General features: G+C 37.4%; 2 protein-coding genes across 2 annotated transcripts; one reads left to right on the top strand and one right to left on the bottom strand.

Annotated features, from left to right (window-relative positions):
• The first annotated feature begins 3,496 nt into the window (after nt 1-3,496).
• Nucleotides 3,497-7,608, top strand: LOC140244315 (caveolin-3-like). Its single transcript, XM_072323961.1, has 3 exons — nt 3,497-3,607; nt 6,219-6,406; nt 7,425-7,608. The coding sequence occupies exons 1-3, from the start codon at nt 3,497-3,499 to the stop codon at nt 7,606-7,608; spliced, it is 483 nt and encodes a 160-aa protein (XP_072180062.1).
• Nucleotides 7,609-11,913: 4,305 nt separating this feature from the next.
• LOC140244324 (cytochrome P450 2J5-like) lies at nt 11,914-33,077 on the bottom strand. Its single transcript, XM_072323970.1, has 6 exons — nt 32,726-33,077; nt 24,613-24,755; nt 16,483-17,007; nt 15,708-15,889; nt 14,521-14,639; nt 11,914-12,113 (listed from the first exon to the last, which is right to left on the bottom strand). The coding sequence occupies exons 1-6, from the start codon at nt 33,075-33,077 to the stop codon at nt 11,914-11,916; spliced, it is 1,521 nt and encodes a 506-aa protein (XP_072180071.1).
• Between the last annotated feature and the right edge of the window lie 17,639 nt (nt 33,078-50,716).

Consider the following 50,716-nt stretch of genomic DNA (forward strand, 5'->3'; position numbering starts at 1 on the left):
CGCGACACCATTCATTTGCGGATTACAGGATGCTTATCGACAAGAAACGAATTGACAGAGCTTCTGGGGTTGTACCAAAGATTTATACTACTGGGGGGGGGGGGGGGTAGAGGAGGTCGGCCATATTACATGGCATTTTACTTTTTTTTGTCCCTCTCAATTCAATTCAATTTATTCTAAACAATCATGATTGATGACTAATTACAAAGCAATATCTATGATTAGTGTTGAAGAACAATTTGATGTGATGACCAACATTCATGTTAAAAGGGCAAAGTGGTCTTGAACTCCGAGAGTCAAAGGTGGGTCCATTAACATGATCATATACAAATAATAATACATTTAGCTCACACACACATTAAAAAAAAAGATAAACACTAACACTCAGGACGCAATGCAGAGAAGTAGCTCTATTCTTTTGGTAATAAGAAATAAAGAAATATACTTATATTTGAAGCTGGATCCTCTCTGATGAGATTCCCACAAATTTACAGCAAACTACCAAAGAGTCCCCTTTTGAAAGATTTTTAACAAAAAATGTGCTAATGTTTCACGAGAATTTATACCATCCCTTAGATATGATAGTTGTTCCATTGTGTAATTCTAATGCACTTTACTTTGCAATGAATAAAGAGCATGCGTACTCTGATTGTTTAGCATGCGCACCGAGTGCTTTTGTAGGAAAGTTTGTCGTCTAGCGTGTTGTAAGAATGAATACAATAGCACAATATCATCTTATGATAAAACCATTGAATTAAGACGCATTCATGGAAGGTTGCCAGTGCGGAAATTATACATAAGACTTAGAGTATTCAGTGTAATTAATTCCTGAATTGGAAGAATCTTTATAATAAACGTGGACAATTATTGTAAGATGTGTTATAATTTAAACATTTTGTTTTGCAACAATTTAAAAATTGTATTTAAAGTGGCCTAAATATGAATTTCCTCAAGCTAAATTGCAACAAGTGTGGTAGTATCAGAAAAAGCATTGATAATGCATCGTCAGGAACAAAATAATGTTTAAAAGGGTTACAGCTCGTTATTCCGAAGGCTCGTTATTCCGAAGGCTCTTAAGTCCGAAGATTCGTTATTCCGAAGGTTCGTTATTCCGAATTTCATTTTCGAATTAACAAATCTTCGGAATAACGAACCTTCGGAATAACGCCACAAATTTTCGGATTAACGAACCTGTAGGTATAGGGAATTTGTGTGATTCGGATTAACGAACCTTCGGAATAACGAATCTTCGGAATAGCGAACCTTCGGAATAACGAACAGCACCCGTTTAAAAGTACCCAAACACTTCTAGATATTTTCATCGACATATTGTTTTTTTTTTTTTTATATATGGGCATAAACGGAGAATGACACCACTTTATATCACGTATAGGCCTATACTTCGCATTATGTCAAAACAATCGTAATCTACCTGTTCGGCTGCACATTATTATAACAGTCATAAGATAGGCATAAAGATTATGAAACACTTGGTGCTTGTGTCAATTTACAAGTTGTGTGTCACCGAAAGATCCCTTAGATATGATGCCTTTATCATTAATAGTCACAAAGAATGCTCATTTGACAGTTCAGATTTTGTGATGAAATGCTTATCGACTGTAATCAAACAACGAAAACATTCCCCCAAAGACATTTCGCTGTATTTTCTTTTCCTTTCATTTCAGAACTGCAATCTATGTAGCAGAATACATGAATAAAGCTTCGCTTTTAACAATCCTCCCATTGATTGTAAGAGTGTCATTGTCACGCTCGCGTTTTGCATAGTCGGCGATTTAAGATGTTTGTTCTGTTCTCCTTCAGATCAGCTAAGCATCCTAAGAGAGTTGCCTCTGTTATTATGGCTTCTCAACTCTCACACACGGTTTTATATGGAGGATAAACGTGCTTTCCGTTTTACGAATATAAAGTAGTATCTATATGCACCTGCCACAGAAATCAATTGCTGTATCCTGGTATCGCAGACGGTATCAACCATGTAGCTGCGAGTATTCCAGTTGCAGCTATGTTTATTCCAATTATTGTAATTTACAATGCACTGCACGCGTCGTGAAAAAAAAAAAGAAAAAGAAAAAAAGGTAGAAAGGTTGCTTGAACATCGGGAAGGCACGCCATTGGGACACTATCGCTTTCGCATCCATTTCGATTTGGATTGTTCACATTCCGGCGTGTTTGAAAGGTATAGATTTACTAATCAATATCTCCATGGTAACAGCATGGTATCAAGAACAAAGAGGAATTGAAAAAAAAAAACAAGTTTCACATTTTCCGAACGCCCTTCCAGACACCTTTAACCGATAGTGACATTTCCTTTGCTTGCAAGTTTTTCTCTTGAGGTAGTACACAGCTGTAATGATCATCATTATCGTCTGCCCCCCCCCCCTTAATCCGTATATATTCGATCCACAAAAAGCAGAAAAACACACAAACAAACAAAAATATCACATGGTTAAGACTCTTGGTATATCACACGAAATGCACAATTTGTTGTGCTCACCTGTTTAAATATCACACTTCGAAGTTTATTTTGTACATTTGTGTTCAAATCACACAAGCATTATTTCATGATCCCATATATATATATATATATATATATATATATATATATATATATATACATATATATATATATATATATATATATATATATATATATATATATATATATATATATATATATTATATATATACATGTATGATATGTACAAATATAAAGAGAATATATAGATAGATATGAAAAACAGGCATAAATGTTAGTAATCTCTGCAACGAGGCCCTCTTTTAAAGTGAGCAATTCTGCAGGTTTTGTTTTCCTTTCTGTGTCGCAGGCACGTTTGTATAGGCCTAAGTCTAAACGCAACTATATACAAAAAATATGAATTCAGACAACACCAAGACCAACGAGTTGGAAGGTAATCTGATGAGTCCCGTTATCATCGAAATCCATCGCTCTTAGTCTTAGGAAAAATTTGTTCTGACCACTCCTCTTCCATTTTATCTAATCTAGATTCGTGTTCGAACAAACACGGCTGTACAGCGAGCGAGCCCGTACGCTATACATATAGGTCCTCTAAACAATATAACGACGGACTGTTTGTTCAGATCCAAAGCTAGTCCCAGCTCTTCACGGCGTCCTGGAAGAATACATGCATATGCTACGAAACGCCTTTGAGAAGCACTGGTGTTCGCTATGTTTGCATGATTGCATAAGAGCGTGAGTAAACTGGGCGATTTAAAGCTGTGACAGAGTGGACTAATTAGACTGTTCGTGCCCATCGTGGTAGCGTTGGCCTCCAAGAAGGGACCGAGCGCACACCCTTTTCTTTTACGGCTCGTCCGTTACAGGTCGATAAATCCCGCCTTGTCTACACTCGCCAGAAGGGCGTCGCTGCCACCACTCGATCTCCTCGACGACTTCGTGATCCTTCTTCAGGTCCTTGTTGTTCATTGTGCGACCCGCTGACGATTGCGTATAATGATGGCGGAGACACAGCAGCCTGCGAGCGGAACGGGCGATGTCAGGATCAAAGTCCCAGAGGGTCTGGCGATGGATGACCGCGATCCAGATGACATCAACAGCCATGTTAAGGTGAATATGCTTACACTGGATTGACCGTTTTCTGAAGCATCCTGAAATATTCGGAACTGCCTATGGGACACAGCAGATGCCCACAATCAGTCAGTTAATGCAACAAGGTCTGGGTGATGAAGTATATTTCGTATGTATTTCGGGGAGTATAGAAATGTATTCATGGACGTCTCTGATTAACATATTAGATTGTGAAGTATATAGGAGATGCACAGTTTTGTGTTAAGCTTCAGGGTTTCAAAATGATAGTGTTTCGTTGTACGACCTGGTAGTATCACAGAGTACGGAATATCTAAGTTTTTGTGATAACCATGTATTGTCGTGTGTAAAAGATCGAGACATAAAGATCCTGATAATGATCTTTATGTTTTTAACGTTTTTGGTGTCGAGGTAGAGTATGTGTGCCTGAAATACACGTCAACTGTACATTCTAATATGTTCGAAGCACCTCATCTGTTCGAAGCACCTCATCAATTCTCTCTTCCGTTTCTCTTGTTCAGCGTGTAGGCATTCTCTATCTTTCCTCTCCCTCCCTCTCCCCCCCCCTCCTCTCTCATTTCTCTCTCTCTCTCTCTCTCTCTCTCTCTCTCTTTCTTCCTTTCCCTTTCTTCCACTAATTCTGTTTTTGTCCCATTCCGTTCGATTGTATCTCCTTAGTTTAGTTATGCCATGTTGTTGTGCATATGTGTAATGTATTTGTAATTGTATGTGTATTTTTGGAAGAAATTCTTGAGTGGTCCACAACCTACAAGCACTGCTTTTTAGTGGACCTCTCAGTTCTCTTTTTTTTTCCTCCTCAAAATATAACTTTGTATTTTCCCATATGTATACATGATTCATCTCTATTAGTTTGTTGTATATCGTTAATCCTTCGCACTTCGTACTGTATACATGCTTATGATGGATTTTCTGATTTACCTCGTGTTATGTTTTGTTGGAAAGAAAATGAGAATGAAATAAATGAATTGAATTGAATATATTTTCCTTTGTATCATCATATAGTTTCAACTGATTGATATATAAAATACCAGTATTATCAGTGTCACATATCATAATCTTGATTGTTCAAATTCGCCAGAGTATGAATATATAGGCCTAAACTGCACCTTGTTGCATTTGATTTTTTGCTTTTCATCGATTTTTGTTTTTCATGGATTTTACCGGCGTGACTGAATAATATTGTGATATGGTAGGTATTTTTTTTTTGTGAGGCGTTTAATTCTATTGCAATACATGTACATGCGTGTCCATAGGCCTTTAATTACCCTTTCTTGAGGCACTCTTTACATTTCAGTCATGGAAGCAGTCCGAGGCCTATTGTGATGTCATCTTGCAAACAGCAGACAATTATTTTTCGTGTCCCATTATTCACTAGCGAGTCATCTGTTATCCAGTGCTAAATTCTTCACTGTTTTTTTTTCCTGCTGTCTATGAATTCTTGAAAAAGAAACCATAGATATTGAAACAACATTGTGCGCTCACTCGTTCTGCGTCCTTGCCAGTAACCTCGCTTGCAATGTGACACGGCTTTGTGAATATTAAAAGCAGTACTCGCGTAAATTTACTGGCAATTGAGCACTTTAAAGACTGACTCGGTCTGTAAGTAATGGATATTGCATTAAGATTCAAGCGTGGAGCTCAAGCTCCATGTTACAAGTAAAGCAACACGTTATCTACATTCACGCACACCCATTTCTGCTCTCCGTTCACTTACGCACACTCACGCAGGCGCCGTGAGCCACCCCACCTAAGCACACATCCATGTAGAATTGATATACACAAGCACACACCCAGTTTGAATAGCAAACTCACGTATATACACATCATACACAGCCACGCACACTCTTGTACACACATTATGCTGTTCCTCGACGAGCAACTGTCTTCTACTGATATCAGCTATATAATGTTCTTAAATAGGATCATGAAGCAAATCTTCCGGTCACTCCGTGCGTTCCTCCATTACTAAGTGACCGGACGCCCTGCTTGCATGCCATCATACTGTATGAAGAGTGTTCACACGCCCAGATGCACAGTTTGATGATGCTACTGTACGCTCAGAGCCATGGATGATGCGACCATCTTGATGCGGGCCCTATATGACAACATAATCACAAGATCAAACAGAAACAATCATAGACAAACAAAGATTAAAAAAAAAAAACCGATCTGTGTTTACATCGATCGTCCATCTCGTTAGTAACCTTTGTGATTGACGTCATGATAATGCCATGTATCATATTTTGTTTAATTGAATTCAAATTTTAGAGAGAAGTAGAGTTAAAGAGCCGTTCACTATACACTCGGTAGTCCATCTTCACACTATACACGATAAATCCCAATGTTCCCAAAGTATCACACATGGATCTACATTTTTGTATGTGGCAGTTCGGTAGATGGTGATTTGTGATTGCATGGAATTTCGGGAATATTAGATATACAATTGCACTTTTTGTCCTGTAAACATCGTAGACCTAGTATAGAATGAAAAAGCAAAACAAAATAAAACCACAATAATTACAGGTGTAATCGAGACATCGCTAACCAGAACATCAATGACGAATGCTGAAACGTCTATTCATATGACTACAATGCTTTCATTCGTGTGTAGGTCTTCTGGCACGAGGTGTTCGCAGAGCCAGACGGTATTCACAGCTCGGAGAAGACCTGGGTGACGAGTTTCAACACATACAACTGGAGCAAGGACTGTTGCTACACTTGTTGCAGCGCAGTTTGCAGCATCCCCGCCGCTTTCTGTTGGGGCTTGTACTTCGCCATTCTCTCATTCTGCCACATCTGGTAAGGAGGCATTCGACCAGCTCTGTCGTTATTATTGTCTCTACCGCCATTGCCGCCACCACCTTTACCATTTAATCGACCATCGTCATCATCATCAGCAGCATCACCACCACCACCACCATCGTCGCTATTCTATCGTTACAACCATCCCCGTCTTCGACATCATGAGCCCACCATTACTGTCATTGTTCATCATGATCACAGTTTTCATCATCATCATCATCACTACCACTATCACCATCACTACCAACATCTCCTCACTATCATTACCACCATCACCATCACCATCAGCATCACCATCACCATTACCATCACCGTTACCGTCTCTCCCATCATCACTATCTCTCACACTATCACCATCACTGCCACCATCCCCTCACTATCACCATCACCGTCAACCATCACCATAACCATCACTACCCACATCATCATCAATATTACCATCACCATTATCATCACTATCACCATCACCACCATCACCATCATTATCATCATCTCTCCCACCATCACCATCACTACCGCTATCACCACCACCATCAACACCATCAATATCTATGATTTTTTTTTGTTTACAATCTATATATACCTTACTCCAATTCATTTTTCATTCCACGAAATCTTTATGACTATATCGCTCCCAATACTTATATGTTTTGTATCTGCGTTATTCCGAATATCATGCAAAATTTCCAGTATCATCAATTCTTGTATTTAAGTGCTCAGTCTTTGTTCACTCGGCGGCATTTTGCATTTCCGAAGTTGAAATGTTTAAATAGGTTTTTGTCGTAAAAAAAAAGAAGAAAAAACCCCGCATATCATCGTGTCTTTTTTCCCGAAAGCCGTGCACTCGTCTTTGAAAGTACTATAATATCCCCATTCCAAGGGCTGCACGCCCGATCCTAATTTCCCTTTTATGGGTGTTTGCAAGTTGGTTCTACTTTCTATTTGGCAAAAGAAAACCGACAGGGAATGAAAATTAGATAGTCACATCTGTATCCACAATGATCTTTTCCTACAGGTGCGTGGTGCCGTGTCTGAAGGCCTACATGATCAAGTTGGTGTGTGCTACCAAGAGTTACGCCATCTGCATCAAGGCGTTCTGCGATCCGTGCTATGAGAGCGTGGCGCTCATGTTCTCTCGAATTAAGGTCGTCTTCATACCAACTACTCCTGGTGCAGCTGGTGACGAGTCGAATATATAGCGTCTCGAAAGTCTAAACCTCCTTGGTCAAACGATGTGAAGTATACATCATTCTGGCCCCAGCTCTGTTACCGGAAGCTTGTAGAACGCTAATCGTTATTCATGAGACACGAAACATGCAAAGGAACGGTCTCTCTGCGGTCTGTTCCTCTATTTAGTAACAGCTAACGGGCACTGTAAAGTGTTTAACATTCAGGGTTATGTATGTGCGTGTGTATGTATGTGTGTGTGTTTATGTGTACATGAGTATATGCTAGTGGTATCATGGAGCCGCGTAGCTCCATGGTGGTATGAATGTGTATATATACCCTTTCTTTTCTTAAAGTATCGAAGAGCTTAGTGTACAGGGGTGATTTTAGACGCCACTTCCTCTATTTGTATTCTTTTTATTTCTATCTGTGGCGATTGACCATACCCCTCTACCTTCAGTATTTCTTGCATCGATCCTTATTTTGTGTTATATTTTGTTTCATTATACAAAGTTAACTCTATGAGAAACTAGAATTTCTCTCTCAAGTGGATGAATGAATACAGACTGTATCAAAATAATGAAAGAACGGACAGAGAAAGGGCGATATTATGTTAACTTCTCGGCTGTATCAAGCGCCAAAATTAATTTTAGCGAACGATGTCAAACCTTTGCACCAGCGATAATTCATTATGCGTAATATGCAAAAATGTTGCCTCTTACACGAGGACACAAGCGATAATTCTCTTTTTTGTTTGTATGTATAGTTATGTAAGAATGGGTGTGTGTATTATGTGTGTGTTTGTATTTGTTGGTGAAGGTGTGTATAGACACATAAAAAGCATAAATCACAAATGAAATATTCAATAATTTTCACTATCATGTAGATAAATTGACATTTGCAGTAGAGTGTGAAAATCCCTTTCAGTTGAGTTTGACCAAAACTGAACTGTTATGATTTATCAACTGATCGGTCGCTTCAAAAATGCATTCAGTGCCACGGACATGATTCCTGATGACAACCAAGTGTCGAATCATACAGTAAATATATATCAATGCTTTGTATCAAATTCTCACGCATAGGTGATGGCTCTATGTCGAGTAAACATTGAAGCAATTCCAATTTTGTGTTGCTGACAGATGCAACCTTTTTTTTTTCTTTTCTTTTTAGAATGGTATGCATAAGAACTGAATATGCTTGTAGACCGGTTTGATGGTTTGTTTGCTTCTATACGTGCAGTTTCTCTCAAGAAACAATCAAATACTCCACTGCTATATTTTTGAACATGCATAAACTAGTTTGACAGCTGTTTTGATATACTGTATCTAACAAGGAAACGTGCATTTAGTGTACGACAAGAAAAGCGTAACCAGGAGTCACAAAGCAGAAGAAGGTCTCGTGAATGGTAATTTATTTCTTTAACTAATAGTACTTTGTCATCATGATTCTGTTTTCTCAACCAAGAATAAAACACCTCATGTTTGTGTCTTTATACGAATTTTGTGATATTCTTGTACTGTTTGTTGTGTGAGCAGCGTTATTTCAGAGTAACGTTGGGAGACATTCCAAACTGCTCATTTCTAATTCGAATACTTATTCTGAGAAAGTAACCACGTTATGATCGGTAGAACGCACGCATAGAGTTATGTACATTACAGTTTGTACTACTTGTGTGTGTACCTTTGCAATACTAATACTTGGGGTATAAAAATAAGACTTGGAACAAATCAACGTATGATAGCACATTGTTATACGCATGACTTTCAATTTTCTTGGCGCTTAAATTTCACATGAGGTTTGTCAATTTCTTTGCCAAATTTAAAATGACAACCAGTAATTCCACTCTTGAATAAGCACCTTGATACGCTCTCCTGAAAATACGGACCAGTCACTTAAAAACAGTATGATTTCCCAGTTTCAAGTCATTAGTATCAAAGGCTATATATAGACACGTAATTATTGTAAGTCAATAACTCGATCAGTACGCCGCGGGCGCTAGATTGATATAATACTGTTAAAGTCAGAATTACCACAAGAATTACAAAGACGTTATCAAAGAAGATTACAGAGACATCACGAAAACAAACGAAACTTACCTGAGTAAAATCTTAGGGTATATAGTCTATTTTCCCTCTTCTAGCAGCGATTAAATTAATTCCTTCGCTGTCAGTTTTAGGCTAAGTAAACACGCCACACAATGAGCTGGTTATCACTTAAATCAAAGTCAACCACAGGACTAACGCTTCGCCAAACAGAATAATCTTTGCGTACCATAACGAATTTAACTCATGTACAACCTATAAAAAGTCGAGATATGCTCTTTGGTTCATGAGTATACAAAGACTACAACGAATGAGCATACAAATATGGCTGGAGATCAATAATTTACCATGATAATACAATAATATTTGATTATAAGCTACGCATAGCTGAATCGAACGACCGCGCCCACAGAATCATGCATGTCAAACATAGATAACAAAAACAAAAGGTAAACATAGACAACAAATATGCTGGTGTCACATTGTCTCCCCATAGTCAAAAGATGGCCATACGAATATGGAATTTTCCATTTCTTGCGAAGTTAGCCCCGTACTTGGTTAAAAGCCGATCAAAAGCCAAAGCTTTCGTTAGCAGCCTGAGAAACTCTACACCGGTAGTGATCATACGATAGATGCCCTCCCGAATAATTTCATTATAAACTCAGAGCCGAATTTGAATTTTTCCTTCGTCGTGTGTCCATCTTTCCTAAACTTCGGGGCAGTGTGATGCCTGGCTAACAAAGTGCACGGGCGAAGCTACACGCAAAATAATCGAATGTTGAAAATGTTAGTAAAAATTTACCTAAGCTTAAAAAGGATTCGACTATACGAGGTAGACATCATTGGGTTCAAGTATAATAAAATGGAATTAATAATCGGTAGACTCGATTTGATATTCAAAGCTTTACATCTGGAGCATTTGGCAGAAGTTTTTACAACATATATTTCAGTATCACATTAGAACTGAAGCTTAAAAAGACACTAATTTACATTTTGAAGTTGATTTTTAGTTTACGGAGACGAACTTAAATCTAAACATATCATTCTTTAATCGTTCTCTGATTTGTGAGTTTATGCACACATTAAAGAAAACACATGAGAATAAAAAGAATAGAATGAAAACAGTACTCAACAGATTTCAATAAATAAACATCTCTATATTTTATCATTACCATGATGTACATCCTAGTTTCACATGCGCAAACGGATCGCTATGGTACATTCAATGCACAAAATTATATCGACTTATATTTACAACTGTCCACAATTTTATTACCATTAACTGAGAATTGGCATTATGACAATAGCTACAAATAAAGCAAATGGAGTGAACTCGACTATTATTCACACGGATGCTTGAATAATGTTAAAGGCTAAGATATACGTATACGTCCTGTTTACATTCAACATCACATTCAAGATTTGATTTCTCTGTTAGGATATACCGTTAGGATATACCTGTGTATTAATTAGCAAGAGGACCCAATTATTATGTACTCTACTTTCTAAAGAATGGACCGTATTTGATAAACATTCTTAATCATCAAACAATATTCACAATATCGTAAGTCTTTTGTCAAGACAACGACACGGCCCTGTGTTTCAGTTTGAAGTTTTATTTGGCTACACCAATTTGTCACTATAGTTAGAAACATTCAGTATTATGTATATAGAGTGCTCTAGAGATCCCAAGTTTGAATCTTAATCATTGGTACATAAACATAAAATACGATGTAACCGAGTTCAACCCATAGATTATTACTGGTGTCAAGAGACCATCACAACAATGCGTGAGATTTTGGTAGTGGAGAAAAGCGCACATGTCCCCTCTCTATAAAACAGTTGTCAATTCAATATACTCCTTAATCGTGTGTTTTTTTTTTTTTTTTTTGAGGGGATGGGGGCTTACGGAGCAGATGCGGGGGGGGGGGGGGGGGGGCGTGTAAGGGCAGTTGAAATGTGAACTGCAAATATCCGCTACAGAAACACCCAACGTCTAAAACCACAAGGCCACCTGGTAGTGTCCAGCGCTCCTCCTTCTCCTCCTCTTTCTCCTCCTCATCCTCCTTCTCCTCCTCCTCCCCTCCACCCCTCTTCCTCCCCTCCTCCTCTACCCCCCCCCCCTCTCCGCTCTGAAGACGGGCCTGCTCTGCATCTAAAAGCTATATACCCTTGAGAATGTGCATCTCTACGAATATTCATGTTTGTAGGTTGAGCTTGCACACAGTCATAATAAACATCACCATAACCATTCACTCTTTATGACGACATAAATAAAAAAGGGAGGGACAAAATTCACTTGGAAGCGCCTTGCTCCATCCGAGGAATGGCCTTAACGAGGAAGGGCTCCGGCTGTCGGTTCAGCCCCACCACGCCAAGGAAGGACGGCTTCGACTGCGGATCGGGAAAGACGAACTCGAAGTGTTGCATGATGGACATGAAAAACAGGAAGAGTTCCATTTTGGCCAGTTGTTCACCCATGCATACACGTCTCCCTGCGTTCAAACAAAATTAATAAACAACCTGAGCAATTGCTAAAGATGCAGGGATAACTCCCTCGAAGTCGAGTCTTGATTAAACATCATTTTCATCATATCCCCTTGTTCCCCTTGCTATTGTGTCTTCATACAATATGAATATGATATAGGTCTAAAGAGACAACACCAAAAAGAACAATCGAACAGAAAATTCACACATGCAAGGTTGAGTGTATCATGCATGCAACCATGCGTGTGCAACCGGGTTCGATTTGCATTAATAATCGGAAAAGGATGGCTTGTGGTGTGCGGTTACTTCTTAAGCCGCTTAGTATTCTTATCTGGAACTATTATCACACGCTGCTGATGTTACTACGGGGCATCAACGAGATTTTCCACCTCTTTTCTGAAGGGGGCATAGTGTAGTCTCACGATTCTTTTAAATAACTACAAACACCGTAGAACTCATTTAATTCGATATGTTTGATTATGCGTAGTTTTATTTCTTTTTGTTTGATTTCTCTTCCTTACGTTGTATCGGGTGCTTCCTCTAGAGATGACCTTCATAAAGGTTGTCTAGCAAGATAATTGTTTTGATAACGCGGATAAAGGCATCACGGGTTCTTTTCAACAATGCTGTTTCACTGGCCCTGAAGAAAAACGCATGTGACTTTATCCCATATGTTATTTATGTAATTTCGATTCAAATGATAATTACGAGTAGAGTAATCTTAACTGTTTTTTTTTTTCTGTACGAAATGACAAAGTATTCACATGATCAGGTGTGAGTCTCTTCAATTTGTCTCCCTCTACTGGTTCTTTTTTTCCCCCGACATATTTGTTAATTTACAGATCAGCAGTTGCGATCTCAACAAATTCAATTTGTAGAGGGAAACAAATTGAAGAAACTCACACCTGAACCTTCATCCTTCTGAATGATATCTTTCTTTCATTTATTCACATGATTTGCTGAATGTTATCATACACGCATACACTAACAGGGCCTTCACATACACATACACACTTAACACATACACTAGCATAAATCTATCTCCGCCTATATGATGATAGATAGATACTTTATTTTCTGCAAATCAATATATACATAAATTGAATAATCGTGAACATGGGAAACATACAAAGTATATTTGAGACAGAGTCGTTTGACTTGCATAAACAACGATATAAAAGGAAATTGATGATATTACAGTATGCATGTCTATGCAGCTGGGATTACAATAACAATATTATATTTAAGAAATGATAATGCAGAGGGCCGCCATTGTAAGCATTGCTTGAAAAGATGGCCGGCCCGAGGAAAAGGTAGGTAGGTAAATTGGTAAACAATACAAATTCTGCTGCGAAGATAGCAGGGGAAAATAAACTCTGATGTGTGATGGTGGTGAATGTGCGTGCGAGTGCTTGAGAGTGCACAGGGACAGATAGGCTGGGATTTGGAATGATAAAATTGGTTTGCTGGAAGAGGGAATGACTTACGACGTTGCTACTATCGGGAGACCAACATAAGTCATATAAATTATTCGTGCTTAATTCGTATTTGAAGTATACTGTGATAAAATATGCTTCTTTAAGTTTGCTTTGAATGAAAACAAGGAGGCACACTGTTTCAACTCCTCAGGAAGAGTGTTCCATGTATCCGGACCGTGATGTCTAATCGACTTTTGAGCAAGTAAAAGCTTTGGATTACTTAAATGAAAATCATGGGAACGACGGGTAGGGTATAAGTGAATATGATCATTAGTTACTAGGGCATTATGGAAAAAAGGTAATAAATTTCGAATGTGTTTATACATAAATATAGCAGTTAAGTATGAATGTATATCATGGGCCTTTAGAGTTTTTAGGCGATAAAATATGGGATCAGTGTGAGCCAAAAAATTTGAATGTGTGCATATACGAAGAGCCTTTTTCTGAAGAAGAAAAATTGTGTTCAATTTGGTTTTGCTACAGTTGCCCCATACAATATTACAGTACATTACATATGGTAGAAATAAGGCGTTATATAACAACATTAAAGTTTGATCATTAATTAAGTATTTTATTCTCCTTAACACACCAGTTGCTTTAGATATTGCTGTTATAATATTCTGGACATGAGTATTCCAAGTTAGATTGTTATCTAGGGTCACTCCTAGGAACTTGGTTGAATGTTTCTCAGCAATGTTTATATCATCAATAGAAATACTTTGAGGAAGGGTGGGTTGGGATTGAAGCGTATGAAAATGTATAAAACATGTTTTATCAATATTCAATGAAAGCTTATATAATATGATAGAGCATAATTTTATTTCATTATGTCTGTGTGTGGTGTGTTTATGTGTGTGTATGCATTCGTGGCAAACAAAGACTGCAAATTACCATTGTAACTATTAAGAGGGTTGTATAGGATGTAAAATGACCTCACCTGCCGAGAATGGTAGAAAGCTGTCTCTGTGAATGACCTTTGACCCGTCTTTGTTGAGGAATCGCATCGGGTCGCATCTGTGAGGCTGGGGCCACTCCACGGGGTCGCGAAACAGAGACCTGTACATCAGGAAGCAGTGAAAGAGAAATATATTTTAAGGTCGTAATACTTGTTAATGTTAGTTATTCCAAAGTTCGTTATTCCGAAGGTCCCTTATTCCCAAGGTTTGATAGTCCGTAAAATGAAATAAGGTTCGTTATTCCGAAGGTTCGATCGTTCATCCGAAAATTAAATTTAAGATTGGTTGTTCCAAAAGTTTGTTGATCAAGAAACGAAAGAAGGTTCGTGATAATTCCGAAGGTTTGTTAGTAGGCTTACGCACCATCTTTTCGTTTTAGGTTGACGAACCTTCGGAATCACGCAGCAAATGTTTTGGTAAAGGAGGTCGGAGGCTATGTCATTTCCAGGTTAGACAGAATGAAAATGAATGCTAAATGAAAATGAACGAAAACGAAAAGGAATGCGAAATGAAAATGAATGAAAATGAATGAAAATGAAATTAAAATGAATGAAAATGAAAATGAATGAAAATGAATGAAAATCAATTAAAATTAATGCTTATTTTGTGTTTCAAGAACTGAGACGGTTTTGCTACATATGAATTCATCTAACATACTTCTGTCACAAGTTCTCGTTGACGGTAGAAACGTGCTAGCTGTTACTACACCAATCAGGATATTGGGCAGGCTTTCTGGCTAACAGGAAAAAAAAAATTATCATAATCTAGTTTAGAAATGCATAAAATAGGCCAAACGGTTGCTAAGTAAAAGTAAACTGGTGGTAATATACGCATACACACACACACATATAATACATGTGTATATATATATATATATATATATATATATATATATATATATATATGTACACATGTATGTGTTTGTGTTTGTGTATTATACCATATCATTTACATCAGTGTGTACATGTACATCATTATGTGCGTAATCATGTGTATTCAGAATGTGTAGTTTTGTTGAAAATGACAAAAATGCACCTAATGTATATATTATATTTCCTCCTCAAAATGTCATACTTACATATGTATGTATATATGACACTTCTGGGAGGGGAAAAACGCCATCTATACATGAGAGTACATTGGTAAACTGATCTGTCCCTCCACCCACCACATGTTAATCCATACACGCGTTCCGCGTGGTATGTGGTATCCACCCAGCTCGGAGTCGGTGAAAGCGGCTCGCGGGTTGATAGGGACGACACTGGCAAGACGCTGCAGCTCCATCAGTGTAGCCTCGGAATATGGAAGGGCGCCACGATGCGACAGACAGACACTCTCCTCGCCAACCACCTGCACACAAAAATGCATTATTCCAAGCAAAAACAGGGCACGAGTTATCTTTATCTACAACTATATACATTGGAAATTTGCAAAATATGCACCACATGCACACTATAAAATTGTATGGAAAGAAAAACCTGTGTGACCACACAGTAATTTGTTGTCTTGTAAAGATATTTTGGACAAAAACGTACTGTATACGCCTATACACTTTTCATAAAATACTGCTGGCATGATTGCTGATTTATATTGTCAAATAAAAAGTAATCATGACATTGACCAATCACACCCACACCCACATCTACACACCCACAGACCATTACACCTGTAGAGACACCGTCAGACACCCTTAATGCGTAATACATTGTACAATATACGCGTGTGTAAGTTGGGTGTTTAATCTTACTCAGTTTAAATCATGAATCCTTCCCTCTCTGAAACCTCAAAGAATCAGCATATAATCATAAGGGATTCATTTGTCAAACAATGCTCCAACAAATAAATGTAAAAGCTGTATCCTTATGACATGAGCTAATAATCTGATATAAGTATATTCAAACGATAGTTATAGTCCACTTCGCAACTTGATCCCATACTAGTACCTGCTTGATCTCTTCGTAAACCCTTTTCTGTATGTCCGGATATGCGGCCATGTACAATATGGCCCAGCTGATCGTGGTCGATACTGTATCCGAACCGGCAATGAAGAGATCGGACAGGACAACTTTCAGTTCTTCGTCATTGAAGTTCACGGGGTCCGCTCGCGCCTGCACGAGGTAAGCGTCGATAAAATCCAGCACGTCGGGGTCTCCGGACCCCGTTCTCGCCCTCTCACACAACCCGACCCTGTGCTCGTCAATTTTGGCGCCAAAATATTTGAACATGCTCCGATTGGATTCGAGTCTAGTCCGCCATCGTGTCTTCTGGGCGTACAGGTGTCTGAGGAAGGGGAACACCATCACCTCGCCCTCCGCCCGGAAGCCCATGATCCCCCGGAGGTAGGTCAGGAGCTGGTGGAATTCAGGGTCGTTGTGCTCGAATCGACGGCCGAACGTGAGACGGCAAATGATGTTGGATGAATTGGTGGCCAATGATTCGCGAGGATCGAAAGGCTGTCCTGCAAATGACTGGAAAGAGACGTGGATTGATTGAGCAGATGGCAATTTAAATGAACAGTTAATAATGCATGTAAGAGATTTGAATAAATTTTGGTGGATGAGAGTGATGGATTAAAGTAACGTATAATCAAGTTAAGGATCTTCTGAATAAAATATGATATACAGACTAAAATACAAAAACCAAACCAAACAAAATCCTTTCTTTCATTCGACTTATTTACATTACTTTTTTCTGCTCAATTTTCCCCAATGACTGAATAGACCTATCAACAAACTGCAGTAATTTCGCTAGTTTATTTTATTCCTGTAACATGAAGGATATCATAATATACGAGTAAAGTGGGTGGTTTATCACCAGGCACTTGGGCTACTCAGAAGTCAAAGAATTAATGACAATGCATCATATACGTATATTCTACTTCTACTTCTACACGGTGCTTCTCGTCAAAGACTGTTCAGCAACTGGATAGGGAACTATAAGCAGTACAGGTCAAGGCCTATATGTATTATAGGGTTAATCATTTCTATGCGTGTGTGTGTGTGTGTGTGCGTGTGTGCGTAAATTTTGACTTCCATTATAAATCTTTTATTCCACTGTCATTTTACTTTCAAAAATGCAGGGGCACTTAATGAGTACGGACGGCTATTGCCTTGGTGACTTTGAGCATTACAAAGAGTTAGCAAATGTAATTAAAAACGTTGGATTTGTAATCATTCATTAAGCGAGTGAATTGTACAGCTGGGCATTCAAGCTGAACCACTAGAATGAACGATATACTTCTTCTTCAGTGAGCCATTCAATCTTAGAAGCATATAATCAAAATTATTTAGTCGCACTTTCAAGCTGAACCTCCGGAAATGAAGCTACTCAATCTTAGAAGCACGACACTGGGAAAGAAACTCTTGTTGAATCGAATTTCAGGAATAAGTTGCTCTTCGCCGTCAGTAGTGGGTTATTCATAGACGTTTCTACAGAGATATCAACATGATTAAGGAATAAAGGTTACGGCATTTTCTTCAGAGCTTCAGATCTCATACACAGGAAAGTAAAAAAAAAAAATGGTGAGTACGTGGGGACATCAAGAAAATACCCTCTATAACGAGTCATCTGCTGACATTTTCTCGTACAAAATTTAATAGATTGAAAATGATTTATAACGTAAATTGCATAACGGCACAAAATCTTCAATTTTGCGCCAGTCATAGAAAGAAGGACAGAGAGATACACATCAAAATCCTTAGTTTCATCTAAACATCTGAATAATGATAAACATAATAATTCCGTGAAACATGAACGATAGATTTCTTAAGTAACAGTAGGAAGAAGGTTGTTGGTTTTTTTTTTTCTTCTTCGTTTTGTAGCTAAAATATACACAAGGATATCAATCGAGCCGACGTCACCGTATTTGACAAGGTAATATAATTGCAAATGTGGGAATTGATACTTATTTATAACTGGAATATAATTATACAGAATTAAACTTGGTTTGCTTTCACCGTTCACAGCGTTTTGCAAGCAGGCCATGTTATTCAATTTAATTCAATTCAGTTCGATTTTAATGTTCATTTCTGAAAATTCGTTTTGTTTGCATGCATCGGTACATACACAATGCACTTATACAAAGCACACGTGTACATGAACATGAAAGATATACAATAGATAATTATACAGTGTAATATAAAGTGTGTCATGGCAGTATTACAGATATCAGATAAAATGTTTCATTAATCCACCTCAACCATCAAAACAGAAGTCTACGCATGTTTGAAGAGATGCCAGAATAAACTTCTTCACCTTTTCTGGCTGCAAAAAATAGTGAGTAGTGATGATCAATTGTGGAAGTATCATATGTCTTTGTTCGTTGCAAAAAAAAAAAATATATGTATATTAATTGCTTACATTTTACTTGAACATGATGACTTCATGGGCTGAATTAAATCACCTTGACATATCCAAAAAGCAACTGAATTTGAAATTTAAATTACATATATATATATATATATATATATACATATATATCTATCTATATATATATATATATATATACATATATATCTATATATATCTATATGCATATATATACATATATATATATATATATATATATATATATTCATAATGAGTGACAAAACAAATTGTTGTATCTTTTCTTTAAGAATTGCATGTGATGAAAAAGATGTAGTACGAATAAATAAGTTAATTGAAGATGGATCAGGTAAACATATTAAAACGATCAATGACATGACGTCAATTTATTCAGTGCATCATAATTACAAAATTAGAATTTTAAAAATCACATCAGCATAGTAATCAGTTACAGATTGTTACAATCAAGTATGGAAGACGAATAAATCGAGTCGAATAAAATCCGGAGACTTAATTGACATCGCAGTTTAATGAAACAGTTTTATATTAACTTTCTTATTGTTGTTGGACAAGGATTTCTAATCCAACTCGAATGTATTTTTGGAAAGATCAGATTGCTTAAATTCATTAAGTTTCGGGAAATTATTTAATAATAAGAGTAAAGCATTATAATTTCATTTTAATAGATTCTGCCTTTCAAATAAAATGTAGTTCGATGGAAGTTCACATCAGATATAACTTGCAGCTTCTGGTATATGCTGATATAAAGACGTCAAAACAATCTCTCAGTTTAGAATTTGTTGCATTGCCTATACATTCAAATTCATTCTGGCCAAGATTGAGTTATTGTAATTAGCAATTAATTCAATGTAGAGATATCAAAATAAATTAGAAACATTATAATTGGTTATAATGTTGAAAATGAAGCTATGATTCTCCCGGATATAATCTTGATCTTCGAACAATAAACGATACAAGAGCGTACAGTTAACTTTAAAGGCAGCCGGTCGTCGCAGGCGATTCGCAGCTCAGTAGAAAAGCACGACAAGCTGCTCCTCCCGTTATTGTACCCCCGTACGTACCGAATGCCGAACACGACGCTACGCAGCGCACCAGCGAAAACCTGATGGGGCACGAGCGCCGTGCGAGCTGTCCACTGTAATTTCAACATGGACGCCCGAATACCTACCGAATGGGGCCGAATGGGTGCATGCACAAAACCGCACAACAGCCATGCGCATGAAAATCTCTCCCGGTCCGCAACACAAGAAGTAGTGAGAGCTGTCGGGTGTACGTACGTACGTATCTGGCTCCAGTCTCTGTTTATATGCACTATGGTGCCAATTCCAGCAATCTAGGCAATAATATTTAAAATGTCTGAAAATATTATATAACAATATCATAAATTATTCATATATTACGTTGTTTAATATTTGTTATTTATAAATATGCTTTGATGAAGAAATATTAAAACTCTAAGCTTCATGTATAGCAAGTTGCAATGCATATGGCCATATGGCAGGTTGTTATGATCTCATCGTGCAATGTTGTCTGCTGCGTCAGCTGCATGTGTTATACGTACAGCTTACAGTACGTTGGGCCGGATCGTAACATAACAAAGTTGATAGAAAGTCGTCGGTACCGGTATGTCAGTATCAATATTGTGTGTGGTATGCGAGTACTGTTTGCAATAAAAAGTGCTGTACTGTTTCGGCTTAGCCTTGGCTTTGGTTTAGTAATGAAACCTCACAATGGAGATCAAACAGCCGTCCAACTCGAGGCAACGTATCTACTTGTTTGACGCTATCGACGAGTGGAGAACGCAGAGAGACGTGTTCTTAGCTGGAGGACAAGTAAGAGACCAGAGGGGGAGGCTTCAGCGTCAGCGTGCCGATGAAAATTTTGCTTTCCACTTGCTGGAGTTGCATGAACAGTTTTGCAGGAATTTTTATTTAGAATGTGCAAATTCGTGTTACGACATGCACGGTGGAATTGTGTTGCCACGGCTTACGCCAATCAAGCAACCCCAGCTGGCCAGGTCAACAACTTCAAGGAATCCAGATCCAGATGATGTGTAAGTAGAAGTCTACACATGAATCAGTGATTGAAGTGGAATGACTTTTTCTAATCTAGTATCAGTAACTTTAGGGCATTTGCGTTTGATCGACAAGTAGGCCTATTTTTCTATGTATAATTCCGCGTTCTCATTTATGTCAAATTATGATAATGCCGTAATTGAAATGACATTTGCTGGGTCAGTTTAATGTCATTAGTCCCATTAAATGAGAAGTTTTTCATATCAATCATGTTATGCAAATTCCCCAAGAATATGATTTAGGATTTGCAAATAAATTTTAAAAAAATGAATAGATCTATCGCAAGCTCCATCATACATGTAGTCTAACCCAATCATGCCAATAGATCTGGTAGAACTCTAACGTTTAAACAGGGGAACTAAAGGTTCAAAGATGATAGATCTAACAATAATAGATTCTAGTTTAGGCCCTACTTCGACTTGAAGGTATGTCGGTTGGTGCACGGCCCCCTTCTATCACGGCCACAGTTACACTGTGCAGTGCAACTGTGGCCGTTGGCCCTGCACGTCGCACGGGCACAGTCGCTTCCCCGTCCTGAATTTACACACGCCAGGGCAAGTATGGTTGGACCTACTACTAATCGACCGCCTAATGTTTATCTGCTTGATAAGAATATTTAACACTGAAATTCACGTAAAAAAAACTTGACCTACGTGATTGAGAAAATCCAGCTCTATCAAATGCCGTTGTTCCGTTTTCGATTCGAAGTTTCAGTGCAAAAATATCGCCGACGAACTTGCGTGGCCTCGTTTCAGCTCCCCGCGGTAAATCGCGTTAATAGGATCGACCGCTGTTTTTGCATTGACAATGCACGCAAACCGAGTTGTATTGAACACCGTGTTGTACGAAGCTTTTCAGAAGCCTTTTAGAAACTTCCATAGACATTACATTGTGCTGTCATTACGATTCGGTGAAAATATTCATTCGAAATTTTGTCCTTGATTAAAACCATTAATGAACAATGAACTATCGCGTTTTCCCACACCATCCTCATCTACATTCAAAGCCAATCCATTTTTATGTGCTTTGCGCGCAGAGAAGTGCGTACTTAAGTGTTCAGTGCGCGAATTATACGCGGTCGGTTTCAATAAGGGTGGTCGATATGTAGTAGGGCTACACAAGACACAGGGTCTCCGACCCAATCGTCCGCGTTCAGAATGGACAACTCGGCGGTAATATCCGCTACCCATGACGATGTGTCATCGTCCATGATGGCCACCCTACCTATATATAATCTGATCTGACGATTACAGTGTAGTTAACGACTGACGACGATCGACGGTGCGATGAAGAGAAGGCGTACACTGTAGTCGTACAAGTATAGGCAGCTAGCTACTATAGCTCATGCGAACATTGCATCACACAGTACATACAGTATACCATACATTCAATTCACATTACACAAAACGTACTAGTACTCCCCGCGCTCAGATCAATCAAGCGAGCAAACGAGATACTATAGCGCGATACATTGCTTTAGGGATGTCTTGCGCACACACACATTTCGCTTCGTAGCAACTTCGGAAGCGAGTTTACGTGCTGCCGCCCGCGGCTGAAATATGTCCATGTATCCTCGCGACTGGGTGTCTTTAAAACAATTCTCTAGTATCAGAATTCAAAAGAGATTTGATCATTGATTTATGATTTCTTGACAAGCGCAACAAGATAAAGATACAGAAAAAATATAGAGCAATATATAAATCTAGTGAATTGTGAAACAATATTTAGTTATGATGCTGCTATGCTACAGATTTATGATTACATTTAATTTTGTTCGTATGTTGAGTCCCTATTATTTTAGTAAAATGATCACCTCTTATTAGGAAAAAAAAGATAAGATATGACAATCCTACACAAGCACACACACACACACACACACACACGCACGGACTGTCGTTCCCAGATACCACGCAAACTTTTATTTCACTTGATTTGGATTGAGTCACTCATCTAGACTTGAAAGCGTAATCTTTTTAATACTTATATGAGCAATTTAATTTTGTTGATTTGAACAAATCCACACCGATAATTTCATCGCAAGCTGAATAACAGTTCATTGGAAATGCGAAAAGATGACTTCAAAGTCTATGCGTGAAGAGAGAATGAAGACAAATTCATTATTTGCACATTCTTACTTGCACATTCCATTTATCTTCTCATCCACTTTTCGGGAAGGGTGACCTCACCTTCAAATTCACTAAGGGACACAATTTCAGAAATGAGCAAAGCGTGTGTGAGAATTGGATTTTTCATATGGCTGATGTTTCCCTGAAAGTATTATACTATTAAAGTGTTATTCTTACACACGCCATTAACGCTCCCGCGAGAGACGCGAACGTTCGAGCAAAACAAACATGTATGAGAACAAACTCTTAGCGCTTTGGACAGCCAAAGAAGAGGCGAAAACAGCTAAAGCAAAAATGTGACATAAATGGGACTTCAAGGTAATTCGTCCACTCTCTTCACGGCTGCCTTGCCATGACGACCATGTCAGTGCTCCCGATCGGACAAGATCGGAAAATGAAGAGTTTTTCTTTCCGAATCAGAATAAGAACTGAGGTTTCTCGATTTCCCTGCGTACACATGTACGTCATTATACAGTAGGAGGGTCCTTAAAATGCATTTCTTTCTCAACCTCGATTCCCTGAGGCACGAAAGTTGACATGCCTAATTGTAAATGAAGTGATTTTTTCCCCGATTGAGCCAGGTACAGTACTTCACAATAAACTGCAATTCTTTATGAAATATTGAGAAAGCCAACGGGTGCAATTCTCTTGTTACAAGGAGCAACAAACGGAAGTAACAGTCAGGGTCATTCTTATTTACAGTACAGGTGTATATAATTTTAATATGTATATATGTATATATATATATATATATATATATATATATATATATATAGTTGTTGTTTTTTTTTAACCTGTCTTCCTGTCTCTCTCCATCATTGTGTTCGTTATAGACACATGCCGGTATTGATAGAAAGATGAATTCATATAAACATAAACATGCATGATTTGTGTGCATCTAAGTGTCTGCATAAAGGCTATATGATTCTTAAAACGAAAGAACACATCACTGACGCAATACCATGTACGACATTTGGCCTTGAGTGTACATTACTTGACAATGTCATTACTTTCTACGAAAAGAAAAATGAATAAAAGAAACCCAAAGCAAACCAAACAAAGGCGAACTAGAAGGCATCGTCTTTTTGTTAACCAAATTGTTTTGTCAATAATTGTGACAAAGGAGGCGTAATTACAGTAAACAGATTGTTTACCGGCGAAATGAGAGCGGGGTAAGAGATCAAAGGAGGGGGTCAGAGAAATATGTAACTATAAACGCCAATGACTGTATAACTAATAATCTTTATTCGTTTTATGCATTTTGATTTTTCCTGATATCAAGGCATATTTCTGAACTCATTTGAATTTTTGGCAATATCATAGTATTCAAGATGATTAATTTCGCTTGTAATTCATTAACAATTCTAGCAATGTATTTTATACGAATATTGTGAATGTTTTAATCATTAACATAGTTCTATGCAGTATTTTGCATCTTATTTCAATGTTGAGTTTGCTTTCTGGGCGATGTTAGTGTCGCGAATAAAAGAAAAAAAAATGATTTGAATTGAATTGAAATGTTCACCTTGAACTGCTTGATGGTGTCTTGGACCTCCTCTCGTATCACTGGTTCCAGGACCACTTTCCCGAAGCCCATTCCTCGGAGAGTGGTGTGCGCGAAGCGCCGCTGGTGTTCCCACCCTTCCTTACAGTGAGACACGAAAATGCCTGGGGATAAAAAAAGCATTATTAAAATGATGTGGTATGAACATGCCCACCGTATCTTCTTCCATCTGCAAATTGCAAAGGGAAGATATTTAGATCTTAAAGCATGTATTATTTCAACAATTTGTATGTATAAACAACCAGTCCAGTCGCATTATTAATTATGATTGCATCCACCCAGAAGATTATACAGACTCCTGCTTTCTCTTTCATTGGTACTGGCATCTTTATTAGATCTGTAAATGAGCGATCTAGATGTCACTTTCCATTCAGAATGTGGGAATGAACAAAATAAAGCAACACCAAGAGTTTTAGAAAACCCGGTTTCATGCATTCCTTTTTAGCGCTAAATCGAGGGTGACATAAGAGAGAAATCATTGCTTTTATAAGCACTACAGCTCGAAAATGTTTGCCCTCGTTGGATGTCTTGGAACTGTCGATATCAACGATATCAAAAATATTGGAAGATAGATAGACAAGTTTTGAAGACAAAGTGTGTATCCATATATAAAATCTATTCAAATTTCATCAATCCTTATCTTTTTGCGGTTTGTGACCATCAACCATGATGTATAGGCCCTATATGTATACATATATATGTATATGTATAAATATGTATAATTAAGTATATATATATATATATATATATATATATATACATATACATATATGACTTGTTTTCTTTTTCTTTTTTTTTTTGTCGATCCGTATACAGAAACAGCTCTTTCAGACAGCACGGCACAAACATAGTTATGGTCACCAACTTTGGAAGTCCCCTGAAAATCTGAATTCTACATTATACTACTGCAGGCAGAGCATCGAATAACGTCTCGTAATCAGTCGCATATAATGCCAGCTGAGCGCCTTTGTAGGACCGATGTTGATCACCAAACAATATGAGGCGGTTATGATTTATAACATGACGATACAATACGAAGGAGAAGAAACATGATAAAGAGTTTTTCTTAGGGGTGAGATCCATCGGAGGTCTTTGCTCTTTTGCCGCCTGACCTCTGCGACCCAAGCCTTGTTCCACGACCCCATTCTTCGGCGAGTAAAGTGCGGGACCAGAAGCCTGGTAGCCTCACTACAAGGCGAGAAGGTGGGAGGTAGGAATGTCTCCTTTTATAAAAATTTATCAAGATTCACGAATGGGCAAAATTGATGCAGCTCGCGACTGTCACTTTTGATAATGGAGTACCTAATTGTATTGAACAGGTAAATATATGAGCCCAGTACGTGCTGATTCGGGCTCTTGCACTTTATCCACTATAGTCGGCCTAATGCGTCAGACTTAATACAGGTAACAATATAAGATACTAAAATGCATCATACTGACTTTCTAGATTAACCTAAACAGAAACAAAGCTATAATAATGTCCTTAACCATAAAGAAAACAAGAACAAAAATTATGCTTTTCCCTCGACTGTTGTTTACAAATCCCAGGCGTTATATGATAGGAGAAAACTTGAACTTTACGTTTGACGCAAAATCTGTCTCATGCCTAACATGCCTAAGCAATCGACTTCCGGGTCATACGACCTCGGCGAGTCCTTTGAAGCGCGCACTGAACAGAATGAAAGACGATTCCCCTACATTCCATTTGAGTTTTACGATTGCAATACTTCACCAATTTCACACTTTGTACCCTCGGTTTTTTTGTTTTTGCTTTTGTTTCGTTTTTCTTTTTCTTTTTCTTTTTTTGAGCTCAAGTACTTTTGCCTTATGGATCCTGTTTCTATTGATATAGGTTACTATCAATTACGGACACTTATTTCCTTACAACAAGCCAGTAAAATTACCATTATTTTTCTTGCGACAAGCCAGGTGCATTGCAGTAGCCTTGAAAAGCGACTAGGTCATACGTTTCCTTCAGCCTGAATCCATAAACTTAACCGTTTACTTCCAGCTCAATAGTACTGTTTGGTGTACTTAACAACGTATCACCAAGCGATTTAAAGCCATACATGCCACTGACACCGTACAGATCTGATGCGTCTTTCGATAAGTCTGTTAATATAACAGGAAAAAAAAAACTCACTTGTTAGGTTTTCAATGAATAAAAATCCACAAGGTTTATTCAGGAGTGTTTGTTTTACAAAGCTGCCTGGGTCAGAGGTACTTTGCATTGTTTACGAACCTCTATTAGTCGAGAAAAGATCCCTGAGGAACGCGAGAGAGAGGCGCTTGGCGAAAAAAAAAAAGAGAGGAAAAAGTCGACAGAGTAAATCAAATCGTAACAAAAGAAGTTGTATTGGTGCAGAAATCCTGGCTCGCAATAACTCCCTTGCGTTACCATTCTGTACGATTCTAAACATAAAGATCATCTCAGATAAGAACATTTTTGGCGCTCAAAGTTAGCCACTACCAAACAACAGAAGACATCTGATGCCAATTTATAATGATTATTGGAAATAATTATTACTTGTCGATTATTTCGAAATAATCAAGAACTAAATATTATGTAATTTGGTTCCACGAAGAGTAATTCGCATAATATTGTCACATAATCGTATGAAGGAAACAGTATAACAGAGACATCAAAGACATTCCACACGATATGTTTGTTAAATGCAACTCAAAATCCTCGCTAACAGCTGGTTCTCAAACTGCGATAGTTATTATACAGTGTGGCAGGATGGGGTCATCCCACGAGACCGACACCTACGAGTCATACGGCCCATGAGTTCGACATCGAAAAAAAGTCCATAAGTCATATACCCCGAAGCTCGGCAAATAAGGCAAATAAGGCCCATGAGTCTGACAGTAGACAATACAATGCCCACGAGTCCGTCACTCGCAAAAAAGGCCCATGAGTCCGACACTGGGCAAGCAAGGCCCATAAGTCCGACACTAGGCAAATGAGGCCCATGAGTTCGACACTATAGGCAATAAATGCCCACGAGACTGACACTAATTCATCAATAATGATTGATGTGCATGTTTAGCCTCGTAGAGATGTTTTGCAGGTGAAGACGTGCATAGTTCTCGCTTTCTTGTCTAAACAATCTATTGAAAGTAATAACATCATCATTGTCACCATTATATTTCGAAGTGTTACCAAGGAGATGGAGTTCCAACTGCTGGCTGTAATTATTCAAACAGTTGTCACTTTTCTATTGATGTACAAAAGAATTCTATAGGTGCATATGTGCCTTTGATGATCGATGTTTGATGCCGCCATATTGGTTAGCAAAGTGAAGATTCATTTTGAACGTTGTATAATGTTGGCTATATTTTGTTTGTTTATTTATAAAATGAAATAAAATCTCACTTATTGATAAAGCATATAAATCAAAAGTCAATTCCGTCCAGAAATATGTGCAAAAGTGTAAATCAGAGCTGTATCATGTGAAAGTGTTTAAAACTTTACCCTCCTGGAAAGCCAGTTTTATCAATTTTCTGCACATTCCGACAAATAAAACTAATATGAAATAATCTTCAAGTATAATTGTTTTATTAATAAATACATCAGATTAATGCCCGGGCATGCCCAGTCGAGAAATTTTCATTTTCATTTCATTTTTTCTTTGTTTTTTTGCGCAATTTCTATTGGCGCATCACCGCGTCCTTGCTATTATATATCACTTATAGGCCTATATCTTTTACAGGGATGGCGAAAAGTAATCACCATCACAGAGATGTAAAATTACCTTCCCTAGAAAGTAGCTGGTAATTATGTAGTGGGACAAGAGTCAGTTATTTTACTATCAGATCCAGTCTGGCACATGCTTCAAATATTTTCAGGTGGCGACATCGAACGTTGGTTCAAAGGAAATATAAAGACAGTCGTGACTCTATTCTCTTGAACCTCCTCGTTACTTTAGAGCAAACTCAATACTGCATGACCTCACGCAATATCCGCTGATTGGTTGATGTGATGTACGTGTGTATATCCACCAACGTCGTTTGCATATTTAACTTGCTATGAATAGCGCTGAGGCTTTTATCTTCTGTTTCAGGTCTATTCTGTGTTCATCCTTGTGGGTTTTGGTGAGTTGTTGTTGTTTTTTTCCATTTACCTTTGAAGTTGCAATCCGCCACCGATTTTTTATTCGAGTCGATTGGTAAAATAAAAAGCAACCTATAACTAAAAACTAAATAATTAATAAACCAAACAAACTAAAACCTTAGAAAACAACGGATTTCTTAGGTTTGCTATATTGTTTACGTTTCTAAGTAACGCATTGCGTCAAACCCAAATGCTCATTCGCTTGTCGCAAACTAATTAAACAAGAAACCTGTGAATAAACCTGTATCACATCTATTTCTACTTGACTTATTAGCAATGAAAGAGATCTTCTTCTCGTTGTTGTTGTTTAAAGGTACATTATTCAAGGCTGAAAATTTCCGCTCATGTCCCTTAATGTCAACGAATTGGCACCGAAAGGTTGGAAATATTGATCTCAACGCATAGTCATAAAGAGATAATAAAGTTTTGGTTGAGACTTGACTTTCTATAGGCTTCTAAATTTTTTGATGAGATAATGAGAAACCTCTTATATGAAATATTATGAAAGAGCATATAATTCCAAGAGAAATTCAACGTTTATTTGATGAAAATTGTTTGTGAAATGGCTGAGATATTCAAAACAAAGCGATGCTAATAAAAGGTGGGACCCACCTTCCATCAGGATCGCTTTGTTTTTATGTATTTGGATATCTCGGCAATTTCAAAACCAATTTCCATGTAATAAACTTTGAGATACTCTTAGAATGGTATGCTCTGTATTATTTCATAAGCGGTTTCTTGGTATCTCAGAAAAAAAGATAAAAGCCCAATCCTCATCTCCACCAATACACCATCGGTTTAACCTGTCACAAGAACTAACGCCTCGAACCAATGTCGGTGTCTTATTAACTACAACAGATGATAATAGGAAAACTGCGTAAAAGCGTGAAATCTTACGTAATACACCATGTAACGTGTAATTTGATCACGACGTCGTGTTGTTCGTCAACCCATTACAGTTTCACGCCCATCGAGAATTTATATATAGGTTTTCCCGCTCTTTTTCATACTTTTGTCACTAAAATCAATTAAAGTGCATTCAAATTCACGCACTGACGTCAAACGATCGATATCGGTCTTTCAAGATTAAAATTTGGGCAATGGAATTCATTTGGCGGCACGCGATTTAACTTATGAGCATTCAAATAAATCAATCTGCAAATTAGTTTCATATCAGAGCATTTGATTTTTTGTTATCATCATTCGATTTATTTTTAGAGCAAAACAATTAATTAACATGCATACGAAATCGTGAACCTACTTACAATTTCAGATGCTATACTCGTGCATTCAAATAAAAAAAAAAAGTCGGCCTGATGAGCCTGTTTGGGCGCTCAATTTCATTCTGGGGGATTCAGTTTAATGATTCGTTATTTGATTTTAATGATTTTTTTTTTTCATTTTTAATTTGTTGTTTTTTTCTATTATCTATGTATTTAATCATGTCTATATTTCTCTTGAAAAGCTTTGCCATTATAAATGTTTTCATTTTGTTAACGGCAGTTCATTTTACCTCAAATCAATCAAATTTCAAACCATTTCACAACTTTAAATTGTATATTTATTCATATGTGTGTTTATATTGATAACATGGTTGTTATTTATATTTTTATATGTATTCATATTTTCCATTTGTCATCAGTGTTCGTTTACACAATTATTATGAGGGGGCTCTGTTAAGCCGTTGCATGATATATACAATTTTAAAGTTGTGAAATTTGATTGATTTGAGGTAAAATGAACTGCCGTTAACAAAATGAAAATATATAATGGCAAAGCTTTTCAAGAGAAATATGGACGTGATTAAATATATAGATAATAGAAAAAAAAACGTAAAACATACAAAATTTATATATTTTGTTGAAAAAAAAATCACTACCATCTGCTTGGAAAGCTTGGTAACTTGAAGTTTCCAGTTTGATATTTCGAAATTTACACATAAATATGCCACGATGTGCAGGCATATAAATCATTTTGGTGGTTTAATCATTGTAAAGCAAACTTGGGCGTGGTATACTAGTATTTTGTCTGCTATTTTTTTTTTTATTTGTATATATATAATCTTGCGTATGCTGCATGTACTCTGTGAGCTTTCATTTGGATCGATTGACATTTCAAAAGATCGGAGAGGTACCCATTAAAAAGATTCAGTGGATATCCCTTGTAGCGCTGGTCCTAATACGATAGCAGATGTAAACAAGATCGCAAAAAAAAAAAAGAACAATCACTAGCATGATCACATTGCACAAAACCACATTTTGTAACGAGCTCGGGGAACCGCGAACAGCGATCTCGCAGGCATCGCACGTCTTAATAATCGCTAAAAGGACCCAAAACAGTGACGGCTTCTCTTTCTCTCTCCCTGTCCTATATTACTCAGTTATCATATATATATATATATACATATATATAATATATATACACACATACATATGTGTTTGTATATACACATGGTTGTATATGGTTGTATGTATGTTGTATAAGATATATGTGTGCAGTGTGTGTGAGTGTGTGGTTGCACAAGCGCGAACGTCCGTGCCTCAGAGCAAGTCTTAAAACAAATCCCTGTGGGAAAATGTCAGATTTATTAATGCAAATCATAACGCCCTTACTCGAGTAGTAATCTTCGTCCAGAGGCCTCGTCTATCATGAACACTGACAGCCACTACCTGTAAAGTAGGTCTTGCTCGTGCCGTCTGTCATTTGATTTTTTGTGTTTTGTTTCTGTTTTTGCTTTAGGATATAGAAGAAATATGTCTCATTGTGCTCACCGTCATATAAACAAGTGAAGAATTCAGTTAATGTTTCTACATTATGTAGGGCTCCTACTTGTAAAGTGCAATGCGCCCCTTTGTCCCCATCAAATCTCCCCTTCAACCAAGTAAGAATACTTATAACTGCATTCAAAACCAAAATGACTGAGCTTCAAGAAGTTGCATAATTATACATGACAAAAATACATCATTTTTTTTTGTATGAACAAACATCGAGGATTTTGCGCCTCATAATACGGTTGGCTTGCTTATTTTATTCACTCACTTAATATCTCCAATAACCTCATTCTCTTTCGCATTTGACCCACTTTACTAAGTTTTCCCTCGTAAGCAAAGTCACTTATCACAATCCAGACATTGATATTTGGACTAACTTGTGATAAGTTTTATATATATATATATATATATATATATATATATGTATATATACATATATATATATATATATATATATATATATATATACATATATATATATATATGTATATATATATATATATATATATATATATATATATATATATATATATATCGTATTACTTTTTTGGATTGAAAATTTCCAAACATTTCACAAAAAGTGTGCCCGGATCGTTTAATTTCACTTAAAAAAGTAAAAATCTCCCATGAGATGGAGAGGATCCCCCCTTTCTATCGGTCGCTGCGCTCCCTTGTTTGCTCATCCACCAAATATTGAACACATTCTTGCACCCCCCCATGACTACATTTCTGCATACTCCTTCACATTCATCACTATAGAAAGAGATCAACATGAAAGAGGTCGTTGACATCTTTAGCACTGCGCAAATCGAAGAACTATGATGCTAAACTTAGTGTAGGCCCTACATGATACATTTGAACAATTCAATATACGCATGAAGGAAATCAGGGACCTTTTTTTTTCACGGCTGATGCATGTGTTAAACCAAACTCCAGGTGTAAAATAGATGCATTTTTTCTTTTAAATTTAAAAATGATATGCTTAAGTATAGTATACTCTCCCAGAAGACTGTACCTCCCTCGGTCACTTCATTCCCCCACAAAGGTCCATTACTTCTAGTTTTGACCCCCCCCCCCCCCCTTGTACGAGGCCTGGCCAAAAAAACAAAAAAAAAAACAAAAAATCATGCTACGTTTGTGCTACACATTTTACTTCGTGTACGCCAAGCAAGGATATTATTGTACTCACCACGTCTGCCTTTATTGTACAAGTCGGCTTCGATGAGATGAGGTTTATCGGCGAAGTCGAGACCTTTCTTTACCAGCAGCGTTTTGATCATGTCGGCCCCGCAGACGACCACGTCATTCGAGAACCCGATTCTGACCGAGTACACGGGCCCGTAGTCCTTTCCCCACTGCATCAGAGTTTCTGCGAAAGCGTCGTTGGTTCCGAAGGCGAACACGTTGCCGACAATCGGAAGACCAGGCGGCCCTGGAGGAAAGCCTTTCGGCTTCTGGTGTCGTCGTGCTACCAACGCTGCAGCGACGACGATTACGATCAGCGCCGAAGTCGACAACGACGGCGTGAAAGTCGACGCCATGGCACTTAGAAGCCACCCCATCCTGATGATGAACCTCAGTCGGCTAATATCAGGACCTGGTGGTAAAGAATGGCAACCAGTCTTCCTCAGCACGTACTAGACGTGGTGCTATTTTTCTAACCTGCAATATCCAGCCCTGTATGCGTCGGCTTAATGCATGCCAAGTTCAATCATGATTTGAACGTCTCAACATATCATTTATATTACTCCTCAGCTGATGTAGAATCACCACGATATTAGTTTCAGATGATATCAAGAAAGTCAACCCCATCATCACAGTCGTATGCGTACATCTGTTGTATTTTTTTAATGTGTACGAGTATTCTTGTCATTCAAAGATCCGAGATATAATACCCTTGCTATCTCGTCATGCGCTTAAATGCAAAGTTCAAAAGACACCATATCTCAGGAGCCAATGTAACATTTTTTTTTTTTTTTTTTTTTTTTTACACCGTGCCTTTGAGCACCTGGATTCATAGATCTCAGATAAAAGGTTACAGAACTTTTTTCCCCTTGCCTCAAAGATGACATTGAAGTTGATTGTCTAAAAGCAAGGAGCTGAGACCAGGTAGCTAAGACAACGGGCCAAAATTACGATTGTCGGCAAGGAACCTATACCTGTTTGACCGGAGGCTACGAAATAATACTGACGAGAGATGAGAAACGAACTGATATTGCACCATGCGATGAGCGAGGAAGAGAGAAAAACACAGAATACTCTCGTTCTGCGTGAATTGCGCCTTGAGATAGTCTTGTACAGTTTTCCCTCGTACCTCTTCAGTGCAGGCTGATGTTTTCGACAGCATCATTCTGAAGTCTACCCAAGATCCATTGTGATATTATCACTCAAACAAAGAGTAAAATAGCAAACACACACACACAAACCAAACAAAACAACAACAAAAACACGCAAACAAACATGCAATACAAACAAATAATTATGAAAATGTTTGGAAAATGAATGTTCACGTTGTGGCAAAATATTGAATGAGTCAATGAGTTTTATGAGTGCTTCACAATATACAAGCTTTGCTTTTTAGTGGACCTCTCAATTCTTTTTTTTTTCAACTGAAGCATGACTTTGTATTATTTCTTTTTGCCAGTATGCGCTCTTATGTTTATCGGTATTATTTATCTATTGCAAATGCAAATGTTTGTGTTTATGATGTGATTCCTGATTCATCTTATGTTATGTTTTGTTGGAAAAAGAAGAATGAAAATAGATGAATTGAATTGAATTGAATTGAAATGAGAAAATAAGGAAAATACACGCTCGGCTTTAAATGAATGTTAATCCTGCTTCTGTTGATATATATAGTGAAACAAAAAAAAAGATAATATCATTTTGACACGCATTATAATAATGTCACATTTAGTCAGAAGTCTAACTTGCAAATCTCGGATATACAGCTAATTTGTAAATGCAAAGCGTACTGCTGAATATGATATACGCATTAATCATGTAGTATTATACGTGTTTTCATTGGTCTCACAGTTTTATTCGTCGTTATTTTGATTGTGGTTCTCAAACGATCAGAGGTTTTCAAGGTATCGATTTTATAAGTGTATAGTTTTTCGATCAGTCATATTGTCAACTCTTAACTCACATCATATATGAGCAAAATCCATTGACTACGACTATTTCTCGTCCTATATACACTGCAGATGTTATTTCATGAGTTCCAGTGTACTACAGTTAGTTGCGATGTCACATTAAGCCTTTGCGTGCTTTGGGTACTGATTAGCACAGAAAACCTCGTATCGTTTCACACACTGTCCAAAGTCCCTGGCACAGAAAAGGTTATAGCACTATCTTCACGAGTACGAACACGAACAAGGTGTCCCGGGAAACCAAATAGCCCAAACTGCACTTATCACGCTAATCAAAGTCGATCTTACATATACGGGAGGCTAAATACCCGGGCAAGAATGAGTTGATTTATGGACGTCTGTTAAGTAGAGGCCCTCCTTTATAGGCACTGATCAAAGTCAGCGCGCTTTTGATATCACCTTGATCTATAAGCCTATGGCATTGTCGAGATAAAATTAATGTTCTCGCAGACAGGCGATAAGCGAGGTGAAATATGGACGTTGCTCCATTGTTGCCGTTTGGATTCGGAGACCCCGAAAATTAGATCAAAAAAGCGTATTTGTGGAGACGCCTATTTGTAATTGCAATGGCTTTTATGTAGGTTTTGCTTTTCTAGCCCCGGTAAGATTGTGATCAGAATTTGTAAGGGCCCCTCGAGTTCTCTTTCAGATAATGACGATTATTGTAACTGTTGTTAAAAGTTTTCATTAAACATGCGACCCTGCGCACTTCAGTGCGTTTTTCCTCTATTACTGCAACTGCCTAAACATTAATACCTCTGTCTGGTATAGCATTATTCCTTAGGGATATTTCTAAACGTAAATCGAATCATGGTGATTTTATTCACAACTTGCATGTCTTAGCTAATCGTTTTCTATATAGAAATGTGGGTCATCTGCGCTAAAATTAGCGTAAGCGTGATATTCATTTACTTCAAATATTTCGCTTGCCCCTCGCGAGAGTTCTACGTCATACTTGGGATCTTTATGACACCGTCACAAAGGATGTCATATTCACTCTTTACTTATCATCAGTACAGAAACACTTAACATTGTATTTTTGTTTATCTCATGTACATTATTGTATTGTGCAAGTTTGATTTGTTGGTGATTTTCAAAATATATCTATGATGAAATCAAATCAAATCAAATCAAATCAAATCAGAATAACATGAATATTTACAATAAAATAAATCAATGTTTCTTTTTGTCAGCCATCACTCATTTGCCTCTGCAAACAGAGGGAAACATAAAACAATCCAATGAGAATATAACTTCAAACCAACAAAAAGGCAGGGTTTTCCTGAATTTTGGGTATGTGGGGACGGGGTGAGGTGAAAATAGATGCTGCGATGAAATCGTTTTACTAATACGAGTGTTTGCAATAGTCCGGTTTTGACATCTTTATCATAAATGTTATATCATGCACCTTTCTATAGCTAAGATAGATGAAGGTAAAGATTGTTTCATACTTTTTCTATTTTCCCCATTAATTTTATTTCAGTTATGTTATTGTGGCATGTTATGATGAATTTATTTTGTTGGGCTTACATTATATAACTTTCACAGATAACTAAAATAAATGGAAGTTTATTTGATAGCCACTACATTAGGTGCTTATCATTAGGCGAGTGTATCCCAACACAAGAAGAGGCAAAACCCACAAACCGTATTAACATAATGTTTGCAGAGTAAACAAAACGATGAATATAACTTTTCTTTTGGAACAAAAACTTGACCTAGTATATTTTCCAGCGTCACTCTGTCACACACGAACGCACGCACGCACGCACGCACACACACACACACACACAAGTCAAAGCCAATGTCTCTGTCTATGTTTAGGAAAGTCTAAATGCATGCTGCTTGGCATGATTTCGTCGTAATTAGATTACGTGATCCTATCCTAAAACAAAGCAATACAATTATATAATCCGAGTAATTGTCCCAATTGACGAAATGAAATTTGTGAATACAGGCGTAGTATATGCATCGCATCTTCATAACAACAAAGAAGACATGAATCAGCTTATAAATCTGATAATACTCACCTTGATCTCCTGTTTTTGAGCTCGCGATACCCAGCTTCTTCGGGCATTGTTTGAAATTTTGGACTGTTGCATGTGCAAGGAGGTCTTTGAAGTTACCCTCGCCTGATTAGAGAGAGCACGTCGGAGCAAAGGGCCGAGATAAGTGGGGGTCCGTGTGGCGACTAGGCACCCCTACTTCACTGGTAACCGGAACAAAGGTCAATGCTAAAATGACACACATGGCGGAGTTTTATCAATATTGCATCGGCGATGATTTGCGTTATGTACGGATGACCGGACCACAAAGACGGGGGTGGCACCTTGGAGAAGGCTGTATTATAGGGGTGCGTAAGCGATACGTGTTCAGACGAGATGTTTGCCCTCATCGCTTGTTGCGCACGGTGACGATTAGCTAAACTTTTTTTTTTTGCGTTTTCATTGACATCAAGCTTAAATCAGTTTGACCCTATGATAATTTTTCCTTTTTGTCTGTTTGTTTGTTGTTGATTTTTTCCTTGCAAAGGCTAATCTATAGTAATATGAAAAAATAAGAAATATATTAGATTCCAAAAGCTTACAGGTTGCAAGTTTGAACTCATAATTTTTTTTAAAATCTCAGACACATACACACACGCGCGCCAGCACACACACACACACACGCACACTCTTTCTCTATCTCTGTTTTTTCTCTATGGAAAACGCGTTTGCATGCGTACGTAATTTGATGTGAATATCTTCCTTCATGCATGCCGATGGCAAGAAAATATTTGAAGTTGTATACTGTTGGTCATAATTACGTCTCACGTACAGAGAAATAAAATGTCAATTATTTTTTCATCAGTTATTAGATCAATTAAAGATTATCGTCAGTCTTTAAGGGACATTAGGCCTATACATATTTCTTAATGCAATTTACTACATTCTTATCGTAAAACGCTTACCATATAATGATTCATTTTAATGATTACTTTAATGATTACTTTTCAATGGATGTGATTCAAAATTCCTACAAATATTCTGTACTCATGTACGCGTTTTATATATCACTTTGTATTACTTTATATGGAAATAGAATTGCTTGATTTTGAATTTGAATTTGAATGATTGCTTTTCAATCGATATTATATATACATGTACATAATATGATGGTAACACAGCAAAGTCAATATGTCTATTCCTTGCTTTATATGACTCTGAATGCAATTATTCATTCCTCGTGTCTATAATGATCAGCCAACCTTTCTTTAATCAACATAGACTCTTATATAATGTAACCATAATTATGTAACATTTTTGCAATAAAGCCTAGATATAAGAAGATATCACTATTTTTCTCATTAAACCATAACTGTAGACGGTTTAGTCTGGAAACATTCTTATTTTAAGTATTGTTCACGTTTTGTATATTTAACAATACTTAACATCGGTTATACTGGTTCAAATTTTCACATTGGTTGTTTCTATCCCTAACTCACACTTTAGAACTATTTTGAAGCACTAATGCTGGGTTTTGTTTCATCTGCAAAGGGTAAATTATACCTTTAATAATCAAAGTTACAATTGTTGGTTTTATAGCAACATCAGGGATTGCAGCATTTTTAACCCCCTTTATTAGCACAGACTAACGTTTCTTTACATTAAAGCAAGTTATTCTGGTCAGTCACTAAAGTATTCATTGCTCTATCTTAAGCTCTTCGTTGAACAATAGGGTGTCAACTACCGCGCCGTCGTCATTGTGTGAGATGTATATATAGTGTCATCGGTGTACAGTGAGGTTTGATATAATCGTTCTTATTTAGTCAGGTTGTTTATATAGGGAACTATGAAAACTAAAAGACCCAATTTGACACCTTATGGTATTCCATAAGATTTACCTTTGCATCGTGAATGGCACACCATTGACAACAATGCTTTAAAACGTATCTTGTAAGTTTCGAGGGGGGGGGGGGGTATACGTGCTGATGGGCAAATATACAGGTTTTCGATGAAATTTGTGATCAGGGCTCCATTCCATAAAAAGTTAATAGCAACTCTTGCTGGAAAGGCAATTGTAATGGTAACAACAAGAATCTGTATAGTTTTCTGATTGGCTGTTGCTATGGGAAGTTGCCATTCCATCAAGAGTTGGTATATCCTATCTAAACATCTTTTATGAAAATGGGCCCAGGTCCGTTCTTACAAAGATGCATAAGTTATGACAGTGCTATTTCACACTATAAATTCACAACGACTTAAATTTTAAAAGAGTAAAATTAGATGAAGTGTATGGCAGAGGCTTCATCAAAGTGGAACCGACTGTTATGGAATTTTATAGTTCCACTTGTTTTGTTTTTTTCTTTTCTCAGAAACAGTGTTGGTCGAAACCAAATACACAAGTATCATCCAGTCACAACTGTACAATTGATTTGCGCTCAGGAATTAATGATGTTAACAAACAATCATGGACTTTGAAATTTAAATTGTTAATATAATGTATATTTTCATTGTGTATCTTCTGGAAAATGTTAAAATAATGTATACTTTATATGTTTTGTTATGTTTTTTGTGAACAATTGAACAACTTGGAAATTGAACTACAACTAAAGTAAATACCAACAATACGAACTAAATACTTTAACATTTTAAAGTGCTCTAGAATGTATACACGTATTTTCCAAAAAGTTCCAGACTGTGTGTGTGTGGGGGGGGGGGGGGGGAGGGCGTATCTCGATCACCCCTTTACATAATTCTCGTGTATTGGTATGCCTTTATTACACAAGCAGATACCATGAAAAGTGAAGAGAATTCTCCTCTTTATTTACCTCTTTTGCCAGGGATAGATATATTGACATTGACGCTCATTAACATAATTCGTCACAACTCAGACGACTCGTGTATGAGGAATAAAATGCACTAAAACTATAAAATATTGGGCCAATTTAGAAAAAAAAAATCAATGAATACGTACTCAGTCAGCTTAATCCATGCCATCCCGTCTTGATACAGTTATTGTTTTTTTTTTAATTATTATTCCTTAATTCTGTCTTGTATTCTACCACGATTAACAAAATAAGTTGAAGGACAAATCCTGAATGAAACTCAATGGCATTGCCCCTTTCCTGCATGCCGTGTGTGTCATAAACTATTAAGGCACAAAACGTAAGAATCTATGAGGTATAGTTAGTTTGACTTGATTCATACACATTGATAGATTTTCCTATCTAAGATATCGGAACAAATTGTGGAAAAAACAAACAAACAAAAAGAGCATCTATATTGTGAAAGAAATTGCTAAAAGATAATGTGACGAGAACAAATCCAAACTCAACGTTAACTTGGAGCAACATCGACCTCGATAACGAAAAATGTCATGGCAGGAACAATTCGAAGTTTTGAGGTCTAGTTGTTTGTAGATCAGATTTGACCTATAGTGCCTATACGAAGTGAAACACCACGAGTTTGCTTCTGCAGTGTATTAATACGTAAAAGAGACTAAGGCTAATTTGACTTTCATTTCATGTCATGTATATGTTAAGTTTCCACACAAATTATACAGCGTTGTATTTGCAACATACATCCATGACAAAATGTAAAGTAACACATAAAATAAGTTCAGTAGTTAAAGACTATCATAACATCTTACATGACACAAAATCAGTTGAAGTCAATCTCAAGTACATTACATTCCTGACGGATGAATAAAATTGTCGGCAGTGGGAACAGCAGATGCTTGTGAGAGTAGGTCCCCAGAAAAAAAAAAAGAGTCAAACACAATCAGTTACACTCACGCACTGACACTGCACGCACGCAAGTGCAGCTGGACAAGCGTGCGTGCGCACACACTCACAGATAGCAAAGAGAAGAGAATGAGAAAGAGGGAGGAGAAAACCCCAACAAGATCGTCATGGGCGGGGACAGTATCAATGACGGTGCCTGCAGCTGCAAGCGAAAAGAAATATGAGAGAAAAGAATTGAAAATGGAAAGAAAAAACAATCTATATCGATATTAGTTATTTCAAATCAAATGATAAATCATATTAATTCATGTTATCACCAGAGTATTGCAAAAGTTTTTTTTTTTTTCAGTTTACGTTTAAATGAATAACATTCGGGCGTTCGTTGCATTTCCCTGTCTAAAGAATTCGAAAGATTGGGGCCATTATAAATAAAAGTATATTGCAGCATTTGTAATCTAGTTTCCGGTATATGGTTTATATCACTCCGTCGTATTATATAATATATATATATATATATATATATATATATATATATATATATATACATATATATATATATATGTGTGTGTGTATTTAGATATTAAGAGTAAAAATAGTCGTTTAAACACCGCAGGAGCCATTTTTTTTTTTTTGGCTCCTGCGGTGTTTATACGACTGTTTTTACTCTTGATATCTATTTACTACACACCGACGCAGAACTTTCATATTTTGATATATATATATATATATATATATATATATATATATATATAGCGCAAGAATAAAAGACTGGTAAAAATACGGTAAATATCTAGCCTGACAAACAACCAGTAACAACGATCCTAATCAAGACACTGTCAATAAGCAAGATTAGCATGGCGTATTTCCAGAATCAACGACCTATATTTATCGTTTATCATCTAGAACTCCCCTCACTGTGTCATCTTCTTCTTCTTGTATTTCCTTCTGTAAAAGAACAGTTGTAATACCTTGAGCTGAAAGAAATAAATTAGCTGCTATACAGAAAAAAAAATGATCTTGATTAGCAAATCTTTTGAGAGCACTTGCATCACAAAGTGATCTCATTCAATCTCTATCGTGAGATGCGATTTGTGCGTCCCTCACAGCTGCTTATATTTCAATGCAAAATTGGAACCCTTATATGCACAGCGTAATCAAAACTATCCCATTGTGTGATATAGACTATATATGATATATATAGGCTATAATATCACACAATATACATATACATACACACACACATATATAAATATATGTATATGTATATGTATATACATGTATATATGAAGAGCTTGCAACCAAAAGGAGCTAAATCCATTGAAAAATGATGCATTTAGCGCCTTTTGGAAGCAAGCTCTTCATATACATGTCTGTATAAGTAGGGCCTATATGCATCTTGGTAAATATGTATAATATGTTTGTATGATATGTTTGCATGATATATTTATATGTGTATGTGGTAATGCGCGCGCCAAAATCTTTCTATACACCTGCTGAATCTCATTTGAAAATCGGTCTTACGTTTTGTAAAAAGCTGTATAATTTGAGGGGGAAAAAGATGATTTTACCATGGTGAAACAAAAGGAGAAATTTGAATAGGAATCAGATGTAGCTTCATCTAATCTTGTTATGACTAATAATCAAATATAGAGTGAATTAATCATCTTACTCACAGCAGAAAAGACTTTTTCTACTTTCATCTTTAAGTTTCGCTGAATCTGCCTTCATTATATAGGCCTGTACTCATCCATGTCTGACTTGAACTCTCTTTCATATTTTGTTTTTAAACGAGTCACTGAGATATAAAATAATATTGTCTTTGCCTACCATGACGTGGGATCACCACAGCATAGGCTCATAGGATCAATAACGATAAAGTCTTACCTGACTTCAAATCCGTCCCGGTGATTTCATTCTTGGGTATGTTTCACAAAGAATTAAAGTCGATCTTAAAAGTCACGATCATCCTGACATCATGGTATGCCGCTAGTTTTCTTGTTCGCTTTTATTGAATGTTTTCTGAATCCACTTCAAATTGTTATCAAAGAGCTTTGCTATAAACACTGAAGAGGCAATTGATTTTGATTTTATTTGAGTTGAGTTGATTTGATTTCTGAATGTATTTTTCATACATAAATGAAATGCAAAGTCAATAATGAACGAACTAATTGAGCACAGTGTCACAAATATATACACACTATGCAGTAGTTTATGTACATGTATGATGTACTCTATGCATGGTTCTTGTACTATGTGTATGTATACAGGTTGACCAGATTCATGGAGAACTTTCTATTTGGTATAGATACAGTACATACAGGTTGACCAGATTAGTGGAGAATTTTCTATTTGGTAAAGCTACAGTACATTCATGTGACATTTCCAGGGGATTACATGGACTTTGTGATTTAAGATTTGGCTGTAATGCATGTAAGTTATCACACTCTTATTGTACTGATTGTATATATATTGATTATTGTCTGTACCCAAAATACCACTGTTAATAAACCGCCTGAACATTAGTTGATTGTTTCTTTTGTGCGATCATTCTCAGTGTGATTTTGGTCGTAACAACAGCAATTTGAATCTAAAAATTAAACAAAGATAAATGATTAATTCAAGTATCCATTTTTTTTCTAACACAACGCAAAATGAAAAAAAAAAAAACAGGCATTAGTTTATGCATATATTAATGCAAACATAGGATCCCGTGTATTTGTCGTTCAAAGACAAATTAAGCAACTCTGGATGTTACAGAAATACAGGAGACAATCACCATAAGCAAACGCTTGACGAGGACAATGGCCTCGGAAATGATTGTCTAAACAATACGACAGAGTAAGACTATATTACTAGTATTCAAGTCACCACTCACTGAGTGGTGATAAAGAGAGAGAGAGAGAGAGGGAGGGAGAGAAAAGAATGAGGCGAAAGAAAAAGAAAAAAAAAAGGTGCAGCGGTGCATTGTGCAAAATTTCGAGTAAATAATTCATAATTATATTTGTTTCCATGCTTATATCATTCCTGTGTGTGTGTGGGTGTGTGTGTGTGTCCGTGTGTGTGTTTGTGAGAGAGAGAGAGAGAGAGAGAGAGAGAGAAAGAAAGAGAGAGAGAAACGCTTATCGTAAAAATAGTAACCCCTAGTTAAAAGCCTGTCTAATTGCGGCGGTGAAAAAGAAGTGGCATCGAAATTATTGAATGATTAATGTTCCTGTCGATCAAGACACTCATGCGTAAGCTGACATGACCATCATTAATTATGAAATGCTGAGGAAAGTATGTAGCGGCATGTTTTCCCGCAGCACACATTTTTTGAACAAAACACCCCACAGCTCACAGCATTCAGACAATCGTAGGAACACTCAAATCTGCATGTGATGTATCGCAGTTTCAGGACCGTAAGTAGGGAGGGGGGGGGCATTCAGGGGTTTCGAACACCTCCCCCCCCCCCCCCCCGGCGAGCAAGATTTAATTGCTTGAATAAAAAGAAAAGAAAAGAAAAAGGAATATGAAAACTTCTTTTTCTTGAGATTTCAAATTTTCAAAGGTTTAACCCCCTTCTAAATCCCCCTTCGTCGGCATTCATGGTTGGGCGGTGGTTGAAAGTCGTTACTCTGAGTGAATGGCTGAGTGAGATACCTTGAGAGTCGGTATGACTCAAACTTGACTATGGCCGTAAACAGGTAGGAGAAAAGATTGTCAAAAAAGATGATCAGTACTAAGAAAATCACGCATCTGTAGGCATAAGGAATCCATTCACTGATGCCGTTTATTTTTCCATTGCCATCAATGAGCGCTATCCACCTCCTAGTATGTAGTGAAGACACGCATGCGAAACATTATGAAGGAGACGGCATATCACATTTTTTTTTTCGAATAGGTAATCGTTCTTTGTTTGGCGCTTTTTCTAGCACCTTAAATACATAATCAACATATCGTCTTCTGCTTTTTGACTGAAAAAATTTCCAAATATTCCACCGAAAGTGTGCAACAGATTACTGATTTTCAATCTTATAAATGCAAAAGCTTTGTGACTTACAGAATACTTCAAACCAAACTATCAAAGCTGAGCAAAGAATCGAATTTTCCTTTGAAGCAGGGCACGGTCTCGGAGGGATATATACATGATATATGTGTATATATAAAGGACAACTAGTTCCATTAGTCCCCATAAAAACCCTGTAGTATGGGAACATCCTTTTTTAAAGAAAGAGTTACAAAGAAATAGACATCCAAGTTAACAACAGGAAATAAGCATCAGATTGACTCCCATCTTCTGACGCTTGTTTTGTTTTGTTTTTTGAGGGGGGGGGGGGGCGGGCGGAAGATCATTAAACTTACAGGCAAGTATCTTCTGGACGTCCAACCTTTCGAAACAATAACCTATGTCTCCGTTTGTCAGTAACAAAGATTGTTCTTGAATTAAAACTAAATCATCTTCTGGGACTAAATCACCTCCTTTTATAGGTGGCTGGCAATGCATGTGAAATTGTGCAAGCTGCCAGGAAACTCCACTCCGCACCCAGCACTATACCGCATTCAATCGAATGCTTTGACAAAACATGGCACGATAGAAGCAGAATGCGACCTAAGCGTATCAAATGGCTATATACAGAGAACTAACCAGGATCAGAGTTTATTCCATCAACTGATCATGCAGCCCAAATGCTGACAAAGTGGGACTTACAATGAGTCTACTTACTGAATGATATGAATGGTATATCGATAATGTGAGCCCCTTACACAAAAGATAAACGATTTGGAAATCAGTCTTGCTAGATCGTGTAAAGTATTTTACAGACAAGTCTCAAACCACTCGATTTATATATATACATTATATATATATATATATATATATATATATATATATATATATATATATATATATATAATGTATATATATATTATATATATTAAATATATATAATATATATATATATATATATATATATATATATATATATATATATATATATATATATTATATATAAATATAATATATATATATATATATTATATAAATATAATATATATATACATTATATATATATATATATATATATATGTGCAATTGTGTTTCATATTATATTCCTGGTTACAATTATCATTGTTCCGCTTGTGCTGCTAGCATTTTGTGCACTGCTTGTAAATAGTGGAACAATCCGTTAGTCCCATTCAGTGCGTATATATAGACATGCGTGTAGATATTTTAATGCATATTGCTTACATGAGTCGATAAAGAATGATGAATGAGGAGTTTAAGAAATTACTGTATACATAGGCCTACATTAAAAAGAAACCAATCCGTAGATAATTTCTATAATGATAACAGTACCGTGACTTGTGTCAAGTGGTATACCATTCTGCTATAGAATATAGTAAATCTTATTCTTTATTGGTGTCAGGTACCTGGTCAAAATAAAATGGAAAGAGAAGGATGATAAGTGTATTATACTTCGGAAAATTCAGTAAGGAGTATACTGAGAGCGATAGCTCTCCCCTCCTCACCCCCCCCCCATTCCATGTATTCGTGCACTTCTCTTACTGAGTGCTTTTTAAAAACTTCCAAAGCTACTTCCAATAATATAAGCGACCTTTATGGCCGATGACAGACAACAAGGTCAAGATTTGTGGTGCATGCGTGTGTACATAATTATGTATGACTTGTCACACAGGATGGCAAGACATAACGCTTGGGTTTTGAAGTACATTGATTGTACATGTACAGCGATGCATCTCTTTTAGTTGCCAAACTTGAGAGGTGTTCAAGGGCAAAAGCGATAGAAAAGAAGTGTACATGAATCTCACTGTTAACGAAGCAAACATAAACGCAGGCATTGTCCGTTGACATTTTACCAGTGTAGGTCTAGACATTGCGTAGAGAAAAGGCTGTGTGTACTGTATACAACTTAAAGGGGAAATCCAGCCCAAATATAAGTTAGTCTGATAAGAAAGAGTAAAAATATTACAAGTTCAACGGTATAATTTTGATCGAAATCGGATCAAAAATAAGGAAGTTATGACATTTTGACGTTTCGCTATTTTTTTTTTTTTTGGGGGGGGGGGAGGGGAAACAGTTCTTGAACAGTCAATATGAATAACATTTATGCAAATGGCAAAGTGAGCGTGACATTCCCTCACAACTTACCATACATAAAATTTTGAAATTTCCAGTTTTCATTCAAACGCAATTATGCCCGAGGCTCAAATCCTCGTATATCTAAATGATCACTATTCTGGAGTTATTCAACCAGGGATAACATCATGTTTCAGACTTCAGTGACAGAAACACTAATTTTCGTCATTTTTTTTAGTACACGATCAATGGAAAATGTGAGGGTATGACATGGTTAGCTCACTCATTTGCATATTCATATCCACTGTACAAGAACTGTTCTGCAGAAATTAGCAAAACTTCAAAATGTCATAACCTTCCTTATTTTTCATCCGATTTCAGTCAAATTTTTACCGTCGAACTCGTATGATTTTACTTTTTTTTTTATCAGACTAACTTATATTTGGACTGGATTTCCCCTCTAAGCGGTCTGACGACGCTGTCCCTCTATTTGGGCATCCGTCAATTGTCAAAGTGATTGCGCCGGCGGAGCAAGATCGACCTCAGCCACCGGGAGGGTTCAGGGATGGCGGAAAACTTCAGGCGGACAAGGCACTTCATGACGGGACCTATGGCTGGGTGTCGGTAGGCGTAGATGATCGGGTTGATGCAGTGGTTGCAGGCGATGACGAGGAAGGAATAGAGACAAGCACAGGCGGAGCCGCGAACTATGCGAGCTAAAAGACAGGCTAACTCTGGACAGACACACAGGTAGGAAGCAAAGACCACCAGCAGGAGATTCTTCGTGGTCGCCATCTCGTTCCTACGGCGATTTTTCGCCTTTTGGTCCAACATTGCCTTCGTCATCAAAGCGGATAGGTTGCTCGGCTGCGATAGTGACGAGTCGTTGACGTGCAGACGGTTGCCAGAAGTTTTGGGTGGGTTTCTAACATGCTCATCTTGCTCGGCGCGCAGAGTGTCTGAACGTCCTGTTGAAATTGCGTTCGGCAATACGCAGACCTCATTGAACGCAGATTCACTGTCATGTGAAAGGGTTAATTGCTCAGCGCTGTTGACAATAGCTGTGGCATCTACGCTTTCTGTTTTTCTTTCGGCATCCGTTGACTCTGCGATGAATTTTCCACAAGATCCTCCAGAGGTCTCACAACGTGAAGATGGCTCAAGCTCTGCGCCCTGACAGCGATGTCTAGAGAAGCCGGTGACTAAATCAGCAGCTAAGGGGTTCATGAAGTCTCTTGCGTTTGCCATTGTGTGGCGCCTTTTGTCTGTAGGCAAATCGCACGAGTTCGGGAGTTTCACCATGGAACCATCAAGCGCACCACTGGAAAGCACTGTATGTGGAATTTTAGACACAATGAGTTTAGGACATACATTTGATGTACTGGGATGACAAAGACTTGATTCTGAATTAGGCTGGTGCACCTCGTTGGACAATGATTTTAAACTGTATTTCTCTTGTCTCTCATGACCATTGGCTTTAGGAACATTAGTCTTGTCTAACTGATAACCCGAACCACTCCACGCCGTAGCTGATGGACTGTTTGTCCTACGTTTAATTGTCGTAGAAGAGTCGTCATCGAATTTATGACTTCGTTGTTCGGAAGATTGTCTGTGCTGACCTAGGTGCACTGGTGACATTGTCCTGTTCACATTTCGTCTTCCGCGCTTCACGTGACAGTAAATCTTAAGGTAACAAAATATTATCATAAGTATTGCGCTATTGGAGTTGAGAAAAGCGACAACATCATACAGATGCAACTCGCCGTCACTACCGGACGATACGCAGGTGTGGGCGTTAATGTAGTAAGTTATTGTGTCGAGCTTGGAGACGTCGATTATGACGATAGCGAGAGCAGGAAAGCCCCAGACGAATGCGATGATGAACGATATATTCCTCTGGGAAAACCAGCGTCTGTAGAGTTCTCGTGTTTGTGAGATGAGGATCATACGTTCAAACGCGATAATAGCAAGAGTAAGGATGCTGCAGGAGATGCAGACGATGTTGAAGGCAGAAAATATGAGCTTAAAACTCGCCGAAGACACCCTTTCATCGTTGTCCACCATTTGGATGATGATGACGACTTGTGCCGGCAGAGTCAGGCAGGAGAGCAGGTCGCACACAGCGAGGCTAGCTACGAGGCGATTGATCCTGGTCTGCAGCTTTCTTGATGCTACGATAGCAGCCAACACCAAGCTGTTTCCGATAACACCGCTGATGGATACCAGACACAAAAATGCTGCCGCAGCCGACAAATGCTGCTTGGAAATTTCAGATATTATGCTCGTCTTCAGGCTTGCATCTGATGACTGCTCTGTCTCGTTGCCAATCTGAGAGAACTCCATGATGCCTCGACTGTTTTACCATGGAGAACTACCCAATGAATTTGTGAGAGAGACGACAAAAAAAAAAATAATAATCTCCGATTTTCAGCATGAAGTCGACGGCACGACGTTCGCTAAACTGCCAATTATGGAAGTGAGGAAGACGTGACATAATATATGTCGCACTTGTCGCCGAAGGTCTTAGTGTGTAAGCTGACAAAAACATCATTTAATGAAACGTGCGGCGATTAAGGAAATAATGTCGCAGCATGAATTCACTGACCTACTCTTTTTTTTTTCCTCCCGAAGTCTCTTGCATTAGAAAGCTTTGCCACAGATTATCGTTCGTAGCTCCATCTCGATTTCGCTGATACCGCCTCGCGGCAGAATGGGGGGGGGGGGGGGGGGAACCCAAGACTTTAGAACCTTTTTCCCCCTCATGAATACAAACAAATTCTTGGTAAGTTTCTTGGCTGCTTGATTAGTTATCATTATTAACAAGAAATGCTTGTTATCACACGCAAGTATCTGAGAGGATGGCGGACGTATACATGGTGGATTTTTTTTTTCTTCCGCTTAAGGGCGATTGTGTTATCAGTCATTACCTCCCAGAGTTCTTATTGAGTCATGATGCAAAATAAACGTTGCATGACTTATTTAATACGTAATAGCTAGGTCTATGCTGATATTGAGCGTAAGCCAATATGATAATTGATTTGATTTTGATTTGATTTGATTTATTGGTTTCTGTATCATCATTGTACATGCACATTTATGTACAAACATAAATATAAGTTGTTCACAGAATATTTTTTTTTTCTTCATTGCTTTTGCACAATGTACAGCAAAACGTAAAACAAACATACAACAATGAATAATACAGTGGGGCTACAGCAAAAGCGTGGCTTGATTTGCGTGCAGCCCCCGTACATACATAATACACATCGGAAGGAAAAAAGGAGGGATTGATGACTTGCATAGAGATAGGATAGTTGAAAGGAGAAAGGGAAAAGAGAGGTTTGTCTGCTTTCACTAAAGGTTTATACAAAGTAAGATCACCTGTATTACTGATTAGCAAAGCATGACAAAATATTTTCTCACCGAGGTACAGGTGAACAGTTAATACAGGTGATGGTCGGCTATAATCTATGATTACGTAATAAATTAAATATTTCTGCGAAAGAATTGTTATGATGATATTAACAAATGACGATGGTACTGATAATATATTTGATTTAATGTTATATAGTTATGAAGATAGCAATGATGATAATGATAATCATGCACTAATATTCTGATATTGAAATAAGACATTAATTGTCTCTTTATACAGTTCTGGTGCTCCGAGTCCTTCAATTCAACTCAATAGTTTATTTATTTCCATTAAAAAAAAATGAGTCAAAGCGGTACATGTGTCAATCGACTTTCATTCAACTGATAAGGACAGTTTACGGAACACAATATAAAATATATACATGAATGATATTATACAAAAAAAAGAAACAATATACAACTTTGTCATGGTAACAAAAAAGAAGAAGTATAATCATAACGATGGAAAAGAGAGTTCCACTAAAAAGCCAAGCTTGTAGGACGTGGAACACAATTCATAATACTGAAGTAAAACTGACATTTCAGCTAGTCTCTCGACGTCTCGACAAGACACATAAGAACTTATTCCAAGCTATATCACTATATAACTTGCATAAATGCTAACTGTTCCAAAAAAAAAAAAAAAAAAAATCTTCTTGGCGAATCGGGATTACATTCCTGCATGCTTGTGTTATTTATATACAATAATTTGAAATGATCTATATTTGTATGCCAGTTGCTGAAATCAATACAACGTATAGTCAAAATAAACAACAACAACGACGACGACGACAACAACAACAAAGAAATGTG

The sequence above is a fragment of the Diadema setosum genome, chromosome 2, assembly GCF_964275005.1.
Source record: "Diadema setosum chromosome 2, eeDiaSeto1, whole genome shotgun sequence".
Classification (NCBI taxonomy): Eukaryota; Metazoa; Echinodermata; class Echinoidea; order Diadematoida; family Diadematidae; genus Diadema; species Diadema setosum.

What these genes read in the sequence shown, in the direction of transcription:
- LOC140244324 (XM_072323970.1), bottom strand. Translation starts at nt 33,077, where the DNA reads ATGGCGTCGACTTTCACGCCGTCGTTGTCGACTTCGGCGCTGATCGTA. An exon ending in GTACAATAAAGGCAGACGTG is followed by an intron (nt 24,756 to 32,725) that starts GTGAGTACAATA and finishes TTTTATCCCCAG; the next exon opens with GCATTTTCGTGTCTCACTGT. An exon ending in ACACCATCAAGCAGTTCAAG is followed by an intron (nt 17,008 to 24,612) that starts GTGAACATTTCA and finishes GTCTCTTTCCAG; the next exon opens with TCATTTGCAGGACAGCCTTT.
- LOC140244315 (XM_072323961.1), top strand. Translation starts at nt 3,497, where the DNA reads ATGGCGGAGACACAGCAGCCTGCGAGCGGAACGGGCGATGTCAGGATC. An exon ending in ACATCAACAGCCATGTTAAG is followed by an intron (nt 3,608 to 6,218) that starts GTGAATATGCTT and finishes ATTCGTGTGTAG; the next exon opens with GTCTTCTGGCACGAGGTGTT. An exon ending in CTCTCATTCTGCCACATCTG is followed by an intron (nt 6,407 to 7,424) that starts GTAAGGAGGCAT and finishes CTTTTCCTACAG; the next exon opens with GTGCGTGGTGCCGTGTCTGA.